Raw genomic sequence first — 72089 nt, 5'->3', positions numbered from 1 at the left:
CAAAATATAAGTAGAATAAAGATATTCTTGGGCTAAGTAGGTAGCTAGGGTCGAAGTGTTGAGCTTGACCTTAGTTAGATTGTAGTCGGCTGACCGAGCTACAAAATATAAGTAGAATAAATATATTCTTGGGCTAAGCAGGTAAACGGGGTCGAAGTGTTGAGATTCAACCCCCTTAGTTTTATTTATCATGAAACAACCACGGTGACCATAGTCGCTTTCCTACAACATGCTTTTAGTAGGTTGTTGCCACTTCATTGCGAATAGGCACATCTACTGTGCGCCTTTCTACTTACTTTCATGGCCCGTCATAGGCATTACTACTTCATTGCGCGTTGTTCTCGTTTGCTTGGTGCCCCACATTGGTATCACAGTTGGTGATCGTTTCTTTCCTTTGGTCTTTGCCGATGGTTGTGGATTTGTTGTCTTGCGTAAGTCATATATTTCTGCTAATCGCTTCGTTGCATTGTGTTTCCGTAGGTTTCCCTTAGTGTTGGTCATCCTATATTGCTTGAATTGTTTTTGTTGTACTTCTGCCCATGGTGGTCCTCCTTGGACTATTTTATACGTGCTTCTGGTGAAAGTTCTTGTTTCATCCTGGATTTCACCAATTTATTCATTTTGCCTTGTTCGTGCAGGTTCTGTGTTGGCTGGCGCAATGCTTATTGTCTACTTGTGGTTCTTAACAGTTACCGATATGCTTCCTTCTACGCTTTTCCATGATTCCCTAGTGGCGATCAGTTGTAACGCTTGTTTTAGGCATGGGTCGTCTTCTGTTTGTACGTTTGATGACCCTTGACTATTGTGTGGTATTTCTGGAGTGGTGCTCGGGCTAACCCCATGCTCCATTATTTGGTAATCTGTTTGGATTTCGAACCAACTTGGGACGTTGTCCAGGTGATCCTCGTCAGTTTTCTTGCCTTGTTCTGGTCTTATTTTGGTGTATGTTGTCCCAACACCCTGTTGGATTAGATGTCTAAGCCCATAACTATTATTGGTATGTACTCGACCCGAGAGTAGCATGATCCATTTGGGTTGCATGGCATCAGAACAATTGGATAGACAAAATGAGAAAAAGGATACTTATGATTTCTAGGAGTCTTGCTGCTATGAATATTTCAGAGTGGTTAGGTAGAAGCGAGGAGATTGTGAGAGATCTGTTTGCGAGTATCATACGATTAGAGAGAGTAGAGTCCTTGGGACTTAGGACTCTGGGAGGAATACTTGGGGTGGATGATGATGCAGTGTGGACAGTAGTATTGGGCCCGTACTACTGAAGACACCGGGTCAGTGCATAGTCCAAGTAAGAATCTTTGGAGTACCAAGGAACAAGTAGGATGGAGTGCTAGAGTGTGAATATACTCGAGCGAGTCCATGATATTATTTATTCTTATGTTGTATTTCAGAGAGAGAGATCATGGTTGGGACTCGCCAGGCATCAGGGACCAGTGATACGAGATATGAGGAGATCCGTAGGATCATCCAGGAGGAGGTGGCTGCGGCCATCAGGGCAGAGATACCAGAGATGTTCGGGTTTATCAAGACCACGTTGATAGAGACATTTGATGAGAAGTACGCTGCTCTTTCTGAGGCTGCTATTGTTGTAGCCACTGCAGCTATAGCTGCGACGAGGCCGCAGGGTGGTGATGCGTTGCTGTTCCGAGAGTTCAACAACACAAAACCACCGGAGTTTGACGGGACCCAGGACCCGATTGCGGCGATGAGATGGATTTCAGAAATAGAGGGGTGTTTCTTTACTTGCTCATCTCCTGAGCATTTGAGAGTCCGATTCGCGCTGAACCAACTTCGCTTGGGGGCGAAGGACTGGTGGAAATTTGTGACAACGCACTATACGCCTGCTGAGCTTGCAGCAGTGACCTAGGAGAGGTTCACTGCTATGTTCCGAGATGAGTACATTCCCCAAGTGGAGAGGGAGCGTTTGGCCCAGGAGTTTCTGACCCTCAAGCAGGGTACTGAGTCAGTTACGGTGATCACGAGGATGTTTCATGAGCGGGCGATGTTCTGCCCAGAGCACGTGTCCTCCGAGCAGGCACGTATGAGTCGATATTTGAGCATTCTGAGGAGGGACATACATGAGTTCGTGGCGAACTCGACGTACCAGACATTTGCCGAGCTTCAGGCAAATGCCCGGAAGAGAGAGATAGAGCTGGAGACTTAGGCTAGGGAGGAGGCTGAGTCTCATGGGAGGGATCGGCGACCGATGCAGTCTCAGCCGGTAGCCAAGTGGGCCAAGCCCGTCGATTCGAGATCAGGGAGCCAGAGGGGCCGCACTTGTGGCAAGTGCGGAAAGAGCCACGACGGGGTGTGCAGAGCAAGGTCTTGCTACAAATGTGGCAAGGAGGGGCATATGGCCAAGGACTGCCCCAAGGGGTTTGCAGTATGTTTTCACTGCAACCAGACCGGACACCGGAAGGCAGAGTGTCCGCAGTTGCGGGGATCAGCACAGGGAGCACCTCAGGGATCTGCCCCTGCCGCCATCAGAGCTACCGAGAGTTGGCCAGTGAAGGCCGAGGCACCGAGGGCACGAGGGAGAGCCTTTCAGTTGACCGCGGAGGAGGTCCGCGCAGCGCCCGATGTCGTGGCTGGTATGTATTCTTTCGTGTATTTATTTTGATGTTGAGATATTATGTTTATATTATGTTATGCGTAGGTACTTTTCTTGTGAATTCTGTACCTGCCTTGGTGTTATTTGACTCGGGTGCGAGTCGGTCTTTTGTATCTTTGGCTTTTAGTTAGCATATCAGTGTTAGTCGTGAGGCGTTGAGTCGGCCTCTGAGAGTTTCCATAGCTGACGAGAGGGTGATATATGCCACAGAGGTGATCCGAGAGTGCGTATTCGAGATTTTCGGTGTTGAGTTACCGAATGATTTGGTTCCTATTGCGATGGGTGATGTATGTGTCATTGTGGGCATGGACTGGTTGAGCAGATTCGGTGTGGTTATTGACTGCGAGCGTCAAATGGTGACCATACGAGACCCTAGTGGGGGAGTTCTTACGGTGTACGGCGAGGGTACACGTTCTGGGTCAGCGTTTTGTTCGGCCGCTAGAGTGAGGCAGTGTCTACAGTAGGGCTGTAAGGGCTTTGTGGCGTATGAGATGGATACGCGGGTTGATTCAGAGAGACCGAGGTCAGTTGAGGAGGTTCCGATAGTGCGTGAGTCCCCGGACGTATTTCCAGAGGAGTTGTCGGGTGTCCCTCCCGTGAGGCAAATGGAGTTCAGTATCGATTTGGTTCCGGGGGCCACGCCTATTGCCAAGGTGCCCTATCGTCTTGCACCTCCAGAGATGCAAGAGTTATCCTCGCAGCTTCAGGAGCTGTTGGGAAAGGGATTTATTCGGCCGAGCAGCTCACCGTGGGGAGCGCCTATCCTTTTTGTCAAGAAGAAGGATGGTTCACACCGGATGTGCATTGATTACCGGGAGTTGAACAAGCTGACGGTCAAGAACCGTTACCCGTTGCCGAGGATCGATGATTTGTTCGATCAGTTGCAGGGAGCATCTTGGTTCTCCAATATCGATTTGAGGTCGGGGTATCATCAGGTAAGGGTGCGAGATGAGGATATTCAGAAGACAACATTCAAGACTCGTTATGGGCATTATGAGTTTGTGGTGATGCCTTTCGGACTCACCAATGCCCCGGCAGTGTTCATGGATCTCATGAACAGAGTGTGCAGGCTGGTGTTGGATCGGTCAGTGATCGTGTTCATCGACGATATTTTGGTGTATTCGAGATCCAGAGAGCAGCATGCGGAGCATTTGAGGGAGATCCTCGGAGTACTGAGATCGGAGAGGCTTTACGCCAAATTCTCCAAGTGTGATTTCTGGTTGCGAGAGGTCCAGTTCCTAGGGCACCTCGTTAACCAGCAGTGGATATTGGTCGACCTGGCCAAAGTGGAGGCAGTGATGAGTTGGGAGGTGCCGAGTTCACCATCCGAGATCAGGAGTTTCTTGGGATTGGCACGCTATTATCGGAGATTTATCAGGGATTTCTCCAAGATCGTCGTACCACTCACCAGGTTAACCCGGAAGGGTGTCGCTTTTTCATGGGGACCAGAGCAGCAGACCTCCTTTGAGACGCTTCGCCAGAGGCTATGTGAAGCCCCAGTGTTAGCCCTACCATAGGGGATGGAGGACTTTGTGGTGTATTGTGATGCATCGATCTTGGGGTTGGGAGCGGTGCTGATGCAGAGAGGGCATGTGATAGCATATGCATCGAGGCAGCTGAAGCCTCATGATTCGAGGTATCCCACCCACGATCTAGAGTTGGGGGCAGTGGTGTGCGCCCTCAAGATTTGGCGTCACTATCTGTATGGGGTTCGGTGTACGATATACACGAACCACAAGAGCTTGAAGTATTTGATGGATCAGCCCAACCTAAACATGCGACAGAGCAGGTGGTTGGACGTGGTCAAGGATTATGATTGTGAGATCCTGTACCACCCGGGTAAGGCTAATGTTGTAGCTGATGCACTGAGCCGCAGGGCGGAGAGCACCCCGTTGCGAGATGTATGTTTGAGATTAACTGTGATAGCTCCGATGTTGGACACCATTCGTGGGGATCAGGCTGAGGCTATGCAGCCTAAGATGCAGAAGAAAGAGCGATGTAACGCCTGTGTTTCTGGGCTTGGCATTAATGTTGGTATAATAGTCTAGGTTAACCTTTGTAACCCGTTTTGAAATAATAGAAGTGTATTATTTGAGTATTATGTGTTATGTGCTTAATTGTGTGTCTTAATTTAATTAAGAATAAAAATAAGCGTCAAAATGAAATGTTAGATAAAGCCGATATCTATGGATAATGTTGTAGTAGTTGAAACGAGGTTTCCGTGCATATAAAGAACGCCAAAATCCGAGTTTTAACGAAGAAGTTATGACCTGTCGAAGTTTCGCGACAGAACCGGCATGACCCAACGCGACGTAAATAGTGAATTTAAGGTAGATAGATATCTATCCTTAGTGATCTAAATGAGAATTGAAGATCTCATCGATAGTAGTGCAACGACGGAAAGACGGACGGAAACGGAGTTCAGATGAAGGAGTTATGAATTTCGAACGGAGTTTTCCTATCCCGGCCTACTAAAGATAATATATAAGTAATATACTTATAATATATTAAAAATTAAGTCAAAATTAGCCAATGGAGTCTATACGAGAGTTGTAGAGCATAATCTCACCTTTGCGTCGATGTAAAGAACATCGAAAACGGAGTTCGTATGCGAAAGTTATGAATTTCTGAAGTTCGGGGCGCGAAACCCCAAAACTGTCAGAGACCACGACGTGGCAAGCAGTGCCACGACGTGGCAAATCTCCTAACACCTCCGGGAGTCCCACGATGCAACTTGGGATGACGCATGCAGTGACGACCAAGCCCACGACGTGGAAAAAGGGTGCCACGACGTGGCAAGGGCCAGTTTTTCCCTATAAATAGATTTGAAGGGCCAGCCATTTAGGGTTGCTCATTCTCTCATCTCTCACCCATATTACCTCGATTTACATGCAAAGGAGTACCCCCGAAGCCCCGGTATCAACCCCGGGACCCGAAGCAAGTCCCGAAGCCCGAAGATCCCGACAAGAAAAGAGTTTCCGAGCTGAAGCTCTGCCCGCGAGAAACCCGGTGTGTGAAGTGATCCCGGTTTCACCGAAGAATACTACTTCTACAAGCCGTAGTGCTGTCCGATCATCTTCTGATCAAGTGAGTGTGTAGTTACTTTCTTCTAACGCATAATTATGAAGTATTTTATACGAAATACGTGTTATGTGTATAATTTTGTGGTTATATGTGTGAATGTGTATTCACTCTCTTCTATCTCATAGATATGATTTATTCTCTATGAAATATGTGTTATGTGGGTGTGCCTCATCTGTTATGTGGAATATGTATTGAATGAGAATTACCCCGAGCTAGTGAAGGTGCAATGGCAGCACAGCAAGGGTTCGGAGTGGACTTGGGAGCCGGTGGAAGAGATGATGGAGCATCACCCCGAGCTGTTTTAGGATCGAGCAGAAGACTTCGAGGACGAAATATAAAATAAGTGGGGTGGATATTTGTAGCACCTGGTTCCTGGTACGTAAATCTTAATTGAGTATTTTCCATTTTTAGCCTTGGACTCGGCGAGTCATAGGTCCGACTCTCCGAGTAGAGACGGGACCCGGGACATGTTTAAGTTGGCGACTCGGTGAGTCCATATCCTGTACTCGGAGAGTCACCGCTGTTGGATGAAACCCTAAGTTTCAGGGGTTTGTACCCTATTTAAACTCTCATTCCACCCCAATCTCACCCCCATTCACCCTCAGAGCCCTATATCTCTCTCAATCCTTGTTTCCTTGTGAGTTTGAAGTGTTTTTGTGGTGTTCTTGAGGTTTTTGAGGAGAAAGAAGAGTGAATCAAGAAGAAGAGAAGGAGGCCAAGCATCTCTGTGTCATTCCAACGTTTCCCCTGAGGTATAGCTCGTTTCCCCTCTGTTTTTAAGCTTATTGTCCCTTATAGCTCCATTAAAGTCCTCTTTGAACCATTTCCAAGCTTGTGTATGTTGGAGGGTTTGTAATAAGCTGATTGACCTTTAGATCTAGGCATGGTTGAGCTCCAGGAGCTCAGATCTACTGTCTTTTTGGAACCATATTGCATGAAAGCCCTAGATCTACCTCTTTTTGTGCATTTTAGACCTTAAAACCCTCATGGTTGTCTATTTACATGTAAAGTTGGAAACTTTACGTGTTAATAAAGCCCCAGGATCACGGATCTATGTATGGCATGAGCTGGATTCAAGCAGAATCGACCATATAGTAATTGCATGGTAACGACTCGGCGAGTCGTTCATCTGACTCGGCGAGTTGGTTCGCGAGTCTCCGAGTTTGTCCCCTTTTTGTAGTGTCGAGTATGAGCAGTGAGTCACGGGGTGTGACTCAGTGAGTCGGAAGCTGAACTCATCCATGGAGGAACTCGGCGAGTCAATGCCCTGACTCGGCGAGTTCAAGGCAATCTCCTTAGATCAAGAACAGACTCGGCGAGTTGTTCATACAACTCGGCGAGTCGCAGCATAAGTGTTCTTCGGATGAAGATGAACTCGGCGAGCTGTTCATACAACTCGGCGAGTCTTAGCATAAGTGTTCATCGGATGAAGATGAACTCGACGAGTTGTTCATACAACTCGGCGAGTAGGATGAAGGACTTGAATATCAGTTTAGAAGGAGAACTCGTCGAGTCATCGCCTAACTCGACAAGTAGAAACGGGATTCAGGACAATCGTTCGGGTAGCGACTCGGCGAGTTGGAGACCCAACTCGTCGATTCGGGTCAACTGAAAGTTGACCCTGACTTTGACTTAGGGCATGATCAGGGGTAAAATGGTCATTTTACCCAAAGGACAGTTAGCAGTGTTTGATTGAGTATGTTGTGGGAATTACAGCCGGAGGATTTCCGGAGCAGCAGCAGCAGCAGTAGACAGTCAGTTCCCGATCAGATCAGTAGCTACTTTGAGGTGAGTTACCTTCCAGTAGCGGTGGGTCGAAGGCCACAATGCCGACCCACCAGTAGGAGACGTATGATAGATGATTGTCTCTGTGATATCATCTAGGTTTGCTACTACCTGATATGTTATATGCTAGCATGATATGTTATATGTGATAGTAGTATAGTTCGGTTGTTAGGACCGGAGGGTAGTCAGACACCCCTGATACGTCTGACAGTATGTGATGTTATGTTTATATGCTAGCATGATCTGTTATATGAGTTAGAGGTAGTAGGAGGGGAGCAGTCCCCGAGTTCGGTTGTTAGGACCGATAGGTAGTTCAGACACCCCAGATATGTCTGATAATATGATATGTTATGATATGTGATAGTAGTAGCAGTAGGGGGTGAAATAGTCCCCGAGGATCGGTTGTCAGGACCGACGGGTAGTCAGCACCCCAGAATGGCTTGACACTGGTAGTCAGCACCCCAGAATGGCTTGACACGGGTAGGACGGCACCCCAGAATGGCCGCACGGGTAGTCGGCACCCCAAAATGGCCGTACCGGGTAGTCGGCACCCCAAAATGGCCGTACCGGGTAGTCAGGCACCCCAGAATAGCCTGGCAGTATGTATGATATGTGTTGTATGGTATGTGGTACGATGGGGGAACTCACTAAGCTTTGTGCTTACGTTTCTCAGTTTTTGTTTCAGGTACCTCTTCAGCCAAGGGGAAGGAGCAGGCGCGGTAGCGGCTCATCACACACACTCCTTGATTCCACATTTATGAGTTTACCCTGGGATTGATACTCTGATATTTCGATTGGATGTATGATTTGGCTTTTAGACATGGTTTACGTTGTAATGTGGTTGATCAAACAATGTTTTTAATTATTAATGTTTTCTAAAGTAATGTTTTAAAAACGAAATTTTTGGACGTGAAAATTGGGTCGTTACAGCTATATAGGTTTCAAACTATGTATAAAAGTATATATTTTTATCTACTAATATGTTGGGTAGAACATGGGTAGATAGTTGGTGTGTAATAAACAGATGAGAGGCCTCGATGTTGTTGTTGTTGATCAAGTTATTCAGCGGAGTATGGATAACGACCACGGACTCTTTCTAGACAGTCCAGTGGAACGCTAGCAGGTTCATAACCTGTAGGTGTTGTGAACGATGTGTTCACCGGTGTACCCTATCCCCCTCATGGTTGCCTTTAGGATATCTATTGTTGAGGAAACCCCTTAGCAGTAATGTCCGTCCCGATGAAAATCATAGATTAGGTCCCTTGAGATAGATGTTGTTTTAGGGACGTAAAGTGAGGATAACGGGAATGGGTAATCGGGTTATTGTTGGTTGGTGAAATTAAATATAATTTATTTATTGTGGGTTGAAAACCCTATATGCTCACCAGGCTCCCAAGCCTGACCCACTCAGTTTTATTTGTATTACAGGAAGTGGCGCAAGGGCATAAGATGGATGAATCATCGAGTTGTTTTGTTTACAAGTCTGTATATGTATATATTTGTTGAATGACTTGTAATGTTATCGTTTATGCTTTATGGTCTGTATCGGAACATGACATCCCGAGTTTTGATTATATAATGAAAATACATTTCTTTTATGAAATGCTTTGGTAAATATTATTTATCACGTTTTTTTTTTGGGAACAAATTCCACAACTCTTTCAAATCAAAAGGATTTAATCTGAAATTATTTTAAAAGCATAAATGAAAATCGGTCTTTTCTGGCCGTGAATTTGGGGATGTCACAAGCGAGTTGTTGGGTTAGTATCGGAGTTCGTTACCGATGGCCGGGGGCTTATGACATTTCAGGGGTGTATCTGGGTACCGTTTGTGGGAGGGACGCGTACCATTTTGATGGAAGAGGCTCATCGGTCGAAGTTCTCGATCCATCCTGGTGCCACTAAGATGTATTTAGACCTGAAGAAGGAGAATTGGTGGCCATGTATGAAGAGGGATGTCGCGTGGTTTGTTGAGAGGTGCTTAACCTGCCGTAGGGTTAAGGCCGAGCACCAGAGACCGCACGGTAAATTGCAGCCGTTGGAGGTTCCCGAATGGAAGTGGGAACAGATTACCATGGATTTTATCACCAAATTGCCAAGGACTGCTAGGGGAGTCGATGCAATTTGGGTGATTGTGGACAGGTTGACAAAGAGTGCCCACTTCCTTGCTATCAGTGAGAGCTCATCTGCAGAGAAGTTGGCAGAGATGTATGTGAGGGAAGTGGTATCACGGCATGGAGTGTCAATCTCGATTGTCTCAGACCGAGATGCGCGGTTCACTTCCAGATTCTGGAAGAAATTTCACGAGGAGTTGGGTACTAGGCTGCATTTTAGTACCGCATATCACCCCCAGACTAACGGTCAGAGTGAGCGGACGATTCAGACGCTCGAGGATATGCTCCGGGCATGTGTGTTGGATTTCGGGGGAAGTTGGGACACGTATTTGCCCTTGGCAGAGTTTTACTACAACAACAGCCATCATTCGAGCATTGGTATGCCACCCTTTGAGTTGTTGTATGGGAGGAGGTGTCGGACTCCCATTTGCTGGGGAGAGGTCGGGCAGCGAGTTATGGGTAGTAAAGAGATTGTGCTGCAGACGAATGAGCAGATACAACAGGTCAGGCAGAGGTTATTGACCGCTCAGAGCCGTCAGAAGAGTTATGCGGTCAGACGCCGGTCCGAGCTCGAGTTTCAGGTCGGCGACTTTGTACTCCTGAAGGCCTCTCCTTGGAAAGGAGTGATCCGATTCAGGAAGAGGGGCAAGTTGGGGCCCCGTTATATCGGTCCTTTTCAGGTGATTGCAAGGGTAGGTAGGGTAGCCTACCGGTTGGAGCTACCTGCAGAGTTAGGTCAGATCCATGACACCTTCCACGTGTCGCAATTGCGGAAGTGTATAGCCGATGAGTCGGCAGTGGTACCCTTGGAGGATATTCAGGTGGATGCGAGCCTGAATTATGCTGAGAGACCGATGGCAATCAGAGATCGGAAGATCAAGGTTTTGAGGAACAAGGAGGTGCCTTTGGTTTTGGTTCAGTGGCAACATCGAAAGGGGTCTGAGATGACTTGGGAGTCAGAGTCGGTGATGCGAGGGCAACATCCAGAATTGTTCGAGGAATGAGACTTCGAAGGCGAAGTCTAGTTCTAGTGGGGGAGAATTGTAACATCCCGAGATTCAGGTATATTCCTTTAATCCTTGTTCTTTATTTGTTTGGGCATGTTTAGTCCTTGAGTGGAGGGTTTGTAGCAAGTGAGTACGCTGGGTGTACCAGAGGGGTACGCTGCGCGTACTCAAGCGCTTAATTTGGATGCAGAGTCGCCAAGGTACGCTGGGCATACCTAGAGTTACGCCGGGCGTACCCGGCCCAGGTGCAAAACCCCTAATCCTCCTTGTGCACTATTTAAAGGGTGTTATGGCTCATTCCTTAGCCTCCATATCAGTAAGTGAAACCCTAAAAGAGAGCCCCATCGTTCTTAGAGTGTGAGAGTGTTGATTTGAGCTTGTTGGTGCTTTAGTGGCTTAGTGAAGAAGAAGGAAGGGAGTTCTTGGAGGCTAAAGCTTGAGGTGCCATTTTGGATCTGAGATCTACAGAGGAAAGAGCTGCACTTGGAGGTATAAAGTTCAAAACTTTCCTCTTCTTTTGGTTGTTGTTGTTTGTGTCCTTTTTAGGGCTAAAAACCTCAAAGGTGGAGACTTTATGAGTGTAAAGTGCTCCATGGTCCGAGATCTGTCCCTTTTCAGTGTTACTAGTGATTTAGAGCCATAAAGTTCCCATATTGGATGTTACTTTGGAGTCATGCATGTGTTTTAAGCCTTCTAGAGTTGAAGGTTGGATCATTTTGGGAGTTAGTGACTTGTTCAGCCATGCAAAGGCTTAAAGTCATCAACTTTATGGATTAAGGGGCTTAGATGGGGTCAGATCTAAAATATGGACGTAGGTATTAACTGTTTAAGACCTCAAGAGCAAAAGGGCTGAAGCAGGGGAGTACGCCGGGCGTAATTCCTAGTACGCGCCGCGTACTGGGAGGCGCTCCCCAATTCTGAGGTGCAGCCGGGTACGCTCAGCGTACACATCTGGTACGCGCAGCGTAACCCGGAGAGTTGACTTTTGGTTGAATTTTAGGGTATGGTCTATTGTGGGGCCTTTGAGCTATGAGAGGGGTAAAATGGTCTTTTACCCTTCTGAGAGTGTCATAAGAGAGCATAGTCTAGCCTTTGAGAGTTATATTAAATAGAGTGTTATTTTCATATGATTAGGCGGAGGCTAGGCCAGCGTTACCGAGTCAGAGATTTACCGAGATACCCGAGGTGAGTCTTCTCACTATACTTTACCTAGTGTGGTAATAGAGTTAAGAGACAGAGTATTATAGAGTTATATGCCAGTGTGATTGCATGTTATTATGTGATGTGATTTATTGTGATATGTGATATGCATGATTCAGAGTTACAGAGTTGGGAATTTCGGGTCCCTAGAGTTAGGGCCAGAGGGCCCACAGAGAGTTGGGGCTGGAAGGCCCCACTGAGACACATTGACCAGAGGGTCAACAGAGTTACAGCCTCGAGTGGCTATTATGTGATTAGTGTGGTATTTTGGGGAACTCACTAAGCTTATGCTTACATTGTTCAATGTTATGTGTTTCAGGTACCAGTGATGACCGTGGGAAGGCGCCGACTTGATTCGTACACACATATAGGATTGGATGTATTTTGATCTTGGGAGACATTTGTGAATTAAAAACATGATGTTATGACATTTTATGAATGAATGATTTTATTTAAAATGTGTTTTCAAATGTGAAAAATTGTTTTAATTTTTACGGTGTTACAAGTGGTAGGGTAATTATCCCTTCCTTCCATACATTATAGTTGGCAAAGCATATTAAGTGACTTTCTGGTGGGCTTGCTCTTGCGCGTATATTCCCGGGTAGCTGTTTGAAAAAGTGTTTATACATGACATCCGTAGAGCTTCTGCTATCTACATAGATATCGCTTGCATGGATTTTTCCCATGAGGTTGTCGATAATAATCGAACCGTCTCCCTTGTGGAAGTCATGGCTGTAATCCTATTTGGCTCTTGCCGGTCACAGTGTTGTAGCATAAAATTTTTGTTTTTCCTTGCATTTTGCACTTTTGGTTCTACCGGTGCGATGCTTTCGAGGTGTTTAGACCGGAGGCCTTTTATCAAGTGGGTGTGATGTCCTAACTGCATCTTGTTTTCCAACTCCTTTCTTAACATAATGCATTCGAAGGTATCATGTCCCGTGGATTCGTGGAATTCACAATATCGCCTTTGGTCCTTGGATTTTATTTTCTCCCCGCTTTTGCTTGTTGTTTTTTTTCTGCTTTTGCTTACTGTGACGACTTCATTTCGAGGGATATGCCGGTGTAGTGGTACATTATGATTTGGCTACGGGAGATGATGAAAGTGAGCATGTCTCGTGACATGGCTTTTTGCGTGCTTCGATGTGTTCCCTCTGGGATATGGTGCCCGGGATCCTCTTTCTCTGTTATCGATTTTTATCTTTTCGGATTTTGCTTCTTCTTGTTTCATGTACCGTCGGACCCTTTCCATCATTTCCTTCCTTGAGGATGGTTGTTTCCTTACTAGTTTTTTGAACAAAGTTCCTGGTTTCAAAATCGTATGTAAAAGCGATGATTACCATGTTGCCTGATTTCTCTGGGGTGTTGAGTGTGTCTTTGTTGAATCTTTGAGCGAAGGCACCGATAAATTCATCTTCTCTTTGTCTACATCCCAAGATAGCTTGCGCGTCTGCCGTGTATCTTCGTTGTTGTACAAAATGGCCAATGAATTATTCTCATAATTGATAGAAATCGTGTATGCTTTCTGCCGGTAAGCTTTTGTACCATAGTCGTGCTGTCCCTGATAGGTTAGTTGGGAAGAAAATAAACTAATATTTTTCATCAAGGTAATAGGCATTCATTGTCCATTTATAGTTCTCTATATGGTTATCTGGGTCCCCGATATCATCATGGTCCATACTTTGTGATATCTGGTATTTTGGCTCCAACTGGTGATTGATATTCCCTAATGCTTCTTACTAGTGGTGAATTATCTGATCGTAAGACTCGTCTAATAGTGGTGCCATTGTTCCTGTGCCGCTCAGTCTGTGTGTTTGGTGGTTGTTGGGATGTTGGTTGTTCTTCTAGAGCGGGTTGCAGGGTATTGTTGAAGGTGGCGTTTGTGGTGTGTATGGTTGTATGTTGTGGTTAACCATCAGGCTTGCAACTAAGTGTTGTAGCAAAGATGACAATGTGTAACAACTCAAAAACCATAATAAAAATTTTCATTTTCATTTTCTAAAATAAACAAGTACCTCAGATATAAAATTTATCCAAAACCATCACAATGTATAATGGCTATGTCATCAGAGTACAATGTCAATAATGCGGAAATAACAGGAGAGAATGTTGTGGCATCACGCAGGGCCCTTCCTCTTAATACCAGAAGTACCCGACACCATAAACACAAACTGTAAGTAAACGCTTAGTGAGTTTTCCCAAAGTACTACATACCAACAAACAATTAATGCTATGGGCTGAATCATAGTCTTACAATTACTGTCGAGGGTCAAATCCCGGTCTTACATACAAGTGTCAGAGGCCGGATCCTGGTCTTTCATACAATTGTGATGGGTAAGATCCTAATCCTCCATACGATAGATAACCTTTGTGATTTCTATCACGAATTTCGATAGATAAAAAATCATCATCATGCATAAGCTTCTTTAAACAAATATAAGCGTACAAATATAAGCGAGAGAATTAATTACTCCCTCCGTCTCAAAATTATAGTCAATCTTTCCTTTTTGTGTTGTCCCAAAATAATAGTCTACTTCTAAAAATAAATAACATTTTTACCAAAATATCCCCTCATTATTACTTAATCAACTAAGCATATAATGGAACAATAAATGCAAAGTAATGACAAATATGTCATTTTATTGTATAAAGTTAATGGTAATCAATAATACCTTAATCTGTGTGTTTTTTGTCTGTAGACAATAATTTTGGGACGGGGGGGAATAATAATTATAGTTTTGGATGCGGTAGTAGCAGAATTAGAGTTTTGTCTGTTTATTATTTTCCTGACAACTCCCACCTGCATTGCGGACAATACAAAGAGTTTTGTCTGTTTATTATTTTCCTGACAACTCCCACCCGCATTGCGGACAATACAAGCTGCAACACCAAAAATTAAAATTATCATAAATAACAATTTATTAGAGAAAAATAATACGTGTCAATGTGTATACAAATCTACATCTCTCCCTTTTGATACGTGTGCCATAGATATTGGAGAAAAATAATATCGTGTCGTGTGTATAAAAATCAGTAGAGAAAAAAAAATTGGTGAAAAAGATAAAGACCGGTGGAAAAGAAAGTTCGAAGTCACATTATCAAATTTAAAATGAAGAAACTTACCCAATAAACAAATTGACCTCATCTGTCCTTTCTAATAAAACAAATAATTCATCACTTCCCAAAAGAGCCCCCAAAATTGTATGTATCGAATAATGAAAAACGAAATGAAACATCCATCTAAGACTATAATGTTATTGTGAAGTTACTTTATTGAAATCCATTCTTGTATAAAAAATGATTGTGTTTCTTGATAATGTTAAAGAAATAAATGGCACTACTATTAAATATTTTGTATCAATTTCGAAAAATTTGATAATATTTTTTAATAGTGTAAGTGTTGAAAATGTTACACAATTTTCTGTATCATTTTCAGTAAGTACACAATTAAAAAAAATACCATCGATATATTCAAATTTATGCCAACATTGAATTTTACTTGTCTTTCTTTTTTTAACGTTAGCAAAAAGCTGTAAAAACTTTTAAAGTAAGTGTTTTTTTTTTGTTAAATTTATTATTACAAAGAATATCATCCATAATAAGCAATGGCTAGTCCATTACAAAGAAAAATAGGAAACGAAAGAAATGATCCATTACAAACAACAAAAATTAATCATTTTATATGATAAAGATATAAAAAATTGCAAAACAATAAGTGAGATTCCTATTTATTTATAGGATTCAAACCAAAGTACATTGTTGTTTCTTGAGCCATCCTATTGCATTTTAATTTTTTTGTCACTTGTTATTATCTCATTGTCATCTTGTAACTATTTTGAATTAATTTTTTTTTTCCACGTGTCATTTTATGAGTTTTTTTTTTATTTTATTAAATTTCGCATAATATTTTAATGTAATAACTGCAATAAATATAGCAATAAATTGATAATAATTTCATTAATAAACTTACCTTTTACTTTCAAAATTCCCAAAATTAAAAGTTACTAATTTATTTTTTTTATTTAATTTTAAAAGATAAAAAACATTTCCATTATAATAATTCATTATTTTTTTATTTTCTTATAAATTCAAAGTTCTCAAATATTTTGATTTTTATATTTAACTTTAAAAAAAAAAATTAATCCATGTAATACATGGGTCTCACAATTAGTATCATATTATAAAGGATTCCAACAAAAATATAGGTACATTGCTGTTTCTGAAACCCATTGAAGATCCCAACAGATCCTAATCAGATTTAACCTGATGTAAAAGGAAAGAAAATAAGATAACAGAGAAAAGAAAAACTAATCATATTTAACAGATCTAGCCTGCTGTAAAACCAAAGAGATTAAGTTAATGGGGAAAAAGGTAACCAGATTAACAGATTTAACCTGTTGAGTTGACAAAACAACAATAACAACAAAAAAAAAAAAAAAAAAAAAAGCAAATCTTGAGTACAGCATATTTAACATCCTACTTTAGAGCATCAATAGAAACCAACGGACAAATGAAAAGTAGAAAATAGAAACCAATAGATAGCATCCTCCTTTTTTACTTAATACAATGACCCAACAAATCTGTGACTTCACAAACATTAGACAACATCATACTCCAAAACTCAACAAAACCACACCACTTATGTTGGTCAAGACAAAAGCATACCAAGAAAATAACTGTCCATTTTGCTTAAAGAAATGGCAAAGGCATCAACTCACTGAAGAAGAGATATTACTAACAAATATGAAACTTCAAAACTATAATAGTAATTCACCCTTCACCTGATAGACCCCCGTTGAATCTATCGTATACTCCCGACATACTAACAAAATTACTTGATAATATTAAGATAATTCCCAGTCATTCGAGAGGAAAGGGGCTCTCCAAAAGAACAAAGTTCTTTACAAATCAATTCTTAGCTACTGACTCTCTAAAACAAAGGACTATATATACTATCACTAGAGACAAGACAAAAGGGAATCACAGCCGGCACAATCAGGTGCTCTTCCCACTAACATAACAGCCAATAACAGTCATAATACCAAAAGGACCAAACTACCCCTACAGCCAAAAAGATAGCAGAATAACTCTACTAAAGCAAATCAACTAAAAGCACTCTAGGATTAGTTGGGCTTATCAATACCGGCGGCCCAAACTTTCACCTTGCCCTCAAGGTGAATGAAAACATTGTATAGCACCCAAACTCGTCCAGTCCGTATCTTGTCCTTAGCCTTGCCATGATGTGCATTCTCTACACCTCCTTGCTCCACTGCATCAAAGATCTTTTTGACAGTTTCAATGACCTTCCTATTCTCATTAACAATCACATATAGGGACAAGCGACCAGGAGCCTCCCTTGGCATCATCATCTCCCCAACAACATTCACAAACTTACGTGGGACTTCAACAAGGATCTCAGCACCAGCCTTGGTGACCTTTAAAGCATTTGTAACTTTAACTTTCTTTTGGCTTACTTTACTCTCACTAACTTCTATAATCTTGAGTAGTCCAACTCCACCAGAAAACTTGGCTATCCTTTCTTGAAACCTCTCTTTATCATGATCGCTTGTGTCCGCTTCCACCCGGTCAATATTCATTCCAAGTTCTTCCATTATAAGCTGACCTCCCGCGAGGGTGGTGGCCAGAACTTGCAGTTTTTCCTTCCTGTTCTCATCAAAACCGGAAGCTTTAATTTCACAAATCTTAACACCAGGCTTGTTGAGAATCAAGGTAACCAATGTATCACTACCCTTATCTTCAGCAACACCTAATAGGGGTCTTTGTTCCTTCAGTTTCCATCCCCAAATGCTAATATCAGGACCCTTCATTGAGGAGATAGTTTGAGCTTGATGTCTCTTAATTAGGTCCTGAACACCCTGAGATATCATCTCTTTTGCAGCAACAATATGTAATACAAGAGCAAGGGCTATAAATAAGATATCAGGAGAGGCATTGTTCTTATTAGCATTTTTCACAACCTCTATACCCTTGAGTATTTGTTGCAGAGCCTCTACCGATGCTTTCCTGGTGTTTGGATTGAACATGTAGCTGATCAAACTATTTATGTCATGCCTGGGCAACCAACCTTGCTTTTGAGGTTCAATGTGCAGACGTTTCATTGAATTAATGAGATTCTTGGTTGTGATGACACCATGCCGTTGTATTGGAACATGTTGTTTCCTACATGTTGCGGCCTCTCCTGGATGCTAACATTGTTTGCATTGAGGTTTTGACTTTGGTGTTGACCTCCTTGATGCTGTTGTGGGATTATAATACTCTCATTGGGAGGTTCCAGAGAGCCTGGGTGACGAAGCTTGTACCCAGAAAGCAATCCTCCACTCGAATTGGAAACCAACAGCATCATCAATGGCATGAATGATGACAGGTACTTTTGATACCAATCTCAAAGAAACAACTACCAATGAGGGAAATAAGTTTGAGAAATCAGGATTACCGTTAGTTAGAAGGTCAATAATCGTTGAAGTAGTTAACAACCCAATCGAACCAAGTCTACTTTACAAAGAGATGAAAATAATTCATGATAACTTAAGTGGCTAAACATGAACTCAAAGCAAAAAAGCATTATCAATAAGTTAACACCGTGTATCATATCAGTGTCCCTCATAATCATGCAAGAGCAGCTCCCTAAATCACCTTACTCCACTAAGCTTCACATTTGACGGAAGAACGAAACCTTTAGCTTGCAAACAAGAAATAGCCTACCAGTCAAAGTAGAAGAAGAAAGACAACAAAAGTGAAAATATTGATTGAAACAAGTTTATCCAAAAGGGAAAAAGCAAAAGAAATTTTTACCTTAGAACATAAATACCCAAGTTCAACCTCTGTGACATGGCGAAGATTCATTATACATCCTTTAAGCACCTCTTCTTCCACTTCATTAGGCGTTGTGAGCTTTGTACAAGTATAATCTAAGTGAGCTTTGACTAAAGAAGACACATTTAGCAATAAAAGCTTACACAATGATACGTCATGGTCAATTGTTAGTGACAAAATATTAGGAGCATTGATCTCGATGATATCAGCTTCAGATTCAACATAAGAAAAATCCTCGTATCCACGTAACACCAAGTTTTTAACACTCTTTGAAGTAATATCGAGCCGGTTATAACCATAGCAATTATCCAAAATCAAAGTTTCCAATACAGGACTCCCAGATAATATATTTTCAATCAAATCTTCATCTAAACTCTGGTACCCGGATATACACAAACTCCTAAGACTTTTCCAACTAATCTCCCCAACTGGATTGAGCATGCATCCATCTACTCTCAGCTCGGTAAAACATGAACTGGTGAAAACAATTTGACCCAATATAAACTCATATTCTGAATCCGTATTCCAAAACTCCAAGTCAAGCTCTTTAACATTACATCTTATAGCATAGTGAATCCAAATGTTTAGTTGCGACTGAAAATGAACATCATAACTGGTATACACTTTGAATTTCTTGAGTTTGGGACATTGAGTTGGTGATAAACTAGTAGGAGCACTCATTCTGATTTTGATGATATCACTGGCTTCAGATTCAGATTCAGATTCAGATTCATCATCTGAAATAATATTGGGCCGCCCATGACCATAGCAATATTCCACTACCAAAGTTTCCAATAGAGGACTCCCGGATAATATTTTTACAATCAAGTCTTCATCTAAATTCACATTGGAAATACACAAACTCCTAAGATTTTCCCAACTAATCGCCCCAGTTGGATTCAACTTACATCCTGCTAATCTCACATCGGTAAAACATGAATTGATGAACAAAAATTGATCTAACAAAAACTCAGGTTCCCGTCCCAAAAACTTCAAGTTAAGCTCTTCAACGTTACAACTTATAGCATAATGAATCCAATTGTTGAACTGCGATTCTAATCGAATATCATAAAAGGTATGCACTTGGAATTTCTTGAGCTTCGATTGGCGACATTGAGTTAGGGTTTTGTCCACCAATGATGCGAAATCGGAACTTGAGTTAGGGTTTTCGAAGGAATGATTTGAATGCTTAAATATCAGAGAAGGTACCCAAGTCCAAACATGTTCCCATCGCTTGGCGAGTGTACTTGTTATGATGGCGTCTTTTGTGGACGGCAAACGAGAGAGGATTTCAAGAAGCAAACAATCAGGCAACGCATTGATTCCATCATCTTCCCCCTTCTCCATGATTTCTTGACATTTAATCCGTTTCTGGGCAATTTCGCGTTGATTTTGTCCTTCTTCCAACATCTTCAACAGAGACTCCGTGCTTTCCCCGATCAAAAACAACACAAAACTCGATTGGCGTATATGTAGTCATGTAGACCATAACGTTTGCTTTAGCCCCCTGGACTTTGAAAATATACTATTCGGTCTATTAAAATAAGATATATTTTCATGTTCAAATTATCTCTAAATATTATTAAAAGAGAATCCTTAATTTTAAATCAAAGAAATCATGACCGTTAATTGTTCAATCATATATTTTCCACATTTGAATTATTATCCTTAACCAAATACATAAAAACCTAAATCTCGTCTAGTCATTACGCGGGCTGATCACGCGGGCTGATTTCTTGCGTTTTCCATAAATTATTACCTTCTCTCTTCCTCTTTAGCAACAATCCTCCTTTAACCTCCTAGTCCCACCTTCTATTTTGCACTCATCTTCCCATTAGGATTCTTTCGCTTCTGCAACTATATTCCTAATCAATTAGGATTCTTTGTTTCTCCTCATATCTCCTCTAATCGTTGAAACCCTAGCTTCTCCGTCGTCTGCTAAACCCACCACCATCACTGCGTCCCCGTCGTTACTCCTCAACTAAGAGTTCCATCTGACATCCAATGCTACCTCAAAGTTATGAAGGCGGATCTGTCGAGTCGAGGTACGGTTGGGGGTTTGATTTTAAGGATTATTTCCCCTATACATCATATTTTGAATCGGGTATATATATTTTTTCCCGTTCCTTTCAGTTTTGATGAAGAAGGTTCTAATACAGCTCAAAAAGAGGTTCACGATTATGGCTTCATTAATTATCATTCTCCCTCCTGTAGAGGTTATTCTATTTTGGATCTTTGTTTGAGTTTTTTTATAGTTAAACATTCTTTAATTGCTTTAATTCTACCTGATATTCCCCTAGGAACATCTACAAATAGTGAATGCTCGTATTTACCCCTGCAGGGTTCGTAAAGTGATTATGTTGACATAGAGTTTGGTGAAAGTGATAAGGAAGGAAGAAGAATGATGGCTAGAACCAGAGGCGGTAACCAAATAGGCTGAGAAGCTACATGTTTAACTCTTCATTGTGAAGAAACCTAAATGGTATGTGATTGTGGCTTTTCTTTTTGAATATGTGGGATGAACTTTGGTTCTTGAACTATGACTGAATTTTACTTCTCATACACACAAGTAATTTACTTTCATTTTTATGTTTATCTTTTTGATGTATCAATTAGATACATATGATTTACTTCTCACAACTGATTGCTTATGTTTATCTCAATAAAAAAATATAGGGAAGGCCTCTTCAAGCAGCATAGAAGGAATTTAGTTAAAGTGGATATCATTAAACTTGAATTGAGCTACAAATGGTACTAATCAAACCTGTTATTTTGTTCTTTGTTTCTTAATCTAATTTCTATGAATAATTGCCTTTTTCTAATTTAGCTAATATCTAATATCTATGCTTTGTGCTATTTTAAATTTGTTTGATGTATCTATGTAATGCATGCCCTACAATACCACATTGCAAGAACTACTTGGAAACTTAGGAAGTAATCTTGATCAAAGCACCGTATCTAATACTTTTTGGGTAATATTCACAGTTAGAGCCCTACAAGGCATGTATAGGTATTTTAATACTCAACCACATCTTGAGGGATGGAAATCAAATAGTGATGATCAGGGGCGAAACATGAGCAACGTAAGAAGGGGGGCCGAATCCTATAGTGTGTCTATACACACACACACACACACACACACACACATATATATATATATATATATATATATATATATATATATATATATATATATATATATATATATAGCAATGCTCATAAGAATAATTAAAAAGGAATTATGTCGCATAAGATTTGTACCAAAATGACAATTAAATCGATCAATATAATAAAAGTTTATCAATGTTTATACAATCAAGTTTTGACAATTTAGCCAAAGACTTGTATATAAATATATTTAAGAAAACAGACTAAATCAATTGATTTGAGTTGTACTATGCATTTTATGACCATTAACTACAAAAACCATTATGATAAAAAAAATAATAAATGTAAGACAGCCACATCATGAAAAAGTACTAAAGTTCACAGTAACTCTTAACTGTAATCATGAAACAAAGTTATTGACAAAAGAAATATAAACAAATATATATAGAAGTTATATACTTTTTAAGCCTCAAAAGCAAACGGAAGATAACAACAAAACTGAGAAGAAGAATGCTTACTTGTAGGCGGTGGGTGGGTGAGGCAAAGCGACAACAAGGGTGAAATAGGGTAGAAACGCTACTCTCCGGCTGTTGGCGACGCTTCTTTCATACCTTGTATCTCATTTTTCTTTTTAACTTTTTGAAGATATTTTTTCTTTTTGAACTTTCACGATCTTCTTTTTTCTGCAACTTCTCTCCTCCTATTTTCCCTCCTATTTAGTTGTAATTGATCTTTAAAGCACAAGATCGTTCTTTACAACTTTATTGTCGCATTCACATTTATGACGGAAAATACATATTTGGTCTTATATTAATAATTTTAAATTTAAATTTAAAGTTTGTTCTACAAAGAACTGTTATAATAGATGCATTATCTTCTCTTTTAACCTTTTCTAAATCATGAGGGGCCAAGAGTAGTATTTACCTTAAACTAATAATCTGATTTAGAATTTTTTGATATTAGAAGGCAAAAAAAACAGGGGGGCCATGGCCCCTCCTGGCCCCTAAAGGGATCCGCCCCTGGTGGTGATCTTTTTCAAGAATCGTGGCATGGCTCCCTCACATTTGATTCGAAAGGTCATTTTATTTCTCAAATTAGTTTTAAATTATAATAGTTATTATATTATAAATTTTTTTCTTTATTCATATGATTTAATTGGTACTATTTTTAAAAAGAAAAAGATCTATACATGTTCTATTGATAATTGGTATTTAGTCATAAAAAAACAAATTGATATATTTTTCTAACAAAAGCTTCGTGTGAGCATTTATTAATGTCAAGTGCATGTAAAATTTACTCATGTTATTTTGTATGTTGAACTTTCCCATGCAAATCCTGATGGGCTGTAGTCACAAACATGTATCTTATTTATTTTTCATAGGAAACATACATTAGGTTTGCTTGGATATTCCCTGATCTTTTTGGAGAAAAGGAGGTATTTTTTAAGGTATTATAATTTCATTTCAATTGGAAAATTGAAAATAGAATGTATCTTGTGCACCCCCCCCCCCCCCCCCCCCCCCAAGCAAATTTGAGTATGCATAAGTTGTCGGTGAGTTTTATGATGTGATTCTTGCTGACTCATCATCATCACCTTCACTCAACTTGAAAGCAACGTTTGTTGCATTTTTAGTTTTATCAGTTTCACCATATAAAAGATAGATTGTTAGAAATTGGAATGTTTGAATTTCGAAAGGATCTAAAATCGTGATCACGATTTTAGATCCTTTCGAAATTCAAACATTCCAATTTCTAACAATCTATCTTTTATATGGTGAACTAGGGTAAATTTTATGAATTATGAATTATGATATCAGTTTCTGAAAATATATAATTAGGGCATCATTATGTCTTATTGCCCCGGGCAACATATTTCTTTGGACCGGCCCTGGGTCCTTGCATTGCAATTGCCTATTTATCGGTTCTAAAGGACTGTGAGATTCATTGCTTTCATGAAGGATTGGAAGTCAAACGACTTGGTGGTCTCCATGTCATTGGGACATCTTTGCATGAGTCCCGAAGAATTGATAATCAGGTAACTTTGCATCAGTATTGTGTTTTAAGGTTTTACATAAATTTAGCATATACTTTCAGACTCACTTTTTTAATTTATTTCTTGCTTTACAAAGCTTCGTGGCAGAGCAGGAAGGCAAGGAGATCCTGGATCAACACGCTTCATGGTCAGGTAAGTTCATTTAAATGATTTTTATAAAGTTTAAAGTCAATCCTTTCATCTGGACAAAATTCTTCATGTTAAATTACGTAATAGTCCTTGGAGTAGTTGACATGAACAGTTTTTTTTGTTAGAATGATTCCATATATATGTGCAAGCAAGCACATGCCTTGTGAAAAAGGGAAATCTATTCTAGTCACTCTCTTTAACAAGGCAACCTTAAAGTTGATTTTTTAAACCTGATGTTTAAAACTACATTGAGTGTGAGATAGAAGTTTATGCAGAGAAGGAAAAAGATAGAAGTTTTTGAGGATGTTGCTGATGAAAAAGATAGAGGTTCTTTAGGATGCTGCTAATGAACTTTATGCAGAGAAGGAAAAAGATAGAAGTTTGTTGGCACATAGTAAGCTAGATAATTAATGCAATTGTATATAAATGAGTTCATTTTTTTATAACATTTACTCACTATTGGAATAATTATTTGTATTTGACATATTAGTGAAATGAATTATATTTGTTATTTATGGTATTTTATTTATTATTATGAGATTTCTAATGTATTATTTAATATGAAAAATTAGTAAATCTATAAATAATATTTTTTTAAAACATTTAAAATTATGATACGCAAAAATGTGTGTCATCTTTATTTATGACATGGCCTTTCTTGACAGGGGCTTCCTTGATACGCATTGCGTGTCATAAACACGCGCGTCGTAAGGTTACGACACGCAAATGCGTGTCGTCTTCCTTTATGACAGGGTCTTCCTTGATACGCATTGCGTGTCATAACCGCGCGTCGTAAATGTGCGTCATAAATGTGCGCCGTAAATGCGTGTCGTCTATAGACGACACGCAAAAGCGCGTCATCTCTCTTTATGACAGGGCCTTCCTTGACACGCATTTGCGCGTCGTCTGAGCGTTTTACGACGCGCAATGAGCGTCGTAAAAGGCCTTTTTTCTAGTAGTGTGAAATTTGATATTTTTATAAGGCAAAATGTAAACCCATTTAAATTTGTTTATTGTTGTTTTGATATGTATTTCTATATGTGTTTTATTTCTTTTCATATGTGGTTCCTATTATTTCCATGAATTTTCTCATTATCTTTCCAATTTTTGATGTTTATTGATCTTTAAAATGTTTATTTAAATTCGTTCTCATGAACCTCATCTTCTTGGTCTTTAACTATAGCCTCGGGTTTCATGGGAGACGAAGAAAAAGGGGAATGATGTCGGATATATCACAGGTATGAACTTCATGGGTAAAGTAAATTGTTGCATCTAAAAAGTAAATCTTCTTGGATCTTAAAGGAGTAAAATATTAAAAGATTGAGACTTTTTTCATGAACTTTTCAGGTTAATTAATGATTTCTGTTCTTGAATATTAGAGCATAAGAAACAAAGAATAGAGAATAATGATACAAGCTTGAGAAACAAAGAAACAAACTTGAAAAAATGTTGAGTATTATGAGACCTTGGCAGTTAATTCTGAAGCATTTGTAATTGATATTAAAAAGGCTTACTACCTCAAAGTACATTTACTCATTACTTATTACTCATGAATCATGATTCACTCTAATTGCTAAAAACTTACAAAAAGAAAATATTATTCAGTTAAATGCTATATTGCTTGATTGATCACTATGTAATCATGTAACTTATGTTATATTTTAGGCAAGGATGCTTAATCCTCTTCAAGGGATCCAAAAGCAACTCATAATTTCCAAGTATGGTGTCTAGGTCTTTAATCTTCTGTAATCTTTTGAATTCTACATTTTATTTCTCAAAATTTTCTTATTTTTTGAAGATTGAAGACAAATGGGACCCCCCCCCCCCCCCCTTTGAACTGCATGATATAAAAAGAGAGTAATTTGGCTAGCAATCATTATTGAAGGACACATGAGGTTAGTCGTTATGTAACATCCGGATTCCTAGGTATATCATTTTGCTTATTTATTTTTGATGTCAATAGAGTGACTCGACGATTTGGTGCTTCAACTCGCCGAGTAGTATCACGTGTGGCCACGTGGGTTTAGTGGTCTACTTGACGAGTCCGAGGGTCGACTCGCCGAGTAGGCGCTGGATTGAGAAATCCTAAATCCCCGGGTTTGGGACCTATTTAAAGGCTCTTATAGCCTCCCTTGCGGTCACACTCCCCTAAGAGAAACCCTAAACGACCCTTGAGTTCATATATATATATATATATATATATATATATATATATATATATATATATATAAAGAGAGAGAGAGAGAGAGAGAGAGAGAGAGCTAATTTGGAGATCTTTGGTGCATTTTTGGAAGGAAGAAGGAGGTCTTCAAGCAAGGAAGAATAGGAGGTTGATAGAGTTGTTGCTAGTCTCCCAAGAGCTTCTATTTGAGGTACAAAGTTCATACCTTTCTCATTATTTGGTTAGATCTCTTGATATTTGAGTTTAGAGCTTCTTTTCCATCTATTTGTGTGACCTTGGAAGATGTGAGTATCTTTTAAGAGATGGACATCAGAACTGGACATTTTGAGGTCCTTAGAGCCTAAAGTTCCTTGCTTTATTCAACCATATTAAGTCCTTGAATGAGAAATCCATTATTAGGCATGTTTTTGGCATTTTAACCCCTAAGTGACATGCATGAACGTAAAACTCGTGGATTTACGTGGTATTCCAGCCTTGAGGGCTTAGATCTAGAGTTTGGGCAAGTATTCTTCCTTAAAATCATCTGAATGCAAGTTGAGTATGAATGGACTCGACGAGTTGAAGAGCCGACTTGGCGGGTAGATTAGGGTTGTCCCGATTAGCTGGACCATGCGAGGGCTCGACGAGTTAGGGGTTAACTCGACGAGCTGAGAATCGATGGGACTCGACGAGTTTGGTCAATTTGGACTGTTGACTCGAGTTGACTTTAGGGTTTGAGGTCAGGGAGGGGGGTAAAATGGTTTTTTACCCATTCCTATCGCTAGAGTGAAAGAGAGAACGTCGTTTGGTGTATTTGAGTGCAAGGAATGTATAAATTAGAGATATTACCCTTGTGATAGGAGGAGGCTAGGTCGATGATTCCGAGCACGAGATTATATTTGCTAGCTTACGAGGTGAGTCTTCTCACTATACTCTACCTAAAGCGTTATCCAGAGTTGTGTGACAGAGTATCTTATATGCATTTTGTTTATTATGATGTGTTGCATTGTTTATATGTGAACATTCCTATGTATTATTCATAGTTCACAGAGTTAGGGCCAGAAGGTCCATAGAGATAAGACCAGAGGGTCCACTAGAGTTGTGGGACTGGAGGGTCCCACTGAGACACATTGACCAGAGGGTCTTACAGAGTTATAGCCTCGAGTGGTTAAATTGTTGTATGTGGTATTTTGGGGAACTCACTAAGCTTTATGCTTACCGTGTTATGTGTTATGTGTTTCAGGTAGTTCCGATGATCGCGGGAAGGCACCGGCATGATTGTACACACCCACCGGAGATTGTTTTTATGATTTAGAGGATCCTGGAGTTTTATAAACTGTTTTCTTTTAAAACATGAGTTTTTGTGAATTGGTTTTATGACACTTTGTGATTTATTTATTAAAATCAATGTGGTTTAAATTTTAAAAATTTGGTTAAAATTTATGTCGTTACAAGTTGGTATCAGAGCCTTGGTTTGAGGGATTCGGATGCACCTCCTGGTGTGTTTGAACTCAAACTGAGGATTTGAGAAGAGTTTTCAAAAGAAAGGAAAATTTTAAAACAAGAATGAGTTTTAAGGGAAAACGAGTGGAAGCGAGGTGTACTATCAGCCAGAGCCCGAACGGTGATTTCCCAAAATACTCTTACCTTGTGTTATAAGATTTACATGAGATAATTATGAGATATTTTGTATGCTAGAGAGTAGGCTAGGTATTTCATATTAGGACTAGGGTGGCCTGATTTGTGATGCCTTAGCCTAGGGATTTCTGCTACTTGTGATTTTCTTTTGAGCATGAGCTGAGTAGGAGTATGTAGCAGAGATGAGTTATGAGAGGTCTCTTGAGAGAGTAGTCTCTTGAGAGAGTAGTCTGTGCAGTGAGATATAGAGTATTTGAGATCTGTGATCCTAGGAGGAGGACTTGGGGTGAATATTGATGCGGTGTGGATGGTAGTATTGGGCCCGTACTACTGAAAGCACCGGATCAGTGAACAATCCAAGTAAGAATCCTTAGGATGCTAAGGGTCGAGTAGAAGTGTGTGATTGAGTGTGAGTATGCTTGAGCAAGTCTCTGATTATTATGTGTTGTGTTTCAAAGACATCATGGTGGGTACGCGCCACAACCTCGAGAGCAATGGAGCTAGCGATGATGAGATTCGCACGATGATTCACGATGAGGTGGCTGCAACCATCCGGGAGGCTATTCTGGAGATGTTGATTAAGACCACTTTGATCGAGATGTTTGATGAGAGATATGTTGCTGTTACCGAGGTGGTTGTTGCTGCAGCCGTTGCTGTTGCCAGGCCACTAGGAGGTGACTCGTTGCTGTACCGGGAGTTCAGCAACACGAAGCCACCAGAGTTTGATGGGAATCAGGATCCGATTGCTATGATGAGATGTGTCTCTGATATCGAGGGGTGTTTCTACACTTGTTCATGTCCAGAGCATTTGAGGGTACGGTTCATGCTGAACTAGCTTCACTTGGGGGGCGAAGGACTGGTGGAAGTTTGTGACAACCAACTACACTTTTGCAAAGCTCACTGCAGTGACTTGGGAGAGATTTACCACGATGTTTCGAGAGGAGTACATTCCCCCGGTGGAGATGGAACAGTTGGCTTAGGAGTTATTGTCCCTCAAGCAGAGGACATAGTCAGTGACAGTGATTACGAGGATGTTCCATGAGAGGGCGTTGTTTTGCCCTGAGCACGTGTTAACTGAGAAGGCACGTATGAGCCGGTATTTGAGCATTTTGAGGAGGGATATCTGCGAGTTCGTGGCGAACTCGTCTTATCGGACATTTGCTAAGCTCCAGGCAAATGCCTGGAAGAGGGAGATTAAGCTGGAGACTCAGGCCAGGGAGGAGGTGGAGTCTCAAGGGAGGGATCGGCGACCGACACAATCTCAGCCGACAACCAAGTGGGCTAAGCTCGCAAATTCGAGATTTGGGGGACAGAAAGGCCGTACTTGTGGGAAGTGAGGCAAGAGTTATGAGGGGGTTTGTCGAGCGGGATCTTGCTATAAGTGTGGCAAGGAGGGGCACATGGCTAAGGATTTCCCCAAGGGGTTTTTAGTCTGCTTTCACTGCAACCAGACAGGCCATCGGAAGGCCGAGTGTCCGCAATTGCGGCAGGGATCTACCCCTGCTACTGCACGTGCTACAGAGAGCCGTCCAATGAAGACCGAGGTACCGGGGGTTCGTGGGAGTGCTTTCCAGCTGACAGCGGAGGAGGTCCGCGCAGCGCCTGACGTCGTCGACGGTATGTATTATTTTTCTTATGCTACTTTGAGTTATGATGATGATTATAATTGTGTTATATGTTTAGGGACTTTCCTTGTGAGTTATGTCCCTGTTTTGGTGTTATTTGACTCGATTACGAGTCGGTCCTTCGTGTCCCTAGCCTTTAGTCTTCATAAAAGTATTCGGCGTGAGACGTTGAGTCATTCTCTGAGAGTTTCTATATCCGACGAGCATGCGGTTTTTGCCACTGATGTTTTCCGAGGATGTGTGATGGAGATTTTTGGAGTCAAGTTTCCGATAGACCTGGTGCCTATCGTGATGGGGGATGTTTGTGTCATCATGGGTATGGATTGGTTGAGTCGGTTTGGAGCAGTGATCGACTGCGAGTGCCAGTTGGTGACTATATGAGACCCTAGTAGGGGAGTGCTTACAGTATATGGCGAGGGTACCAAATCTGGGTCGGCTTTCTGTAAGTCCTTGATTTGCTTGAGTATCAATCATATCCAATTGATGGTGCGGAATCCCAATCAATTGGATGATATCATATCAAAATAGAAGAGAAGGAGAAGAAGAATAACTTGAATCTATGATGTATTGAAGATATGAATGAAGATCCTTACAATAGATTCATACACACTCTCTTCTTATCTCTTGTTTCTCTCTCTAAAACACCTTATAATACACACACTTAAGCTCATCTTCAACTATACACACACACGCACTCCTCACCCTATATATATGAGACATGGTCCGTGAACAGGTTCACGGCCGTAAACACAGCCGTAAACTCATAAAACATTACATAAAAATACAATTGCCTAGAAAAGCAAAGTATAAACCATATTTTTGACCCAACAATCTCCCCCTTTGGTTTATAGCTTTCTTTTCTAATTGGCCTAACAAACTCATTCTAAAAACGTAGCTGGATTTTCTTATTAATCTTCATTGGGAGCTTGGCTTCAGCTTTTATCTTCGATGACTTCACAGCTTCAAGACAAACTTAATGGATCTTCAATAAATGACTTCATCTTGAGCAGTTGGGCATTTCTTCAGAATTTGACATTTAACGCACATTGGGTGAGGAGGCTTCTTGTAACACCCGAAAAATTCAAGCCAATTTTAAACTTCTTAAAACATTTAGAAACCAACGGTTATTACCAATTTGTTTTCAAAACAGTTCTATATCAGAGTATTTCCCCAGAACCATATCACATAAATCATAAAACATGAGGAGCGGTACGATCACGCCTTCGCCTTGCCACGGTCTCGTGAAGTACCTGAAACAAAACACTGAACTGTAAGCCCGAAAGCTTAGTGAGTTACCCCCAAAATACCGATACACATACAGTCCACATAGCAATATCAACATTAACATATCATATCAATAAAAACATAACAACATGCATTGGGTCCACAACTTTACAAGATGGACTACCCCTGGGACCTCAGTACGAGTTTGGAATGCCTACCAGGCCCTCAGCTCGTATCTGGAATGCCATCGAGCCCTCAGTACAAGTCTGGAATGCCTACCGGGCCCTCAACTCGTATCTGGAATGCTCCCGAATCCTCTGAATCCTCGGTATGAGTCTGGAATGCCTACCGGACCCTCATCTCATATCTGGAATACTTCCGAGTCCTCAGTATGAGTCTGGAATGCCTACCGGGCCCTCAGCTCATATCTGGAATACTCTAGGGTTTGTTGGCTACCGCACGGAGCAGTACAACCTCAACCCATCCCACATAACATGTCGACATGTAACATATAAATGCACATATATGTAATCAATCAGTATCACAGGTAGTCCTACAGATATACCCGACTAGCATATCAACTGGCATACATTACTAACTTAACTCAACATATCAACAACTACTAGGTTATCAAATCCAATGGGTCGGCCTTGGTGCCTTAGACCCCTTAATATAGAGAGGATAACTCACCTGGCACTACTGAAGTCCTGCAGATACATCCCCAGCTGTTGGTTGACAGATTCTCGCACTGTCAACATAAAACAATACCCAATTAATAAATGGGCTCCAAGCCCAAGGTCTAACTCACACCACAAAAGCCCAAAAGTAAAATAATGGGCCAAAGTCCAACATATGGCCCAATTTTCTAAATTGGGCCCAGACCTCTACATGGTCTTTCCTTAAGGCCCATCCCATTATTCCAATCCGATTCCCATGATCAATATCACATAATCATGAAGGCCCAATTATGGCCCAATTTTTCCAAATTAGGCCCAAGACTCTACAATTATTTAGTCCATTTACTTATTCTTGAAAAGCCCATTAATAGTCCATTCACCAAAGCCCAATAGGAAGGCCCAAATCAAAGCCCAAGTGAAATTAGGGTTTCACATAAAATGGCAATTAGGGTTAAGTGTTTCTTACTTAACCCATTAAGGATTTAATCCATTAAGTCCCTTACTTTACTAAATAATTCATATGGTGTGATTGGGCTTAATACACAATTCCATTCCAATGACCCAAATGTGGGTCCCAATAAGTCCAAGCCCATAATCCCAAAATTAGGGTTTTCACATGAAATGATGATTAAGGTTAAGTGTTTCTTACTTAACCCATTAAGGACTTAATCCATTAAGTCCGTTATTGTCTTAAGTTAGTTTGCCAATGATTATTATTTAATATTTCAAGTTTATTAAATAATTCTCGTGTGTGTGTCCCGATCGATTTCCCACAAATCATGGTTTTATGCCATTAGGGTTTTCCAAACCCTAATTAGGTTTTTATGCCAAATTCATGCGATATAAAGGAGTAATTGGCTCCATAATCAAACAAAATTCGGGCAGGCAATTCGTTTACGAGAAAGGTACCTGAAGCAACATCAGCTTCTTCTTTCGCAGCTTCGAGTGTCATCTGAAAGGCTCTCGCCTTTGGCTTTGGTGGTAGATTAGGTTTTGCTGCGTCCTTCTTCTTCGGGCAATCCCTCAAAATATTCCCTTCTTCATTGCACCCAAAACATACGTTCTTATTGAAGGTGCATTCATTGGCATAATGCCCTGGCTTTCCAAATTTGTAACAAGTGACTTCCACGCTGCACTTCCCAGCATGTTTCTTCTTACACTTGTCACACCACTTGGCTTCGCTTCCTCCTCCAAAATTTCTCGAACCAGTCTTCGAGAATTTGTTCTTTTTATTGGAACCGGAAGTTCCTTCAATCTTTCTCTTTTCGCCAACTTCAACCTTGCTGGCGGCTCTCCCTTTTATCATATCTTCAACAGACTTGGCAGCCCAGATAGCTGCCTCCAAAGTAAGTGCATGATGTACTGGCACCGCGTACTCCAACGGAAGTCCCTTTGCGTACCTGTCTATTTTTGCCAACTCATCTGGGACAATACGCAAAGCAAACTCCATTTTGTCTGTGAAGTTATTCGTATATTCGTCAATGGTCATACTCCCCTTCTGCAACGTTAGAAATTGGTTTTCTAACTCAAGTATGTTTTGGGCCGAGCAGTACTTGCACTTGAAGTGCACTAAGAACTCTGCCCAAGTTAATTGCAGTGGCTCATTAGGGCTTAGGGTTTTCCCCAAAGTGCTCCACTAACGAGCAGCACTACCCCTGAACTGACGTACTGCAAAGGTAGTTTGTAACTTGCCTTGGCAATCACAAGTCATGAAAGCCAACTCCATTTCCGAGATCCAGTCCATTACTCCGACGGGATCTTCTTTTCCATTGAAGGTCGATGGCTTGCAAGTCATAAATTCCTTATACTTGCACCCATTTCTCTCCATTCTACCCTCGTGGTTATTCCTCCCAACCACAAGCGGTTCACTATGACCAACCGATCTACTGTTGTTCCATTCTTCAGATCGATCGTCATTTAGTTCACGTTGTTTAACAGGAACTGAAGGTTCATCCCTGTCGTTCAACAACATTTTCCTCAATTCCTCCCTCTGATCAGCCAACATGGTCTAAATCATAGTTCGTACTCCAGCCATGGTGATGAGTTCGGGTGTAGCTCCTACTATAGGCACCTGTTCCACCACTTGGGGTTGAGGTTGTTGGCTTGTGTTTGCATTTCCAGCTCCACTCCGAGTTCTTGCCATTAAAATCTATATACCGAATAAGCCTTTCAACAGTTATTTACAACTACTGGCCTATAATCCAAAAATCTCTCGTCGTCCTCCGACTATGCTCGGGGTCCACTACCTGTAATCATAAAAACTGAGTGGGTCAGGCTTGGGAGCCTGGTGAGCATATAGGGTTTTCAACCCACAATAATATACTTATTAAGTTCACCAATCAACAATAACCCTGATTACCCATTCTCGTTGTCTTCACTTTACGTCCCTAAACACCTATCACAAGGGACCTAGCCTAAGGATAATCATCGGGATGTACACTACTGCTAAGGGGTTTCCTCAGCCATACATGTCCTTAAGGCAACCATGAGGGGGATGGAGTACGACAATGAACATTTAATTCATCAACACCTACAAGTTGCGAACCTGCTAGTGTTCCACTGGACTATTTAGAAAGTCCGTGGTCGTCATCTATACTCCGCTAGATGACTGCAACAACAACAACAACAACAACAACAACAACATCGAGGCCTCTCACCATTTTAACACACATCAACTATTTCATCTACCCATGTTCTACCCAACATATTTTGTAGATAAAAAGCATATACAATTTAAAACTTGTATAAAACATCAATTCAACAGTCACCTCAAATAAACAATTAACATATTTACACATAACACGTATTTCAAGGTAAATACTTCATATCTATGTGTAAATTGAAAGTAACTACACACTCACATATTTTGATGAAAATCGGACAACAATTCGTTTCCTAAAACGATCGTTTCTAATAAAACCGAGAGTTTTATTGAGAAATCGGGCTGCAAAAGTCGGGCTTCGAAACCGAAAAGAATAATTTTCCGGGCTTCTCGGGCACTTCGTGGAGTATTCCGGGCTTTACAATCGATACCGGGGCTTCGCGGAAGGTTAAGGTGAAGAAAATATGAAGAAAGGGGCTAAATATGGCAATTTCATAAAAATATCTGAGAAGGCTCGCAACCTTCTATTTATAGGGTGAAGCTTCTGATCGGACGGCTGAGAAGTCTCCAGGTGGCGAAGATCCGAAGGCTCGCAGGGGAGGGCTCGCACGTGGGCTGCGCATGCGAGGGGCTCGCTGGCAGTCTATGATTGGACCGAGGTCTAGGGTCTGAAGTAGGGGGTTGGTGGCATGCTGCGAGGGTTCGGACATGTGCTAAGAGGGTACGTGTCGCACCGCTATTGGACCACTTCAGATTAGGCCATGTGCTTGGATGACTCAGCAGCTCGGATGACTCAGCAGGACACGTGGCACTTTTTCAGTGAGGGTGACGTGGCAACTCGTGACTATGCGAATTTTCTCGATTTTCGCACCAAAACTTATAAAATCCATAACTTTCGCATACGAGCTCCATTTTTGACGTTCTTTATATGCACGCGTAGCTAAAATTAAGCTCTACAACTTCCGTTTAGACTTCGTCGGCTAATTTTGAATTTAAATTTTATATTATTATTTTTAACAGACCGGGATAGGAAATCCGTTAAAAATTCATAACTTCTTCATTCGACGTTCGTTTTCGTCAGACTTTTTACCGTTGTGCTCCTAATGACGAGACCTTCAATTCTTGTTTAGGTTGTGTCGGCTAAAAACCGCTCGATCTAAAATTCGAGTTTTTAGCAGTCTACTGCTAAGCTGAAACTTCGAAAAATCATAACTTCCTCATACGAAGTCAGATTTGGGCGTTCTTTTTATTGAACTTCTCGGTTTAACGAATGCTAAAAATTTCATTTAGATTACTAAGGCTAAAAAGTAGTTTATCGAAAACTCACTTTTTACGACATTCAGCACCGTGCCGGTTTTGTCGCGAAACTTCGACAGGTCATAACTTCTTCGTTATAACTCGGATTTTGGTATTCTTTATATCCCCGAAATCCTTGTTTCGACCACTACAACTTTATGTAAAGATATCGGGCTTATCTCACACTTAAATTTTGACGCTTATTTTTATTCTTAATTAATTAAGCCCTAATAATTAAGCATAAAACACATAATTCCTTTTCATTTCTTCAAAATGAGTTACAAAGGTTAACCTAGACTATTAACTCAATATAAATGCCTAGGCTAGAAACACGAGTGACGTCCGAAAGTTAGGGGTGGCAGCTGGAGGGAGGGTAGTGAAGGAGGTGACAGCTGTTATATCCTCCTAGGGTTAGGTTTTGTGTGCGTTGTGATAAATATATACATAGGTTAAGTGAAAGTGACGGGGTTAATCCTGTGCCCATATTCAACTTTGCAATTTTAACAAGTCTAGTCCCTCCCCCATAGAATCTTTTTCTTATTAAGCCCATAATTTACCTTTTCAACCCTGCCCTCCACAATTCTTTTCAAATCAGATCTGAAATTTACACTTCGGCCCCTGACTCTATAAAATCCTTTCAATATAAGTCCCACACTTACACTTTAACCCACGGAAATCAAAAGTATCTCATTTGGCACCCCGAAACCAACAGCCCACTAATTATTATTTGATTTGGACAATAATAATATAAAATAATAGTAAAATTATTTCTTGGGGTTTCGGGTTTATTATTTAGTTGTTATATTTTAAATGGGATGTTACACTTCTTGTAGAGATTCTTGAAAATTGGTGCTTTCAGCTTGAGAGTCTTCAGACAGAACTTCAGAGAGAAATAATCTTCTGGATCACTTCAGCAGATACAAGAATAACAGCAAATTGATTGAGAAGGCTTCAATGTAATCTGTCACATAATCTTCAAATCAGCTTCACCTTGCTTTTGTGGTTGAAAGATTGAATGTCGAAAGAATAATCTTCATTTCTTGCTCCTGCGAATTAGAATTCTTCGATGATCACGAACGAAGCCTTGGCTCAGAAAACCTTCGATACAGTCTCCATGAGTCTTATCTACATCTGAATTCACTTTTCAAAACAAAACAAAACTAAAAGAAAATTTAGCACACAATATTTTTGGGTTTTTCATATTTTCTGAAAAAAAAACTAAAATAGAAACAAAAATATTTTTGGATTTTTTGATTTTCTTACAAGAAATAAAACATAAATAACACTATTTTTGGATTTTTAATTTTCTGATTTTTGTTTGATTTTTTAAATTTTTTTTAAATTCCCCCCCTAAATTTGTGTATAGAGGAATACTATGAACAAATTTGACAAAAACAAAAATATTTGGGATCAAAGTTGTGAGACAGCCTTAACTTGTTTATTAGTACCTTCACCTTCATGAATAGATTTGGTCAATTGCTGGTATTGTGGTCCACTTAAACACGAAGAAAATTGACAAACTTTTCTAAATAAACCATTTAGTTGACGACGACCACGGGTATTGTTGTCCACTTAAATTAAGCAGCGAGATCTACAGGCAACCTCTAAATGGTTTAATTTTAGTTGCACTAGAATGTGTTTCCCACTTCCCGACATACCCTGGTTATCAATAACTTCCTAAGGACTCCTTACTTTAGGTGAGTAAACAATTATTAAGGAGGAATTCAGATTTAGAGATAGATGCATATGTTGTGTCCCAGGTCGGATCTATTTCAATCACGTATAACTAGCAGAGATAGAGGGATTGAGAGGTAGAATGTTCCATATCATGTGTTCCAGGTCGGATCATTTCAATCACGCAGAGGAGACAACATATGGCTGACAGATAGAAAGAATTTCACAGATAAAGAAGATGCATAAAAATAGAGTTGCATATGTTGCATTTCAGGTCGGATCTCTTCCAATCACGCAGAGGAAGCAGCATATGATTGACAAATAGAAAACAAGACAACAATTTCCTACAGACTTACTTTATCAGAACCCCCCAGTCGCCCTATCAAAACCAGAATTAATGACATAAGTCCATACATCAAGGAAAAGTTGAGCCACAGTTCTAGATGCATATTAATTTTGTGTATCCCGTGGGTTCCCATGTTTATCTCACTGCTTAATCTACCCGAGCGTCATATAGTCAGTCCAAACAATCCTATCTAAATACACATTGTCAAATCCTTCGTGCCTACCATCACATTGAACACAAAGTTTAGACAATTCAGATTCAGTCCCTTACACTGGTTTAGAGTGTCCGTAATCACTTTCTTGATATCACTTCCCAAATAATACCTACTAATGAAAAACTATAAGAAAATGAAAAATTGTCTTTGAAAAGAATCAGTTTAAGATAAACTTAGGAATGGAGAGAAGAAAACTCAAACCATAAGTCACCGATTGAATTTGCATCCAGAAGTTCTGAGAACAACACGCATAATCTCAGAACAAATCTAAAAATTCTTCATGTCATTAAGCACTAACCCCATGTGTGATCCTTTCCTTTCTTCTTTTCCCGCAAAGGATACATACTCTCAAACAAAGTTCCGAGTGTTATGTAGTTGAGAGATGCCTCCTATCATGTGCCTGGAACAACCACTATCAACAAACCGAATTCTGATGATATGCCTCCATAGCTGCTCCGATACAGAGCGGGATCAGTTGGTCTTTAGAACCCAATCCATTTTGAAATTGGGTCGACCTTTGTCATCTTTTCAAGGTACTCTCTCCCACGACATATCCTGCTTATCACAAACAGAAGATGAATAAATATTAGAATCGTTGGAAAATTTGGGAGATTGAACCTTTGGTACCCATGTGTATTCGGGTTTAACCCATTTCTTGTTCGATCGGATGGGTGCCTCGGCACTTGATTTTGAACTTGAAGTCGGCCTTTGAGATGACTTTGACCTAGCCGATCTTGGCTTCACTGGAACATCTCTTGGGATTAGACTTCATTGCGCGATTGTGACTTTGAAGGGTTTATTTTGGCGTATCTCCCTCTTGGTGTGTTCTGCCACCCTTGTGCGTAGTAGGGAACATATGCTCAATTTGGACAGTTTCTGGCAATATGTCCAGGTGTTCCACAGTGAAAACATGCCTTTTTCTTCACTGTGAAGTTGTTTCTTCCTGCCCCTGGTGGCGTACCCTTGCCTTGTCTTTGATTGTTCCCACAAGCACACTTGCAGCAGGCACTCTGATTTGCTTGTTTTGGTGGCATGTATTTACCAACAGTAGGTTGTGTGACCGGTAAGGGTGGAGTGGATGTGCTAGGAACAAGAACATCAGGATTATCAAAAAAATCATCAAAAATATTAAAGAAATTTGAGTCATCAGACTTTGACACAAAATCATTAGAATTAGCGGAACTAGAATTAGTTATGTTCTCCTTGTCCTCATCCTTTACTACGTTACCTACACAAGAAGTAGAAACATCAGTATTCTTCATCTCAACACCCTCAGTTGGCCCTGATTGTTCGGTCTTAATTGAAATTGGAGTAGGGGTTGGCCATACTGAAGGTGTTCTTCATTTGCTATTTCTTCTTAAGTCAAAGGGATGAAATTGTAAGTATGATTGAAAGGAGGAGGAACACTTTCATACCCTAGACCCTTTTGTTCGTTATCTTTAAATTTTAAGCAGTTATCAATCACGGACACAACTACCTCACTTGACACGTCAAACTTCTTAAAGTTGAATTCAACATCTTTATATTTTGCTTTTAATGCATCAAGTTCGGCAGTTACAGTGACAAGCTCTTTCTGAAGATATTTGTAATTAACACACTTGTCACTGTATTGTGCTTGTAATTTCTTATAATCATTTGTTTTGGCCTCTAATTGAGCTTTTAGGGGTTTTTGATATTTCCTAAGTTAGTACCCCACATATTTAAGTTCCTTATTTTTCTCTTCGTAGTAATTCATAGTGTTCATGTAAATTTTCCAAGGAAATTTCATTGATATTGATTTTTGAAGAACTAATTATTTACCAAAAATATGCCCTTTGACTTAAAACCTCAAAAGTCAACCTTAAAAAGTCAAACTGAAAAACTAAATTTGAAATTTTGAAAGTCAAAAGAGAAAGTCAAAGTTTAAAGTCAAATGTCAAACTTGAAAGTCAAAAGAGAAAGTCAAAGTTTAAAGTCAAATGTCAAACTTGAAAGTCAAAGTCAAAATTTTAAGTAAAAAGTCAAAATTAAAAACTAAAATTTTTGGGTTGAAAATGGAATTTAAAAATAAAAGAAATTGATTTTGGGGTTAAAAGTGTTTAATTTGCGAAAGTGGGAACCAAGAAATGACTCATTTTGAAATAAATTTCGAAGGAATGAAGCAAGTGGCTTCCTACACCAACTGGTAAGGCGCCTTGTTAAGTCTAGAGGAGACTTGGGTTCGATCCCTGGCACCTCCAAAAATTTGATTTCTTTTTTTATATGAACGTTGCTGCTTGCGAGGATGACTGCTTAAACCCGAGGCGAGGTTGGCCGTGAAATTCGGACCGTAAACTCCGAGCCGTACACGTGCGAGGCTGGCCGCAAACCGAGGACCACAAATCGAGGCCACAAACTCTTTGCAGATTATGTGAAAAACAACTCTTTTTGCTCCAAAACTCGATCAAAAACTCGTTTTTATCAAAAACACGAAGAATAAGCCCCCTTTATTTTGCCAAGATCTATCCAAAAACGCAAAAATCCTTCCAAAATAAGATCAAATAAGCTCCAGATCTGACAAAATTGATTGATATAATCCAAGATCTGATACCACTTGTAAGTCCTTGATTTGCTTGAGTATCAATCAGATCCAATTGATGGTGCAGAATCTCAATCAATTGGATGATGTCAGATCAAAATAGAAGAGAAGGAGAAGAAGAATAACTTGAATCTATGATGTATTGAAGATATGAATGAAGATCCTTACAATAAATTCACACACACACTCTCTTCTTCTCTCTTGTTTCTCTCTCTAAAACACCTTAGAATACACACACTTAAGCTCCTCTTCAATTGTACACCAACATGCACTCCTCACCCTATATATACATATATATATATATATATATATATATATATATATATATATATATATATATGAGACATGGGCCGTGAACAGTGTGACACCAGTCAAATTTAGGTCAAAAATAAATTGACCAATAATCATGATTGGGATGAACCAAGTGGTAGAGATTGTAACAAGGTTTTCAAAAATATAAAGAACACTGAAATCCGAGTTATAACGAAGAAGTTATGATCAATCGAAGATCCGCGACAAAACCAACAAAACATTGTTTAGTGTAAAAACTGAAAATTCAATAAAAGGCTTTTTAGCCTTAACGATCTAAATAAAAGTTGTTGAATATGTTAAATCGATAACGTTCCTAAAAAGAATGTAAAAATCTGACTTCGTATGAGGAAGTTATGATTTTTCAAAGTTTCGGTTTAGCAGTAGACAACTAAAAATTCAAAATATAAATCGATCGATATTTAGCCGACACAACATAAAAGAGAATTGAAGGTCTTGTCATTAGTAATACAACGGTAAAAAGTCTGACGAAAACGGACGTCGGATGAAGAAGTTATGAATTTTTAACGGATTTTCCTGTCCCGGTCTGTTAAAAATAATAATATTAAAAATAAAGTCAAAATTAGCCGACTAAGTCTAAACGAGAGTCGTAGAGTATAATTTTACCTACGCGTGCATATAAAGAACGTCAAAAACGGAGTTCGTATGCCCCGGAGCCCCGGTATCGTGTCTAAAGCCCGAAGCAAGCCCTGAAGCCCCGGAATTCTCGAGAAGTTAACCTCTCTCAAGTTGAAACTTTGCCCGGTTTGAGCCAGTTTTTCGTTAGACAAAGTTTTTTTTTTCGAGAAACGAAACGCTGCTTGAATCACCGCCTATCAAAGTGAGTTCATACCCCTATAATTTACCGTTTCAATAGTTTTTAAATGCTTTTTAGGGGGGAAATCCAAGTTTAACACAATATTAAATTGTGTTAATAATTGTATGTGATAATAATCACACAGAAAATTTCCGTATGCTTTTAACAATTATCAAATACTTCCAAAATAACTTAAAGCCATGTTAAATCTTAAAAGTCATGTAAACTCCATTAAATTCTTTGAAAAATGTTTTATAAACTATTTCAAATTATATATGCCAAAACCATGTGTATATATGTATAAATATATAAATAAGATTTGAAGGGCTTAGGACTAATGTATTATCTTATTTTCTTTTCCTTGTATGGATGTGGAATTAAGGTTGTATTATTTGTTCGAAGGTCGTTTCATTCTTAATTTTATATATATATATATATATATATATATATATATATATATATATATATATATATATATATATATTATACATATATGAGTACAAAAGGTTACTCCTTTTGGTATCTTCACATTTGTATCAAGCTGAGCAAAGGTGTTCACCCATGAGAAACCATGCTAATCAGATAGAACATATAAATTATAATAGGTATAATTTATGATTCAAAACTAAAGATACAAGTATGATTCACGACTATATACATTCAAAGGAAATCACCAAGATTCATTCACCTATAACAAGATATGTATAATACTTTTAATATATGAACAACATATGAAAGAAGTAAAGATACATTATACCGAGTTTGCATTAACAAGGGTACGATACAGAGTACCAGGGTTAGCAATCACGGGGTAATAATACATCGTAAATCTCGTTGAAACAATAAATTTGTGAGACCCTTCACGGTGTACTTATCTAAGTACGGCCTTTTAAGTCCTGAACTATTAGCCAGAATCTCTTGTAGGGAGAGCGTGAATTTGTGTATAGATCTATATGGGACTGATAATCCTGCACCTTCACTGTTCGCTACAGTTTGGCCGGCAGGCCTAGGGTGTTAAATGTCATATCGTTTCCGACGCCTGAAGAACGTCGCATCAGGCACATCAGTCATATTAGTATGGTTAATAAAACTCACATGGATAAAACAACGAGTAAATTACTTAGTAATATACTTCTCTTAAGACAGTAAAAAGAGATAATTACATCCTGACCAGATATACCTTCTGTTAGTTTTTACTTACAGTAAAAACTACGTATCATGAAATCAAGTATGGTAAATATACTTCTACTTCTGGTTTTGGAACATTTAAAACCACAAAGCAGCATTATGGATAATATAATATTTTCCAGGATTAATACTAATGTTTTACTGTAAAACGCATATAACTAATAATACTTTTACAAATGGAACGGTTTATGGGATTAAACTACTTTTACAAATGGAACGGTTTATGAGATTAAACTACTTTTACAAATGAAACGTTTTATGGGATTAAACTACTTTTACAAATGAAACGGTTTATGGGATTAAACTACTTTTACAATTGGAACTTAGTCATTCACTCTCTGTAAACTAGTATAACATAAAGGACATTTAGTGGTTAATTCTATAATTCCTTAATTTTTACATCAGAGTTATATATAAGTAATATCTGATTGACAGTGAAATGTGTGACTTCCGCCTTACTTCCTGTTCCTTGTCTAGTTGTGGGCTTAGGGCAGATACACCCATTTAACTGTCCATTCAATATTAGGTTATACATAATTAGTACAAACTAAGTAATTGCATAGGGAACTATTGAGGTTATCAGTTTATTACCTCAGGAAATATAGGATTTTTTGAGGAACCAACGAACTTTTCCAAGAACTTAGAGTATACTTTATAGAACTAAAATACTTATGAACTCACCAGCTTAAATGTCGATCTACTCTTTCAAATTAACTTGTATTCTCAGGAATCCAGTAGACAGGTACATTCCCGAAGCTTTTGAGAAGACTACCTAGTACCGTACTGCGACTCTTGTCTTCTACTGTACCTACTTTGGTGTTTGAATATGTAATGTTTAAACACTTATGTAAAATTTATACTTATTAATGCAATGGTTGTTTGTACTTTGATTACTATATTGCATGTGTTGTGATACTTACATGAAGTCCTCCGCCCCCGAACGTTTCCACCGTTCTGGTTTGGGGGTGTGACAAACAAGTTCATGGCTGTAAACCTGTTCATGGCCGTAAACACAACCGTAAATTCATAAAACATTACATAAAATATAATTGCCTAGAAAAGCAAAGTATAAACCATATTTTTGACCCAACATTTTTATTTTGGGAACAAATTCCGCAACAGTTTCCTTTAAATGATTACTCTGATTTTAAAAACAAAACATAAACAAATAGGTCTTTTATGGTCGTGAAATTGGGGATGTCACATAATCACTGTCACTGACTCTGTCCTCTGCTTGAGGGACAAAAACTCCTGGGCCAACCGTTCCCTCTCCACCCGGGCAACATACTCCTCTCTAAACATCATGGTAAATCTCTCCCAAGTCACTGCAATGAGCTCTGCAGGAGCATAGCTGGATGTCACAAACTGCCACCAGTCCTTCGCCCCCAAGCGAAGCTGGTTCAACGCGAACCGTACTCTCAAGTGCTCCAGACACGAACAAGTATAGAAGCACCCCTCGATATCAGATATCCATCTCATCGCGGCAATCGGATCCTGAGTCCCATCAAACACTTGTGGCTTCGTGTTGCTGAACTCCCGGTACAGCAACAAGTCACCCCCTGTGGTCTGGCAGCAACGACGGTTGCGGTGGCTGCAGCAGCCGCCGCCTCGGTGACAGCATAAAACTCATCAAACGTCTCAATCAAGGTGGTCTTAATAGACCCAAACATCTCTAGGATAGCCTCTCAGATGGTTGTGGCTACCTCCTCGTGAATCATCCTGTGAATCTCATCATCGCCAGCTCCACTGCTCTCGGGGTGATGGTGCGTACCCACCATGATGTCTCTGAAACACAACACAGAATAATCAGAGACTCACTTAAGCATTCTCACACTCGATCACACACCACTACTTGATACTTAGCATCCTAAGGATTCTTACTTGGACTGTTCACCGATCTGGTGCTTTCAGTTGTACGGGCCCAATACTACATTCCACACCACATCAGTATTCACCCTAAGTCCTCCTCCTCGAATCCTAGATCTCACATACTCTATCTCTTACTGCACACCCTACACTTTCAAGAGTCCTCTCATAGCTCATCCGTGCTGCATACTCCTACTCAAATCATACTCAAAGCAAATCACGGATAGCAGGAATCCCTAAGCTATGGCATCACAAATCAGGACACTCTAGTCCTAATAAGAATACCTAGCCTACTCTCTAGCATGCATAATATCTCATAAATATCTCATGTAATTTTATAATACAAGTAAGGCTATTTTGGGAAATCACCGTTCGGGCTCTGGCTGATTGTACACACCGCTTCCACTTGTTTTGTCTTAAAACTTGTTCCTGTTTTAAAATTTTTCCTTTCTTTCGAAAACTTTTCTCAAATCCTCAGTTTGAGTTCAAACACACCAGGAGGTGCATCTGAATCCCTCAAACCAAGGCTCTGATACCAACTTGTAACAACGTAAAATTTTACCAAAATTTTAATTTCTAAACACATTGATTTTAATATTTAAACCATAAAATGTCACAATCCAATTCATCCAAAAATCATGTTTTAAGAGAACAATTCATAAAACTCCAGGATCCTCTAAAATCACAAACAATCTTCAGTGGGTGTGTACAATCATGTCGATGCCTTCCCGCGGTCCTCAGAACTACCTGAAACACATAACATATAACATGGTAAGCACAAAGCTTAGTGAGTTCCCCAAAATACCACATACAACACATATTAGCCACTCGAGGCTATAACACTGTAGACCCTCCGGTCCGTGTGTCTTAGTGGGACCCTCTGGCTCCACGGTTCGTTGGACTCTCTGATCCGGTCTGGTTGGGACCCTCCGGTCCCATGGCTCGTTGGACCCTCCGGTCCGGTCATAACATAACATATATCACACATACAATATACAACTTTAATTAAGCACAAAAGACCTTTCGGTCATACATACTACCACTCTAGGTAAAGTATAGTGAGAAGACTCACCTCGTAGCTATCAAGTAATAGACATGTACTCGGAACTCTCGAACTAACCTTCGCCTAACACATTTGATAAGTATCACTAATCAATACTCATTCTTACTTAAGTACACCACAAGTTATCTTATTCTCTTTCCAACACTTGGGATGGGTAAAAGAGTATTTTACTCCTCTATGGTCTCAAATGTTCATAATTAACTCCCCCTCAAAGTCAACAGAGTCGATGCAAGTCAACTGTCAAAGTTGGCCTGACTCACCGAGTGCACCCATGTGACTCGCCGAGTGCACTCGTATCATCAGGGATCTTGCTAAGTTTTCTCTCAACTCGTCGAGTTAAACCCCCATGTGACTCGCCGAGAGCACTCGTCGAGTTAAACCCCCAGCTCGACGAGTTATCAATAGGCCACGAACGTAGGGACAAACCCGGCACGACTCGTCACGTCCTCCTATAGACTCGACGAGTCTACCCAATCGAGTTCCATAATTGGGCACTTGAAAACAAATCTGCAACTCCAACCTCTAGATTTAGTCTCCCAATGTCTAAAAGTCACGTAAAGATTCAATCTTGATGGCCATGCATGGCATATTTTGCTCTATATGCCATCACCACTCCATTAATGCTTCCATAATGTAAAACTCTTCAATTGGGCAACTAAAGCTCTGAACTTTTGGACTCTCTGGACCTCACAAGGTCTAGATCTGAAGTCTAGACTCAATAAGGGGTTTGATGCATCCAAAGTCCCAACATGAAGGTGATACTAGCCCTAAATCTCAAGAACATGAGATCTAACCATTCTACAAGAAAAGGTAAAATCTTTTTACCTTAATCAGAAGCTTGAGATGAAGAAGAACAGATCCTCTAGCCCTTCCTTCTTGCTCTTGTGATGAACCTTCCTTCCTCTTCAAGAAAATGAACCAAAATGATCACAAGTTTAGCTATTCTCTCCACTCAAGCTCACTATGGACGTTAGGGTTTCTCTCAAGGGTATAAGGGTGTTGGTGAAACGAAATGGAGGCTATAAGTGTCCTTAAATAGGGCACATGCCCGAGAATTTAGGATTTCCTTCAGCAACGCTGACTCGGCGAGTCAGCTCACAGACTCGTCGAGTCGCCTCATTAATCCACGTCACCGAATGCGACTCTACTCGACGAGTTGAGGCACCAACTCATCGAGTCACTCAAAAAATTTCTTAATTAATAAGAAAATAATATACTTGGGAAACCGGATGTTACATCAGTGCGTTTGATACCTCCATATGATGCATCTTACTCGATCCTTGAACGTCTTACCCGGTCATCTCAAAAAACTAACTGACTGAAACAGATGAGAATCGTTCCTTTTTTTGCCCTTTCCATTCTCATGCGTTCCTTCACCTTGCTCTCCTCCGACATCTGCAAAGGCAAACAAATATCAAAAACTTGCATCTTTCGGTATGTCTCTCCACAACGCGTCTTCAACCCCTGCTTCACCCTTCCTCCCGCCGGCCACGTTCATCGCCTCCGACTCAAGCAGTGCCGCCGACCTCCGCCTCAAGCCAGCCATTCAGGTAACTGATGTGATATTTTATGAAGTGACCTAATCTCCATGTGAAATTGTGCAATTTAAAATTTTTGACTTCTTGGTCGATTCTTATATTTCTCGATTATTATGTTATACTTTGCTAATCAAATCTTGTGATAGAATTATTTTGTAATAATATTTTGATATTGGAACCAATTTTATGGACCGTTGATATTGTTGTTTCACCGTGGATGAATATATTTTGAAATGAATTTTATGGTTCGAATGAATCGATGGTGTTGATATTTTGATGATGTCGAATCAAAATTGAAACTTCCTTAAGTATTTAGAATTGATTTTCGAATTTGTTTTAATGGCTAGAATTCGATGTTGAAGGAGGATTGATTATTTTGATGAAATTTTTGCATGATAGTTTCATTAGATTTCCCTAACAACAAATTGAGTTATTTGGGTGTTTGAGCTGAATAATTCAAATGAAATACTGATTTGGTGTTTGGTGAATGCTACAAACCAAAGGATTCATCCGATGATTGCTTCAATGCATCCGTGAAGGGCAATAATGGTGGTAAGGATGTTATGAATTTTGGGTGTTGTGAGGGTAATACTTCTGCAACCACCGTTGAAATAAAGATAAAAACTTTGGATTCTCAAACATACATCCTAAAAATAGCCAACTGTGTAAAAACTATTTTCTTACCTTGTTTGTGTTTCAAAGTTGCTACATTGATTGCAATTTTGGTTTGCAATTTTGGTTTGTATATATTTCCTGTGTTCAGTAAAATTGGGTTATTGTGAAAATGTGAAAATTTGGTGTATTTTCTTTTTATTATACTAGAAGAAAAATGGATGCATGATTCTTATGGTTGACAATGAAAATGGTTTCTTATGGAAATGTTGGGTGAATGTAATATAGTTATTTTATATGGTTAGTCAGATGCAAAATTAAACAACAAGTTTCAGTCAGAAGTTAATTCAGTAAGAACTTCTAACTCAATCGGCTTTTAACTCAGTCAACTCTAAGTTAGTTGAAAAATATCAAACGACCCCTTAGTAATTAAATTTCAAAATACTATTAATCACTAAATACTTTTTAAAAGTACCGTCCCTTGGTACAAAACTCTACAAAAACATGGGGCATGAGTGTTATAAAATCTTTATATGATCAAATTTCATAAAGAAAAGAAAATTTGTAGTTCATTTTAGTGAAGAACAACCATAAAGCAATTTCGTAATTTATAAAAATCACGAAATTGCTTAAGGAAGTTTCAATTTTTGAAGGATGATCTTACTATCATATTTTTGTGATCAGCCCTTTATAAAACTCTTCAAAACCTTTCGTTCCATTTATTCTTTTATTAGAAAATTTTATTTTTATTTTTAAAAAAAAATCGTCCCGTAATTAGATTGAAAATGAACCGTTTGAAAACTCGCCAGAAGCAAAGGCGTCAACGTCATGAAGTACCAAACGGCGTAATATATCCAGAAACTTATTCCAACGAATTTTAGTACCCAATCAATCCATAGCAGCCGCTGACCTTTGTATTGGCCAAGATTTACGCCACCGCCTCCCGTCAGCCACCGCCGGCCGACCCTCTTTATGCACGTATGCAAATTGCCTTTCGTATTTGTTAAGGTTGCATTTCTAGGTTCGATTCCCCTGTCCGAAGGTTAATTTCTTTCACCCGTAGATACACCTTTGTCCAGACATTCGATTATATTTCTGAATTCTTTACTGTTAATAATCGATGTACATCGTGGATATTTTCATAGACAATGCCTCCTCCATTGACATCTTATTCATTCACTAGCGGTGCAGAATTTCATACACAAAATCCAACCCTAACCCTAATTCCAGGACTCCCGGACGATTTAGCAACCTTGATTCTTGCTTTTCTTCCGTTCTCTCATCACGGGCGACTCAAATCCATTTGTAAATCATGGAAACAGTTTTTCTCATCGAGAACCCTACGCTCAATCCGCCATAAACACATCCCTCTCTTAAAACGCTCTCACATCCTCTGTATCTTCCCTCAAGACCCTTCCATTTCTTCGCCTTACCTATTCGACCCCCAAAATCTCGCCTGGTGTTATCTTCCTCCGATGCCATGTAATCCTCACGTATATGGTCTCTGTAATTTCACATCTGTTTCTCATGATTCTCGCCTGTATGTACTTGGTGGGTCCCTATTTGATACCCGATCATTCCCGCTGGATCGCCCATCCCCTTCTTCTGCGGCTTTCCGATATGATTTTGTGACACAAAGTTGGGATTCTCTTCCTCCCATGCTTTCACCTCGTGGGAGCTTTGCCTGTGCGGCAATCCCTAATACTGACCGGATTCTTGTGGCTGGCGGTGGGTCCAGGCACACCATGTTTGGTGCTGCGGGAAGCAGGATGAGCTCTGTGGAGATGTATGACATTAGGAGGAATGAATGGGTGGCATTGGATGGATTGCCCAGGTTTCGAGCAGGCTGTGTTGGGTTTATGGTGGGGAATGTGGATGAAGAGAAGGAATTTTGGGTTATGGGTGGGTATGGCGAGTCAAGGACAATTCTGGGTGTTTTTCCTGTAGACGAGTATTACAGGGATGCAGTGGTGATGCAGTTGAAAAATGGTGGGGTTGGGAAGTGGAGAGAGCTTGGGGATATGTGGGAAGAAGGAGAGAGGAGGCAGCTTGGAAGAATTGCAATTGTTGAGGATATCAATGGAGGTTCTCCTGGAATTTTCATGCTCGACAAGAATGATATATTCAGGTATCTTGTACCTACCCATTCACACCTTCAACCCTAATTTTGTGATTTCAAATTTTCAAGTCATCTGGAATCTCATTTGCATAATTCCAACATGGTTACAGGTATGACATGGCTTCAAACCACTGGTGGAAGGAAACCAGTGTGCCAAAAAGAGCAGCAGATGAGTCATCAATGGGGTTCACTGCTCTAAACAGTGAGCTGCATGTTATGGTCCTTTACAATGGAGCTGATTCAGCAGAGAACCGAAGGTTGAGACGCAATAAAAGGTCAGCATCTATATTCCTCCAAATATACCACCCTCAGAAGAAGACATGGAGAACCCTAATCACCAAACCACCATTTCAACAACCTTTAGATTTCAAAACTGCAGTTATGTGCACTATTCGACTCTAACTAGACTCCATCACTCCATTCATATCTTTGATGGCCCTAGTGTATGTATGTATGTATTTCCGTTTACTACAATATAAGTTTTGTTGTTGTATCACTACTTGTACCATTGTACAGCATGTTGTGTTGTCGAATCAATCATAAAGAAAATGTATGTTTGCTTCATGTTATCATCTTGTGTGTATATACATAAGATTTAAGATTTAAGATTTAAGAAAAGTAAATTAATTATTCAAGTTCTTGACTAATTTCTTTTTCCTAAAACAAACCATTAATGGCGACACTCATAGAACAGTATTTATCTGAATTCACATTCTTGTAAACCATCTTATCTTATTACAACATAAACCAGGTAGAGCTAGTACAAAGTAGCACATCTAAAAAAAGAAGTCAACTCAGGGTCAAAACTCATTGAACTCTGTCTCTTACTTGGGAGACAGCTAGCGTTAAGTTGTTGTGGTTAATTTTCCTTTCTTTTGTGGAAAGTCGTGTGAACCTTCATGTTCATGAGTATCATGACTAGAAGCACTACCAGCTATGCCTCTGTTATCTTTAGCTGTTAAAAAGGTTGCTGTTCTAACTCCATGTGAGGAGGCTACTTCCCCAAAGCTGAAATCAGGAAAAACTCCACATCCTTGACCTTCCATGCTGGTCCCACTTCCGCTTCGTGGGGCCTGAATGCCAAGCTGGCTCTGCAACACGTGTTGCTGCTGCTGCTGTATCATTGTAAAGGGTGGTTGCTGAGGGAACACTGTGTGTGATTGAGTCAACATATGGGAATTGGGGACCATCTGTTGCAATTGCTGTTGCTGCATACCATCTTTAGCATCTTATTATACGTATCATCAACACAAAATTAAAAAGAAACAGTATGTTGCATGGTATATAACCTGGAGTTGAGTAGAAGATGACTTTGGTTGACAGTCGGCTATTGCAGCCAAATACATGAGATTGTGCTGTAGCCTTGTTTGGTTTCTGGATAAAAAGAGCATATTTATGTCCATATAATATTGGAGGAAGAATACAATTTAAAAAAAATAAAAATAAAAGTAGACTCACTCTGCACATTCACTGAACTTTCCTGTACTCTGATTTTCCAGAATGTTCAAGATCAGTGCCTTGTTTTCATCCAAATACTGCACAAATCAATTTAAAAACAGCCATTAAGTTAAAAAGTAGCCACTAGTGTAACTTATGAGAGAGAGAGACAGAGACCTGTTGGATATGATCAGTAGTAATAGTGGTGGTGTTGAAGGCACCTGTGGGTGTGGGTGTGGGGCGGTGCTGCATCTGGTGCATGAGTTGGTGCTGCATGTTTGTATCTCTGTGATGTAATCTTCTGATACAGCTTTTGTTTTTTTTTTTAAAGTTATTATCCACCTGATGCTCTGATAGATAGAGGACCCTTTCTTTCTTGATGTTCTCTTTCTGGTTTTAAAGCTTGAGACTTATAAAAAAAAAAGCACAAGTAAGGGAAAAGGTAAGCAGCATCCTGTGATCTTCTTTAAGGATGACATTTATTTTAATAGTTATCAAAGAAACAGGCACACCTTTCTCTTGGGATTCTCCCTCACTCTCTTCAATGAAACAACAAAGTCTATCTACAAATCCCAAGACTTGTTGTACATAAATAATTTCATATTTATTTTAACAAGGGTAGTTATTAATTATTATGATGGTGAAAGGATGTTCCTGGTTAGGGACAGTGGTGGTTTACGTTTCATAACATTCTTTTTAATGAGAGTAAATTTTGGATGGTAATAATTAATGGATGATCATATCTGTGGGACCAACTGACCAAGAATATATATAATAATAATAGCAGGCGGCAGAGGGGAACCACGTGAACGCATTTGCATTTGCATTTTTGCATTTGCATTGTATGTGTAAGTAAATGCCTTGGCCTTACAGATGCAAATATGGATAGTGTTTTGCTCGGTGGAGGGAGGTACGAGGGGATCTTCACCTCGTAACACGTACTTGCTACGTATCCACTAAATCTTAATGTCTCTTTCATTATTTTGTCCCCAATCAACAGTTTTTTTTTAATTTCAATATATATATATATATATATATATATATATATATATATATATATATATATATATATATATATATATATATATATATATATATATATATATATATATATATATATATATATATAGGAATATATGGCTGTTATGTAGCCAAATTTAGGTACAGAACCTTTAAAACGTTGTCGTTTTCCTATAAAATAGATGAACGGTTTTCCTCTGATTTTTCCTCCTCAAATTCGCATGTAATATTTTTCCAGACTTTTCCATTTACCCCTCCCAGATTGTTCGTCGATGTCATTCTCCCTACTTCCTACTTCCTTCTTCCTTATTGTTTGGCCCCAAGACTGTCCAAGGCCAAAAAAAATCAATTAGACAAAATTTCTCTAGAACCCTTCTTTCCAAAGAGTCAAATACGACCAGACACGTTTTGAAGATTGAAGACAATCAAAACTGAAATATGCTTATTTTGTATCCTAAATTCAATTTCTCCATCGAACTCTAGCATTGTAATACAATACACAGACGTACTCAGTGTTTTGAATTCGTTAATTTTGTGTTATTTTCCACTAATTGAACTACTACTCACTACGTATTTAGGTTATTTGGTTTGTGGGTATTCTTAATATGTTTATTATAAGTTGTTATTGGTTGAACACAGTGGAATTTCAGGTCAATTTATTCAATTTAATCTTGTTGGGTTTTTCTTAATTTGCCTTTTACCAATTTTTGGGGTTTGAGGTTTAGTATGATCGATTTCCAAATTGACTTATGTCTGATTATTTGGTTCAGTTTGATGTATATCAGTTCACATGAGATGTATAGTGAAACGTAGTTGGAGAAAAATACCCAAATTATTGTTTTTTATGATATCGTTATGTTTATTGTTGAAAGCTTAAGTCGTGAATTTGTATTGATTTGCATACACACATTTGACTTTATAAGTAACAATTTGATATTGATTTGCGAAAAAAAATATTTGACCAAGTTGGTCTAAAGTTTATGTTTACTTAGTGGATTATTGTCAGCAAGAGCATCAAAATTATTAAACCCATATTGTAACCTTTGCAAATTTGCTGATTTCATGTTGGTTGTTGCATCATGTTTACTTTAAAACCTCTTTAAGTCTTTCTTTTTGGTTTTGTGTTCACAGATCAACGTGGATACATCTACCATGGCTTACTTCACAAACCAACAACAAAGCTACCATGTATAATAGTATATATTGCAATTTATGCAACCGATTTTTATTAAAGGATCGTCCATGATTTTGTTATGGATTGCCCTCCATCTTTATTCGCCGCATCCGATTGCGAATGACAATTTACTTGAGATGATGCATCTGATTGCAAATGTTGTTATTAGCCTTTATGTCAAGAAAAAAATATTCTTATAATTTTTTGTAAACACAAGATATATTGTATACTCTTCCAATATTTTGTTTGTTAAATTGATAACGACTATATTAAAGCATCGATTTCTATTTTTTCCCTTATTACAACATCATACTGTCTATTATAGCATTGTACTTCTACTTTGTTTTGTTAGTGCATTATATAGTGAAGATACAGTCGGTGCATACAATATTTCATAACAAAAAAAAAATCAAAGAAGGTGATTGGATGTTTTTACACAAATATGATAACATTATTAAATAGTAAAAAACAGTTTGAAATGAGAATCCACAATGGCAAATCACTAATTCAAATAATAATACACCTCCAAGTCTTAAATATAATTTGCATTGCGATTTGAGAAAACTCAAGCATCAAATATCATTTTCATTATTTTATTATGGGAACTCAAATCTCAAATAACCACTTCATCAGCAATGGTATAAGTCTGGCATAAATCAAATGATAAAAAATAATAATTTAGCAGCTAGTTTTTTTATTCTTTTCCAACCCTAAAATAACTTCAAAAAATAGCTTCATTGTTTGTCTTGTAAAGCCTCCTCTTCCTGATACAATAAAAAAAAGTTGAGAATTAGATTAGAAAAATCATGAAGCATTAGAGAAAAAAAAAACACAAATTACCTTTTTTCTTGGACAACCAGTGGCATAATGACCTAATCCCTTGCAGTGAGAACAAGTTCTCTTTTTCTTTGCCACCTCCAAAGAAGACTTAATCCTGTTTGCATTTTTAGGACGCCCTTTCGTATTAGTAAGAACAACAGGATCCCGAATAGATATATGAGGCATCATGTCTACTTGGGAAATTCCTATACAAGAATCTTGAGATGCATTTTGAGGTCCATTTGGCTTTTTCTGAATAATTTCATCTTCTAAAAACTTTACCACTAAATTGTTGAATTTTTTTTTATCTTTGAAGGGGAGTCCTTTGCAAGTTCGATTGCTTTGGTACAATTTGCACGAACATACCATAGGGTTAAGGCACTAACTTCATTTTCAGTATTGATATCATCCATTCCAACGCAACGAGCACCCACCCTAAACCTAACATCAAGCGTCCACCTAGGTAAAATATAATGATCAGGAAGAGTTTGAACATTCCTCTTCTTAATCACATATAAACTATGTTTGCATAATATGCCATATGTTTCAAATTTAGCACACGAACATCTGACATCCACTTGATTCGTGAAACGATAGCTAACAAATCTCCAATGCGCTTTATCAATATTCACTTGGCCAACCCTATATTTGATTTATTCTGTACATTTGTTTAATGTCTCATGAGTTAAATTTTGCGTAGCTTCTATCCATTCTTTTTTAAAAATCTCAAAAATATTTCTGGTATAACATTCACCTGCTTTTGCTTCAATTGGATGAATAGAAGATAGAATTGGCTTCGAGTTCATTGTCTTAAAGTCTTCATCTTCTTCAACGGATCTTCGAGATTCAACTGCTTTATCATATTGAACTACAAACTCGTTCAACATAGTCTTGGAATTAACAAATCCATCAAAAAAGGAATGAATGCTCTCACTTCGTCCACTAGTTGTCATTCCAGCAAAAAAAACATCCTTCAAGTAGGCTTTAACCCAATGTTTTCATTGGTTATACATATTGGTGATCCAACAATAATTTTCAAGGTGATACTTACTACACATAACTTCCCAATCCTTTTCAAATTCTTCAATTGTATCACTTTTTACCCATCGTGTATAAGACTCCTTAAAATCACTATAATGGGCTACCAGCGGTCGAAGATGTTCAAGCTCATGCTTCTTAATATGCCATGCACAGTAGCGATGTCGAGTGTTTGGAAACACTTTTTTATTGCATTACCTATAGCCTTATCTTGATCGGTTATCATTGCATATGGGTGCTTGTTGAACATGCACTTTAAAAATGCTCAAATAACCATCGAAAAGTTTCTTCTTTTTCATTTTCTAGCAATGCACCACCAAACAATATGGTTTGACCATGATGGTTCACCCCAACAAATGGAGAAAATGGCATCTTAAATTTGTTCGTCATGTATGTAACATCAAACACAACAACATCTCCGAATTTAGTATACGCATCCCTTGATCTTCCATCGGCCCAAAAAATATTTCGAGGTGACTCATCCTCAAATAAATCCACAACAAAATACTGGTTAACATCTACTAATGCTTTATCTTGAAAATGTTTGATAAGCCCATAAAACTCCTTACCTTTGTATTGTCTTCGTTGCTCAGATAAGACATCCACACATTGCTTTGAAGTAACATCAATGTCCTGTGGAGTTTTCATTGCATTAACAGCTTTTTTAATTTGAGAAGGCTTTAACCCCGATTGACCAAGTTCTATCATAAGAGATTTACATGCCAATGAACGATGTAACTTCCCATGAGAACGATGCTTCGTTACTTTTGTAGGTGTAGTGCTCAACTCATGATTGTGGGTATCGTTAAACATGTCCACAAACCATAGCCCATCTTTTCCTTTTGAAATTCGAAGCATTGCTTGACATCCGGTCCTCAAATCTCTACGTTGTTTCTTTGCACCCACACATGAACTATTAGTCTTCGATCTTTTAAACCCTTCTTTATTGCAAACGTACATCTTACGGTAAGCCTCATTTGTCGTCTTATTTTTATAGTCCCAATGAATTCGTATACCAAATCCATGTAAAAAAGCATATTGATTATAAAACGTATAGGCATCATGAGGTGTATTAAAAACCTTTCCCATGATACTTTCATCTCCATCATGACCAAGATTTACATTGACATCAATTATTTTCTCACACTCTAAGGTTGATTCAAAATAACTATTTGCATCAATTTCTTCAACCATATGTATTTCAGTAGTGTCATCTGCTAGTCGAATGTCTGTGTTCATAGTGAATGACCTGTAGGTCATATAAACACAAGAATTGAGATTTTTTTAAAAAAAAAATTATAACTAGAAATATAAAACGGTAAAGCTGTCAAACATAGTATAATTTAGTATGGTGCAAATAAAAATTATTTTCTTCCGGTATGTACTCTTCATAATTTAATATGTGCTTTATACAATTAAAGAAGAGAAAAACAGAATAATTCCTATTATTTTCCTAATACTTGCAATATACATCATTGATCTTTCGTTTTTCTTTTCTATAAAGAAATTTATTGGGATTTTAGCATAATAAATGAATCATGGCTTATGTTATCATATTACCTGTCACATCGCATAAGTGCACACACTTTAATTTGTTTATTTTCATCAATTATACACTACACAAACTAATTAGTACCTAGAACAATTTGATTAATGACTGGGAACGATTTGAGTACTACCTGAAACATGGGATGTGAATTTAAAGAAGACGATCGCTATAGAAAAATTAACGAGTTAATGAATTAAGAATCAATTTATACTATCTTTAAAAAGTTCAATCAATCTGTAACCATTTACGATTTTCCAATCAAACTGAAACAGAGATATAAAATGGAAAAAGACGGTACGAGAAGAAAAAAGTTCGATCAATCTATCATTACTTACGTTTTTTCAGTCAACCTGGAACAACCGATGTACGATCGAAAAAGACGACACGAGAAGATAAGGAACCGATTGCCGTATTAGGGTTGAAGATGATTAGTCAATAAAGAATGATCGTGCATGTTGATACTGAAAGAAGGAAAGAAACATTATTCTAAGAAACCGGGAAATCAATTAAAGAATTTGATTGTTTACCAACTAAACGACGTCGGTTTTCATATTCTATACCTAAGCTTAAATACCTAACAGCCATATATTCCCTTTTCCATATATATATATATATATATATATATATATATATATATATATATATATATATATATATATATATATATATATATATATATATACTAATAAATGAAGGTTTTTTTTGCCATTTGTCAAACTCTCATTCAATTTGCCACATGTAATTTTTCTAAGATTTTTAAAATTATTATTTTCCACTTGTCATTTTTTGAGGATTTCACATTTCTTAAAATAAAATTTTAATAAATTCTAATGGGTTATATATATGTAAGGTTATCATTCTATTAATTTGATAATATATTCTCATAAATGCTCCAAACGATTTGATTTCTTTCATAAATGCTTCAAAAGATTACATTTTGTATGGAAAAACATTATTTTATAAAATATTTAATGTTTATATATTTTCATATTAAAAATTTACTTTTAATAAACCCGTATAATATACGGGTCTTACACCTAGTATATATATATATATATATATATATATATATATATATATATATATATATATATATATATATATATATATGAGACGGTTCACTTGAGATTAAAAAAAAATAGACATCTTGAGGTTCAACCTCAACCACATATTTCTCATTTGCCGCTCTAACACTCTAGCAGCACCAGGGTATGTCTAATCATAAATGATTATATGACAGAGAGGTATAATCATACATGATTATGCATGTTTATACGTATATGCTAACCATAAATGATTATAGATATATGTATGTTAAGACTGGGTAATCATAAATGATTATGACAGTTGGTGGCAGAAGAGGTGGTGGTGACGGTGGTATAAATGACGGAGGTGAGAGTGGTAGGGTCAGCTGGTGTCAGAGTTGGTGGTACTGGTGGTGGCAGTTGTGATGGTGCAGATGGTGGCGGAAGAGAAAGGAACGGACGACGCTATATAATCATTTATGATTATAACATGTATGTCGCGGATGATAAGAACGATAGATGTGAAATATATGGTTGAGGTTGAATCTCAAGATCTGTATTTTATTTTTAATGTCAACGGAACCTCTCTCTCTCTCTCTCTCTCTCTCTCTCTCTCTATATATATATATATATATATATATATATATATATATATATATATATATATATATATATATGATACAACATCGTATTGGTGAGCTTGTCCTCCTGTGAGTTGTCCTCCTGTGAGTATACCTAATCGCAACATGTATGCATAGTGGTGAGCTTGGGCGGGTATCCGTCTAATTTGGCTAGAACCGGAACCGACGATTCTTATAAAGTTGGAGCCGAAACCTGTATAAACTGTTCTAAAATTTTGGGAACAAATCCCAAAACCATTGGTTTAGGGACTAGGTAACCTGGCTCTGTTATTTTTTTAGTTTCCGCCTTACAAAAAGAATTATTATCCAAATAGTAGTAAAATTGTCAAATGCTTAAAATACATTGATCATAATTTGCTCTTGGACATGTTCTCAAAATACTAGAAAAACCGTATGAAATCTGTGTAGTTATTGATGTTAAGTAGGTAATTCACAGTATATTATTTAATTAAGAGGGTCAAACTCATGATTTTGGAATCAATTATGGAAATCGTTTAAAACAAGTTTGACGGGATATCAAGACGGAGGATGTCAAATATTTACGCTAAACAACTTTGATGGGATATCTAGACGAAAGATGTCAAAATATTTAAAGTAAACAAATCTCTAAATATTATTAAAAGAGAAACCTTTTGACATCATCTAAAACAATCTGGACCGTTGATTGTGTTTTCTTTATAGGTTTTACACTCTTAGATCAATTTGCTTACATCACCTTGATCAAACAAGAAGTCAACCCGTTATATTAGGAAATTAAATGTAGGAATTGAATGAAAATGATACTTGATTTCTTTCCAAACTTACAACTACAAAATTGGTTCCTTATTAATGTAAACCTTAAATTTAGGCTTTATTTCCATTCAAAATTGCTTTCCAAATTATATTATATGTTGAAATCTCGGAAACTATTAATTTCAAATTTCAAAAGTTTCGGATATTTTTATGAACCAATACACTTTCAAGCATGATATCTTCTATTTTAAGTTTAAATGAGATTTCAATTGATTACCTGCTAATTTTCATCATATTGACTTATATATATATATATATATATATATATATATATATATATATTTCAAAACTTTTTTTAATAATCGATTTACACAAACATTATGTCATAATTCCCATGTAGAAAACAAATCTCTAAATATTATTAAAAGAGAAACCTTATGATATCATCTAAAACAATCTAGACCGTTGATTGTGTTTTCTTTATAGGTTTTACACCCTTAGATCAATTTGCTTACGTCACCTTGATCAAACAAGAAGTCAATCCGTTATAGTAGGAAATTAAATGTAGGAATTGAATGAAAATGATACTTGAATTCTTTCCAAACTTACAAATACAAAATTGGTTCCTTATTAATGTAAACCTTAAATTTAGACTCTATTTCTATTCAAAATTGTTTTCCAAATACATTATATGTTGAAATCTCGGAAACTATTAATTTCAAATTTCAAAAGTTTCGGATATTTTTATGAACCAATACACTTTCAAGCATGATATCTTCTATTTTAAGTTTAAATGAGATTTCAATTAATTACCTGCTAATTTTCATCATATTGACTTGTATATATATTTCAAACCTTTTTAATAATCGATTTACACAAACATTATGTCATAATTCTCACGTAGAAAACAAATGCAAAAAAACTTCAATCTTCCCATCAGTCTGATTAGTCGAATAAATGTATGTATTTCTTCCTTAAAATCATTTTAATCTGTAAGTTTGATATTGTTTTCGAAATTATATGTTTTTACTCATTCATATGGTTCTTTGTTGAATACTTATAATTTGGATGTATAATGTTGTTTTTGATTTTTTTTTTTGATGTTGTGTTCGGTTCTTGGTTCCATCTTTTTAATCGATAACTATGATCCTATTTTCGAAAAGAGTAAACTCAATGTTAAAATTGGATGTTATATATAATGAAATTATGATGTTACATGTCTGTGTATACCTTTGTAAAAAATCAATAGACAAGACAAGAGATGACATGACATAATATAACAGACGGGTTGTACAAAAGACATGAACGCCCTCATTAGAAAGTTTTTCATGTCTCCGGTAGTTACAGAATAAGAATAAGAAATATACCTTCTCAACAATTGATGTGAGCTTTAAAGTTAAATATAAGCATATTGTGAAATATGAAAATAGGCTCCCGTATTCTTTTTTCAAAAAGAATCGGTACCATATATGGGCAGGTATGAATGCACGGTATAATAGAAGTGTGCACTCAACTAGAGTCAGCATTTGACCCTGAAATACCAAAAACGCCCCTCAGAACCTTCTGAAAAAAAATCAGGTATACTCAAGGACCAAAAATGTAATCTACTCTAAACTTAAGTAAAAAAAAAAAGAAAAATATAAATTTTGTTGTTATGTTATATGTTTTTTAGTTTTGGTTCAAAGGCAAAATGGTGATTTAAAAAAAAACTAATAGTTAGGCTGTTAACTTAGGCAATCATAAAAGTTTTATGAAACAGCGAAACAAGGTCCAAAAACTACAACCTGATTCTTTTAGGGACCAAAACCAAAAAAATCAAATAAACACATGGACCAAATATGTAAATCACTAAAAATAAATGAAAAAACTTTTGTTTATACAGATCATCCCCCCCCCCTCCGGTTCTGAGGTCATGGTGGTAGATTGAGCTTCATCACTTTTGCCCATAATTTTCTCTTTGCTTTTATAGTAAGGAATGCTCTGTACTACCACTGGATCATTTATTGCACGTTCAGGATCCATTGATATAATCCCTATTGTATTTCAAATTCAATAACAAAATTGTAATTAATTAGTTTTTCATTGAAGTTAATAAATTATAAATTTATCTCACTTCCTGCTCATCCAAGTTTTCTCATTGCTATAGCATCACGAAGTTGATCATATCGCATATTTTTCTAAATAAGAAACACTAATATCAACAAAAGAAGTTATTTAATTTCGTAATAAAGTTGAATTAAAAAATAAGTAAATAAATAAGTAAGAAATAGAAGAACCTTGTATTACCACCATATTTTATGTTTAACCTCATCACCATATTTAAATCTTCCCATAATTTGAGGCATTGTGATTAACCAAAATGCAACAATGCTTGGTTCTTTCATGCTATTAATAATATGTTGAAACACAAAAGTAGATGTTTTGATGATAGACAATTGTTACAAGAGGAAAAGGGGTAGAATCGTAATTGGCATTTACCTCGTAAAAGTTTTTTGTTCTTTTCATTATGTTGTAAGTTTTGCATGGAGGCTCGATAATTTGCAAAGTAAATAAAACTAAAGGGGTGTTTTTTTTTTCTTCATTAAACTCTATAGTGAATGACTATATGGATAAAGTGTTCTATACATAAAGATTGTAGATAAAGATGGAAAATAAAACGCAATGGATTATGAGAAATCACAAAAAATAAGAACCAAGCCTAGGAACCAACATCGAACAAAAACCCTACTTTCTTTACTTCAAAAAAATCAACATACCTACACATACTCAAAACCGTAGAAAGAATTTCACAAAAAAAAAATGTTATTTCATAAAAAAAGGAGCCTGAAAAAAAATGGTGGTAAACTGAAGAAGACATATCAAAATCAACAAAAAAAACGAAGATATAAACATAAATGATGGACCTGATAAATGATTTCTGTCATATAATCCCTAAAATAAAAAAGAAGCCATCAATGAATCTTAACATTGTCGATGATAGTGACAATAACTCAGATTAAGGAAAAAAAGATATGATATTAGAGATGAATGAAGGGAGATGATTAGCTTCGTTGCAGATTTATTGGTTATAGTTTCTTTATATTTAATATTGTGGGGGGTTTTATGTGGTTCATTTTGAAGGAACATAAATAAGTTGCTACTTTTTGAAATAAACAGTTATATTTCGCAATATAGCCATAATATACCAATGTATTTTGAAAGTACATTGTTAAATGTTGGATTATACTTGTGTAGACCCATTTTCACGCATGGTTGGCTATATATAGTTGTTTTCCGTGTCACAAGTAAAAAATGTTTGAAGGTACTTATATGTGACAAACAAGGCCATTGAACTAATAAAACAAAAAATGTTGTCTATAAAGAGGTCCTTCAACGCTATATATATTTACCTATTTTAGTGTAATTTCTACACGTTTCAATAATACCAATAACCTTACTTTTTATAATTATTTTGTAATATCTATATAAATTTGCATTTTATTTATGTGTTCCCCGCGTTTAACGCGGGTCATAATCTACTTATGATATAAAGGAAACCAAAATAAGAAATAAAATATGAAAAGCAAAGGAACAAAAATTGACATTTCATAAACATATCCAAAAGATACAAAATTCAGAAAGATATTTTTTTTTTTTTTTTACAAATTTCAATATATTAAAAACTAAATATCTTTTTAAATTAGTAAAATAGCAAGTATGCGACAATTCTAGTTCCACGCATCCAACGGTAATGGATACCTCCGATTCCAAAATTTGTCCCCACAGGTAATGGTTCCAAAACCATAACCGATCCTTGGCGGTTCCTACTTTTAGGAACCAAAACTAAAACCAATTACCTCGGTTTTGGTTCTGAAACTGGTAATTACAAAGCAGTTTCAGTTCCAAAAGCGGATACCCCACTATTCGTGCTCACCCTATGTATACTTATTGAATAAATGCATTAATTTTTTATATAGGAAAAAAAAATATATTGTTATTATGGATAAAAATGAAGTGTGTTCTTTATATTGGTTAAGCGAGTATAGTATATTGCAATTATGAATACCAAATAACACATATATCCATTTTTTTACATAACGTGTTGCTATTAAGGATGAAAAGTAAAAGAGAAATTAGATATCCTTCTACTCTTTGTTCCTATATATCCTCCTACCTAATGAAATGGTGATATGTGTAACATTTAATGCTCATTTAATGGGATTTAATGATATTTTAGGATACTAATATGACACATATCATCATTTAAATGGGTAGGAGGATTGGTATGATCAAAAGGTAGGAGGATATTTAATTTCTCAAAATAAAATATATTGTTATTATGGATAAAAATAAAATATGTTACTCTCATGGACATAAAACGAATATATATTGCCTATATTGATCAAAAAAATAGCATATTACATTGTTGTTATGGATAAACAAAAATAAAACTGGTTATTATAATGTATAAAAATGTGTTGCTATTAGTAATAAAAATAACATGCGAATATTATGGACAGATAGTAAATCACACTATTAGGGGAAAGTAGATAAGTATAATGATATTTTGGATAAAAATATGGTATGTTGAAACTATGGATAAAAATATAAATATGTTGTTATTGTGGATAAAAAATATAAACAAATTCCATATATTGGTAAAAAAAGTATGACTATCAAATATGTATTATGGAAAATTAGTCAATAAATTATCAATCGTCCCAAAAAATTTGGTAGCTAACATGTTTGACCGGTAGTATTTAACTAATTGTTTACCAAATGACAAAACTACCCAATGTATTTTTTTTTTAAAGTTTGTATATAATATTACCATTTATACCAACTAACTTGGTCAGAGCCGGTCCTAAAGAATTAATTATACTAAAGACCTAGGATGAATAAGAAAAAAAAGATCCTTGCCGTTATTATAACTTGTTATTTTTAAATAAATATATATAATAAAAAATTGGGTCATTTGCAGCTGCCCACTTTGCTTCCACTCAACGCCCCCCATGAACTTGGTAACCAAACAATTTGGTATCAAGTATACATGGTATTGCACTAATAATAATTTTATATACCAATTATAATTGATACGGTACACGATTTACAAAAATAATAATCACTATCATGAGTAAGTACGTTACTATTATGGATTAATATTATAACATGTTGCTATAATAGATTATATATAATCACTACATGATGCAAGATTGTATAAGAGTGTAAGGTATGGGTCTCTTTGAGACTCATTGTGGCTGAGGTGGACGCCCAAAACGGCGTTGCGTCTCGTTGTACACCCCCCCCCCCCCCCCCTTCTCGTTGTGTTGCATCTTGTGGGCGTTACAACATATCAAAACGGGAATAAGAACCAATCAAAATCATTTTTCTTCCTCTTTCTCTCTTTCTCTCTCCACCTTTTTATACCTCTTAACAAGTTATAACATTGGAACATCATTTCTTATATGGTGTTAAGGTTGATGTAACATGTAAGAAGACGTTATAACACCGACCCATACCCAATGCTCTAAAAGGGAACAACGTACAAAAGAAGAATTGCAAGTCTTACTTCAAACAAAGAGGTGTTTTGGTAATCCTCCTTGAAATCCACCAAATTCATTATGTTTGCTTTATTAGATATTTTTAAATATTTATAAAACCCATGATTTTCCAAGCCTTTATCAAATCGGTTAGTCTATACTTACAAATATTAATAGTTATTATATATGTTTGTCTAATATAGCCCTGTCGAAAATACCCGATACCCGAATTACCCGCCCGATTTTTTCGGGTATTGGGTAAAACGGGTCGGGTAAATCGGGTATCGGGTAAATTTTTCTGGGTAATTGGGTTACCCGAAATTTTTTCGGGTCGGGTAAAGGGTATATTTTTTGGGTTTCGGGTATACCCGAATTACCCAAATTATTTTAAAAATTCCTTTTTTTTGTAGAGCTTGTACTATATAACAGGTATTTGATCACGCTTAAACTAACTATCATTATTGTAAAACATAAATATATTTATTATGACAATACGACACTAACAATATTAAAAGTAATTTTTATATATCATCACGTTCTTTAAAATTTAACTGTTTTCTTGATTATAGTTTTTATTACAACTAACAAACTCATTATCTTGACGAAACTTTAGAACATGACAAAACTTATGACTACATTTATCTTAAACATTTTAAACTTTTAAATTAAGATCTTTAGGTATTTGTTTTTTTAACATCTTATTAGATTAGATTAAGTCGTTAAAAAATTACTTGATATCTCATGTATTATTGAGTAGAAAATCTCAATGTTCAAAGCTTGAGTAACTTCATTTATGTCTCGTTTGTTTATATAAACAAGACTAATAAAGCACGACGTATTTATTTCATTAAATTTATTTTTAGGTGAAATTCAAAAAAAAATCATATATTTCGGGTAATACCCGAATTATCCAAACCCGACCCGATACCCGAATTACCCGAATTTAGTTTGGGTAGGGTAACGGGTAATTTTTCTAACATGAAAAACCCGAATTACCCGACCCGAATTACCCAAAACCCGAAAACATTACCCGTTCAACACCCCTAGTCTAATATGTATCGGGCAGTTATTTAGATTTATGTTTATTTATATTTATGTTTGATTTTTAAATTGGATTTAATGTATTGAATTATTTTTTGTTTTTCTTTATTTGATATAGGTAAAAGTTGGATTCTAATTATATTTAACTTTTTTTCCTTAAATTTTCACTTTGCGGACGGATTACGTACTGGCGGAATATCCAAAAATTCCGTCAAAATCTATTGTAAAACCATCTTGTCTGTAATTGGATAGGAGGGGGTGGTTGACTTAAGTGGTTCCTGGAGGTCCCGGTCCAGTACTCCATTTCAACTCGGTAGTAACATCTATTATTTTTTGGTGTTACTGCCATTGAAAATTTCTGTGCCCGCCACCGAAAAAAGGTGCGACGAAATATCTATAGATTTTTTTTTTTTCATTTTGTGGCTAATGAGCACAAATATATACTAGTGGACAGTGGCAAGACTATGGTGCTGTTTGTTTTTCTATAAAAACCTCTTCAAACCACTTATTGTTGCGCGACGCAGCACACGCGCAACACTTTCCCTATCGCAGCAGTTTGTATTTTGGAAGACTTCATACTACAAAACCTCTGCGCATGTGCTGCGTGGCGCAGCACTTGACTTGCCTCTTCTAACCTCTTCAGCTTTCATTTTTTCTAAGTGTTTTTTTAAGAATTTTTGTATAACTTTTTTGTTTTAAATTTTTTTTTAAAACTTTGATTTTCTTAAATTTTTATTTACGGATGTGACACAATTTATTTTTATAATTTCCACGATTTTTTTAACATGATTTTTTTAATTTTTTTACCGTTTTATTAATTTTTCAATTTTAGTTGCATCTTTTTTAACGTATGTAATTTTTTACGAACTTTGTAGACAATGTTTGCAATACTTTCTTAATTTTTTTATTATTTTCTTTTTTAATGTTTTTTAAAATTAGTTTTTTTTCTAGAATAAAACTATTAGCTTCTTTTACATTTTTTAAAGTTTTTTTAAGAAAAAAAGTTTTATATTTTTGTTTTTTTACATGTTCTTTTTATTATTATTTCAATGTTTTAAAACTAGAATTATTAAATTTTGGTGTTGAGAACTATTTTCAGTTTATAAAATTAGTTTATTTAAATTTCAGTTTACTGCAGCAGTCTGCAGATGTTAAAAAACAAACATGTTTCTTATTATAGGCTGCAGCCGTTTGTTCCACCTCTTATGCTACAGAGGATTGCAGAGGTGGTCCGCAGACTTCATGAATTTTCGCTTCGAAAAAACAAACAGCACCTATGTCATGGGAAGGTGACTGACTTGACCCATAAATTTAAAAAGTTTATAACAAGTTATATACAAAACATATTTAAGATCTACCTTAAATGTTTTGAATGAACTCCCTTTGTTTGGTAAAAAAAAAAATAATAGAAAACATATTATAAGTGAGATTAAGGAGTCCCACATCGACTTTAAGACAAAAATGGTTAATGAGTTTTCTATTATAAATAAATGTTTCTTCTTTCACATTTGTACAATATAAACTTGTTCATGTCTTGTTTAGACCGACTAACTCTAAGTATAAGTTGCTTTTAGTAAAAGAAAGACCGATTTGAGCTTAGTCCTTTCAACACCAATTTTTATATATTGTTAAAACTCTTATTTTTCTGAGTGAACCGTTACACTTAAACCTAATTTTTTTATAATAGTTACGGATTTTTGTCATTTTGTTGGTAAAAAAGCAACAATAGAAGACATATCATAAGTGAGATTAAGGAGTCTCACATCAACTCTAGAAAAAAAAATGGTTAATGAGTTTTCTATTATAAATAAATGTTTTTTTTTTTCACATTTGTACCATATAAACTTGCTCATGTCTTGTTTAGATCGACTAACTTGAAATATATGTTGTTTTTAGTAAAAAAAAAGGGAATGACCGATTTGAGCTTAGTTCTTTCAACACTAATTTTTGTACATGTTAAATCTGTTATTTTTTTGAGTGAACCATTATAGTTAAACCTAATTCGGTTGATAAACCATGTGATTTTTTATTTTAAACGGAGGTTAAAGCATCATTTATTCATTTATATCCGTCATACATCATAAAAAATGAATAGTAATATAATAATAATAATAATAATAATAATAATAATAATATATGAAATCAAAGCGTTATTAGTTATATCATGCATGCACATGAGCATGCATGTGTTAACATATACTTATACGGTATATCTGGCTTCTACGTCAGATCTGATCTGAAGCTCCACTAGCCTGCCTCATCATTTTCCGGTTGGTGGCGGCTCCACCCTCATGAGAGCGTGCAAAGGCCTTTCCGTTGACTGGTGTTATGCAATGGTTTCCACCATTATCACTGTGATTGCATCCATTTCCAGGGCTGTGTGGACCGGAGTGATCAAGCGATGGTAAAATCAAAAGTGGAAGAAGTGCTGGTTGATTCTTGTTTATTATTGCATAGCATGGGTCTACCATGGTCAACCATAAAACCAGTGACGCCATTGCAGCTGCTTCAAAAACCCTAATGCTTTGTTTTTGCATGCTTGATGTGTTTCTTTGCTAATTAACCAAGCAATTTTCCGGTAACCCTCTGTTGTTTGGTTTAATTTTGGTGGTAATTAAAGAACGAATGAGCATTAAGGTGAAAGAATTGAAGCTATTTATAAGCTGCGTAGTCGGAAGTTAAGGATTGTTTGTAATGGAAGTCAATATTGCTTTGAATGTTGACCAGAGGAAAATGGTTTGAGTCGACCGTAAAGTCGTAAACTCCTATACATTAATTTGCAACGCGACGACGACGACAACGCCTAATGAAATTGTTTATTATTTAAAACTTTTTAAAATCTAAAATTATTTTAAATTGGATTTCTAATATTTAGATTAATTTTTCGGTTCGAATTAGTTTTAACAAAAATACCAAAATGAATATTGTTTATAACTGTTTTAACAAATCGTACTAACAAATCTTAATTTTGAAATATATCGATTATTCGTAACACTAATTTTTGTACATTTAAAATAATACAAAAACGAAACACCTTTCGAATTTAATTTTTGTCATCGATCGCTTATCGCAACACTTGTAGAATAAACAATTAAATAACATGTTTATTTATTATTTATAAAATAAGCAAAATAAATAAAATAGTTTATTTATTTAAATAAATAAAAGGCATACGGCATGACTCAAAGATGGGGCAGTTGATTCCATTGTGACCATTACTTTTTATTTCAATTGATTCGTTTTAGTCGCGTCAATACCTTTGCAACGCTGATGAAAACTTCCTATAAACAATCGACATAAATTTAAGCCCCCCAAAAACAGTCGGGCATGGGATGTCGCTCTGGTTGCCCCTCCTTACGTTACGGTTCTAACAATACGAATTACATACACAATAGTGTAGTATATAATTCATGATACATAATAATTATATGCACGAACAATCTAAACCTAAAACAATACCTTTATATTCACTTTAGTGACCAAATATTATAAAGAAATATTACATGTTAGCCAAAATTAAATCTTAAAATGGCCACCATGTTCGAAAATCTTACATTTTCGAACTTTGAAATATTATTTTCAAATACTTTTTGTTTTCAAACTGATTTGTGATACAACGCATGTATGTTTTGAATTTTCCAACCTTTTTTTTTTTTTTTTTTGTATTATTTCATTTTTCTTGATTTGATAGATAGTAAGATAGGCACGCATAAAAACATGCAATGTCACAACGTGAAATGTAGAAAACTATTTCCAAATAAATATTTGCAAATTATTATCAAAATTTTAGAACTTGTTCTTATAAGATTTTGGACATGTCAGTTTTTTGAACAAATTTTTATGAAGATTTTCGAGCAAAAAGTTATGAAAATTTACTAATTATTTGGTAAAATGTAACATATATTAACAAAACTTACTAATTAGTTCGAACTCGTCGATTTGAACTTTTATTTTTCATTTTTTATTTTTAATTATTAGAATATGTTCTTTCGAAACACGTAACCCTCCGATGACAATTTGAGAAAAACTTTTTTGTCAAAATAACTGATTATTTGAAGATTTTGAAAAATAGGAGGCTATTATGATATATATTCATGTGTTTTAAGCTTTAAAAATAAAAATGATTTTTTTTTGCTTTCGAACTACAACCAAGATCCAAGTTTGAACCAATAATCAAATCGAAAATCAAATTTTTGAAAAACTAAAATGGTTCTGTTTCGAGTTTGAACTATAAAATCAAGTTCCCCTTTTGCAGCCTTGCATCATGTTAGACTTGGTGTCGTCCAATTCAGTTCATAGCATTTTTTCGGTACGACATGGTTTTCCACACCACTGTATACGAAAACAAACAATGGAAAAGATGTGCAAAGAATTGACAAAAAAAATTCTTCTTTTGAAATTGACTTGTCTAGTTTCAAATTTAGGCAACGTTATACGTGTGGTGAATGCTTCAACATTTATCATTTGTACTTTAATTGGATATATATATATATATATATATATATAACAATGGAAAAGATGTGCAAAGAATTGACAAAAAAAATTCTTCGTTTGAAATTGACTTGTCTAGTTTCAAATTTAGGCAACTTTATACGTGTGGTGAATGCTTCAACATTTATCATTTGTACTTTAATTGGATATATATATATATATATATATATATATATATATATATATATATATATATATATATATATATATATATATATATATATATATATATATATAACAATGGAAAAGATGTGCAAAGAATTGACAAAAAAAATTCTTCGTTTGAAATTGACTTGTCTAGTTTCAAATTTAGGCAACGTTATACGTGTGGTGAATGCTTCAACATTTATCATTTGTACTTTAATTGGATATATATATATATATATATATATATATATATATATATATATATATATATATATATATATATATATATAAAAGTTCAAATGATAACAATTATATAAATGACAACGTGAGAACAAATCTCGGCCACATATTACTTTTTGCCGAAAAACTCTCCCGCATACGAGTGCGATAGAGAATGCAATATTCATACGTGTAACATTCGTTTCAGGTACAAATTTAATTTACAAATGTCTATAGTGGTCACGACGTGGTGGAGCTTCACCACGATGTGTCATTATTTAATGGGTCGTGAGTTTTAATGAACCACCATGATGTGACCATGAGGTGTCACGGCGTGGCAACAAATTTTGGTGAAACCCTAATCCTTTAGGCTTTTCGCTCTATTTAAAGGACATTATGACTAGGGTTTCATGGTCATTCAGCCTCCATCACCCTCTCAAGCTCTGAAACCTTAACCCTAGCATCCATCACTCTTGAAAGTTCACTCCTCATACTTTGTTGGCATTTTTGAAAGAAAAGGAAGCCTTTGGTGAGGATTATCATCTTGCAAGAAACATATTAATCTTCTAGCTTCTGTTCTGGACTTGGGTGAGTGTTTAAGACTCAATCTTTTTCTTTGCTAGGTTGTTAGATCTTGGATTTTGGTCCCTTTTTGTAACATCCCAATATCAGATATTTTTATTATTTCTTTTATCTTTATCAAAAGTGACACAATTGTTCCGTTGAGGAAAAAGGCTTGCTTTGTGGTCGTACACACGACGTACTTAAGAGTACGCACAACGTACTCATGCATCATGGAATCGCGAGTGACCAGCTAGTATGTTGGGCATACTAGCCCAAACTTCAAACCCTAATCTTTAGGGTTGCTCCCTATTTAAACAACATTATGTCCCCATTTGATCATCCTTATTAGCCACCTTACCCTCCCTAAACCCTACTTTCGAGTTTGAGTTGCTTGTGTGAGTTTCGCAAGCTTATTGAGTGTTTTTGGTGCATATATTCGAAGAATGAGACTAAAGAAGAAGGAGTGGGTGCTAGCAAGCTTGTAGATTCAGAAACCTTTCCTCTTTATGCATCATTTTTAGGTATAAAGTTTATACCTTCATAAGTTTTTCATTAGATCTTCATGGTTGAAGTTTTATGAACTTTTGTAGTTTTCCTTTCATGAGTATGGAACACTCCAAGGGTTTGTAGTTGTCCTTTCATGCATTATAGGACTTGTAGATTCATAAAAATGATTGCTTGATCAATTCATTTGTTTTTTAAATGGAAAATATAACCTACTTCTAAACTATACTTCTTAAATTCATCTATGTCCACGATGCGACTTTAATCCTCAACCTTAAGGAAGGAGGACAACACCCGATAATGATCTGAAAACAAAGTTTTCCATGAAGATGGTTTGGGATGGTGGTCTCACTTGTGTATGTGGACTCGTCGCCCTTTTAATCTAAAAAACATGTGTTGGATTTTTGTGATCCTCTTCACATATCGATGTCCAATCAAGGCACATGGCAACAAAAGCTTAGGTTGAGCTCGGAAGAGAGGGATACCTCAGTCTAATGCCAATAGCATTGCATAGAAATCCAAGTTAGTTAGTTCCTAAAATTTTGTTTTCCTACTTCATCATACATCTCTTTCTTTGTTTAATTTTTTTTCTCTCTCAGACTTTTTTCTGAGAAATTCATGATCGTCGTTTAGTTTAGTGATATCTCTTTTAGAAGATAAAGTTGTCTAATTGGAACAATCAACCTAATCCGTTGGACCATTTTATT

At 37.1% G+C, this 72089-nt stretch overlaps 4 protein-coding genes and 1 long non-coding RNA gene across 12 annotated transcripts; 2 read left to right on the top strand and 3 right to left on the bottom strand.

Moving 5' to 3' along the window:
* Window positions 1–16632: 16632 nt before the first annotated feature.
* On the bottom strand, window positions 16633–20115 carry LOC111881241 (putative F-box/LRR-repeat protein At3g28410). Its single transcript, XM_023877658.3, has 2 exons — window positions 18626–20115; window positions 16633–18531 (listed from the first exon to the last, which is right to left on the bottom strand). The coding sequence occupies exons 1-2, from the start codon at window positions 20054–20056 to the stop codon at window positions 18463–18465; spliced, it is 1500 nt and encodes a 499-aa protein (XP_023733426.1). The 5' UTR covers window positions 20057–20115; the 3' UTR covers window positions 16633–18462.
* Window positions 20116–20349: 234 nt separating this feature from the next.
* On the top strand, window positions 20350–24456 carry LOC128128520 (uncharacterized). Of its 7 annotated transcripts, none has more exons than XR_008226489.1 (7): window positions 20350–20691; window positions 20780–20862; window positions 20988–21128; window positions 21323–22830; window positions 23136–23201; window positions 23593–23789; window positions 23884–24456. It is a non-coding gene; the product is annotated as an uncharacterized LOC128128520 (long non-coding RNA). The 7 variants fall into 7 exon arrangements; XR_008226491.1 differs by having other exon boundaries at window positions 21323–23201; window positions 23884–23939; window positions 24212–24456; XR_008226492.1 differs by having other exon boundaries at window positions 20351–20691; window positions 21323–21397.
* A 23732-nt stretch (window positions 24457–48188) lies between these two features.
* Window positions 48189–50031, top strand: LOC111881200 (F-box/kelch-repeat protein OR23). Its single transcript, XM_023877602.3, has 2 exons — window positions 48189–49471; window positions 49573–50031. Exons 1-2 carry the CDS (start codon window positions 48492–48494, stop codon window positions 49862–49864), a joined length of 1272 nt encoding a protein of 423 aa, XP_023733370.1. The 5' UTR covers window positions 48189–48491; the 3' UTR covers window positions 49865–50031.
* Window positions 50032–50150: 119 nt separating this feature from the next.
* On the bottom strand, window positions 50151–51424 carry LOC111881201 (GRF1-interacting factor 1). Of its 2 annotated transcripts, none has more exons than XM_023877604.3 (4): window positions 51077–51424; window positions 50921–50997; window positions 50752–50836; window positions 50151–50664 (listed from the first exon to the last, which is right to left on the bottom strand). In XM_023877604.3, the coding sequence occupies exons 1-4, from the start codon at window positions 51173–51175 to the stop codon at window positions 50308–50310; spliced, it is 618 nt and encodes a 205-aa protein (XP_023733372.1). In that variant the 5' UTR covers window positions 51176–51424; the 3' UTR covers window positions 50151–50307. The 2 variants fall into 2 exon arrangements, with proteins under 2 accessions (XP_023733372.1, XP_023733371.1); XM_023877603.3 differs by having other exon boundaries at window positions 50151–50670; window positions 51077–51418.
* Window positions 51425–55205: 3781 nt separating this feature from the next.
* LOC111881287 (protein FAR1-RELATED SEQUENCE 7-like) lies at window positions 55206–56189 on the bottom strand. Its single transcript, XM_023877706.2, has one exon. It carries the CDS (start codon window positions 56187–56189, stop codon window positions 55206–55208), a length of 984 nt encoding a protein of 327 aa, XP_023733474.2.
* Window positions 56190–72089: the final 15900 nt, after the last annotated feature.

This window comes from Lactuca sativa, chromosome 9 (genome assembly GCF_002870075.4).
Source record: "Lactuca sativa cultivar Salinas chromosome 9, Lsat_Salinas_v11, whole genome shotgun sequence".
NCBI lineage: Eukaryota > Viridiplantae > Streptophyta > Magnoliopsida > Asterales > Asteraceae > Lactuca > Lactuca sativa.
Note: the sequence above shows the minus strand (reverse complement) of the source record. Positions and strands in the feature narration are given on the sequence as shown.

Coding starts and splice junctions, on each gene's coding strand:
- LOC111881200 (XM_023877602.3), top strand. CDS start 48,492: ATGCCTCCTCCATTGACATCTTATTCATTCACTAGCGGTGCAGAATTT. Junction 49,472..49,572: donor GACAAGAATGATATATTCAG/GTATCTTGTACC, acceptor ACATGGTTACAG/GTATGACATGGCTTCAAACC.
- LOC111881241 (XM_023877658.3), bottom strand. CDS start 20,056: ATGTTGGAAGAAGGACAAAATCAACGCGAAATTGCCCAGAAACGGATT. Junction 18,532..18,625: donor TTGGGTATTTATGTTCTAAG/GTAAAAATTTCT, acceptor TTTGACTGGTAG/GCTATTTCTTGTTTGCAAGC.
- LOC111881287 (XM_023877706.2), bottom strand. CDS start 56,189: ATGAACACAGACATTCGACTAGCAGATGACACTACTGAAATACATATG.
- LOC111881201 (XM_023877603.3), bottom strand. CDS start 51,175: ATGCAGCACCAACTCATGCACCAGATGCAGCACCGCCCCACACCCACA. Junction 50,998..51,076: donor CTACTGATCATATCCAACAG/GTCTCTGTCTCT, acceptor TGATTTGTGCAG/TATTTGGATGAAAACAAGGC. Junction 50,671..50,751: donor CATCTTCTACTCAACTCCAG/GTTATATACCAT, acceptor GATGGTATGCAG/CAACAGCAATTGCAACAGAT.